The 71,943-nt window shown below is 46.0% G+C and overlaps 4 protein-coding genes and 1 pseudogene across 4 annotated transcripts; 3 read left to right on the forward strand and 2 right to left on the reverse strand.

Moving 5' to 3' along the window:
- Positions 1–2,756: 2,756 nt before the first annotated feature.
- Positions 2,757–3,704, reverse strand: LOC102945833 (olfactory receptor 52M1). Its single transcript, XM_007053091.2, has one exon. The coding sequence runs from the start codon at positions 3,702–3,704 to the stop codon at positions 2,757–2,759; it is 948 nt and encodes a 315-aa protein (XP_007053153.2).
- A 17,482-nt stretch (positions 3,705–21,186) lies between these two features.
- On the forward strand, positions 21,187–22,134 carry LOC102945603 (olfactory receptor 52M1). The gene has a single exon (XM_007053090.2). The coding sequence runs from the start codon at positions 21,187–21,189 to the stop codon at positions 22,132–22,134; it is 948 nt and encodes a 315-aa protein (XP_007053152.2).
- Positions 22,135–30,540: 8,406 nt separating this feature from the next.
- LOC102945374 lies at positions 30,541–31,490 on the forward strand (annotated as a pseudogene).
- An 11,865-nt stretch (positions 31,491–43,355) lies between these two features.
- LOC102945150 (olfactory receptor 52M1) lies at positions 43,356–44,303 on the forward strand. The gene has a single exon (XM_007053089.4). The coding sequence runs from the start codon at positions 43,356–43,358 to the stop codon at positions 44,301–44,303; it is 948 nt and encodes a 315-aa protein (XP_007053151.4).
- A 15,382-nt stretch (positions 44,304–59,685) lies between these two features.
- Positions 59,686–60,630, reverse strand: LOC102944933 (olfactory receptor 52R1). The gene has a single exon (XM_007053088.2). The coding sequence runs from the start codon at positions 60,628–60,630 to the stop codon at positions 59,686–59,688; it is 945 nt and encodes a 314-aa protein (XP_007053150.1).
- Positions 60,631–71,943: the final 11,313 nt, after the last annotated feature.

The following is a 71,943-nucleotide window of genomic DNA, read 5'->3' on the forward strand; positions in this document are numbered from 1 at the left end:
AGGGCAAGTCATGCCTGACCAACCTGATTGCCTCCTGTGGTGAGATAACTGGCTCTGTGGATATGGGGAAAGCAGTGGATGTGATATATCTTGACTTTAGTAAAGCTTTTGGTATGGTCTCTGCAGCAGTGCGAAGACGCACTGCCGCAGTGCCTCCTGCTGGTCGTCTGGGAATTAGCTCTTTTTTAGCCTCCGAGCACCCTCTGCTGGTCGGTGGCTCACCTTCCTCAGGCCCTGTGTCCCTCCCAGACCCCAGAGCCCCTTTCCCTTGGGGTTCTGCCCCAGCAGTACCCCCAAACTCTGGGTCTCCCCTCCCAAGGGAACCCCAACCCTCTGTACCCACCTGGACTCAGTGGCTACTGCGAGTCATCATCCCATCCCCTTTCACTGGGGCAGACTGCGGTCTGTTCTTGCCACTCATGACTGGCAAGGGGGGTTTGGACCAGCTGCCTCTGCCTGTCCCCGGGCTGCACCTCTGTAGCCCTAGTACCTGTTTAGGCCCTAACCAAGGCCTCAGCCTGGAGAGTTGCCAGGCTGGAGCTCCCCAGCTCCTCTTGCCCTTTTCCCCAGCACTGTTCTGCTTTTGGTACCCTGAGCTCCCCAGTAGCTAGGTCCTTCTCCCTCCAAAGCTGGACAGAAAGACACTCTGCCTTCTGGCCCTGCAGCTGTTTTATACTGGCCCAGCCACATCCTGATTGTCTGCCTCCATCCCACTCATGATTGGCTCCCTGGGACAGCACTTTCCCAGGGCTGTTTTTAACCCTGTCCACACCGGAGCGGGGTGACCTCCCCACTACAGTCTTCCACACTTGCCAGCAAGTTAAAGAAGTATGGATTCGATGAACAGACTATAAGGTGGATAGAAAGCGGGTTAGATTCTTGGGCCAAATGGGTAGTGATCAACAGCTTGATGTCTAGTTGGCAGCCGGTATCAAGTGGAGTGCCGCAGGGGTCATTCCTGTAGCCAGTTTTATTGAACATCTTTATTAATTATCTAGATGATGGGATGGATTGCACCCTCAGCAAGTTTGCAGATGACACTAAACTGTGGGGGAGAGGTAGATACGTTGGAGGGTAGGGATAGGGTCCAGAGTGACCTAGACAAATTGGAGGATTGGACCAAAAGAAAGCCGATCAGGTTCAACAAGGACAGGTGCAGAGTCCTATACTTAGGAAGGAAGAATCGCATGGACTGCTACAGGCTGGGGACCGACTGGCTAAGCAGCAGTTCTGCAGAAAAGGACCTGGGGATTACACTGAAAGAGAAGCTGGATATGAGTCAGCAATGTGCCCTTGTTGCCAAGAAAGCTAGAGGCAAATTGGGCTGCATTAGTAGGAGCATTGCCAGCAGATAGAGGGAAGTGATTATTCCCCTCTATTCGACATTGGTGAGTCCACATCGGGAGTATTCTGTCCAATTTTGGACCCCTACTGCAGAAAGGATGGTAAATACTTTACAGGGTAATCCGATTCAAAACATAGAGAATCCCTCTAGGCTAAACCTTCAGTTACAAAAGACACAAAAACAGGAATATACATTCCATCCAGCACAGCTTATTTTACCAGCCATTAAACAAAAGGAAATCTAATGCATTTCTAGCTAGATTACTTACTAACTTTACAGGAGTTGTAAGGCTGCATTCTGATGCTGGCAAAAGCATCACACAGACATAAAAACCCTTTGTTCCCCTCCCTCCAGATTGGAGAGAATCTTGTCCCCTCATTGGCCATTTTGGGTCAGGTGCCAGTGAGGTTACCTGAGCTTCTTAACGCTTTACAGGTGAAAGGGTTTTGCCTCTGGCCAGGAGGGATTTTATAGCACTGTATACAGAAAGGTGGTTACCCTTCCCTTTATATTTATGACAGCTACCAAAGCCTCCCTGGCCTATGACCATCATCCTGCCTTCCCAGCCAAGACGGGGGCTTATGCTGTCACCTCACTCAGCTGTTGTCCTCCTAGCTCCAAAGCTGATCTCTTACCCTGCCCCCAAGACCTGGATTAGGGCAAAGGGGACACTGCAAGCTAAAGGCCCACCAGCCAGGAGGAATGAAGGGGAACTGAAAGATAAGGAAACAAGCCACACAATGGTCTCTTCCTTCAGAACTTTGTAGCTGACCTTTAGGGCCCACAATCTCACCCGCCTGCCTTACAACCGTCAGGTACTCTTATAGGGTTTCCTAGTTTCCCTCTCTGCTCCTCATTGGTCCATCAGCCCCAGCACTGTGTCCTCACTGCAGTCACTACAGGCTCCTTGTCAGGAAGAAGCAGCTCCCGTCCCAGCCCCAGAGCAGAGGAAGCCGAGCTTGGGGAGCGGAGGGAGGTGGAGATAATCCAGAGAGTGCTACAGCTGGGGAGATAAGAGGCAAGCAACAAGGGTGGGGCTTTGGGGGAAGAGGCAGAAGAGAGGCGATGTCTGGAGGAAGAGGTGGATAAGGGTGTGGGCCATAGGAGAAATAGGTGGGAGAGTGGGAGTGGCTTTGTGGAAAGGCGTGGGGCGGGGGCAAGGCCTCACGGAATAGGCAGGGCAGGGGACGGGGCCTCAGGTGTCCAGTTACCAGAAATTAGAAAGGTGGCAACCTTATGAGTTAATGAGATGTACATAGACTGATTCCTCCATTTGTCACGCAGACACAGCAGAGTGAGGTCAGGAAAGGATTTTATGTCCCTTTGACTGTGCAGTAAGTGTTTCAGGGAAGAGGGCACACCACATGTCCCCAGCCAGCTCTGCACAGAGCCAAAAAACCAGGAGAAAACTTTAGGCCCCTTTATGAGTAAAGAGCCGGAGCAGCCTGCCCCAGATCTTTTTGGTTCTCACCCCGTAGATGATGGGGTTTAGCATGGGGGGCATAAAGAGGTACACGTTGGGAATGAGAACTTGGAAATGCAGGGGCACATTCTGCCCAAACCGGTTCATGAGGGAGATGAAGAGACCTGGGATATAAAAGGCTAAGATGGAACAGAAATGGGAGCCACAGGTCCCAAAGGTCTTGAGCCGGGCGTCCTTTGTGGGGAGCCTGAAGATGGCCCTGAGGATCTGGGTGTAGAACATGGCAATAAAAATAGCATCCAGACCAAGCACACAGAAAAACACAAAGAGGCCGTAGTAACTACTGACGCGGGTGTCGCCACAGGCCAGCTTGATCACAGCTATGTGCGTGCAGTACGGCTGGGGGATGATGTTGGTTCTGCAATATGGCCACTGCCTTGCCAGGACGGGATAAGGCAGTACAACCATGCCGCCATGCAGCATCATGGCCAGGCCAATCTTGGCCACCATGGGATTTGTCAGGATAGTGGAAAGACTTAGGGGACTGCATATGGCCACATAGCGATCCACAGCCATGGCCACAAAGATCCCAGGCTCTATCACTAAGGTGCAATAAATAAAGTACATCTGGGTGAGGCAGGCACTGAAATCGATCTCCCTGGAATTAAACCAGAAGACGCTCAGCATTCTGGGCAGGGTGGACGTGCACAGGACGAGGTCGGTGACAGCCAGCATGCAGAGGAAATAGTACATGGGCCCATGGAGGCTTGGCTCCCTCTTCACTATTAACAGGAGGGTGAAGTTCCCCAAGATGGCTATGGCATACATGGCGGAGAAGGGGATGGAGATCCAGACATGGGCCACCTCCAGGCCAGGAATGCCCAGCAGGATGAAGGTGGAGGGGTTGGTGAAGTCGGTTGTGTTGGAATCTGACATGGAGTAGGGAAGAAGGTGTCCAACTCTGAGGCAGAACCATGTCTCCTGCATGTACCATACATTCCCGTGACTTCCTGTATGTGCCCAGGCTGATGGTCACAGTCCAAATGCCTGTATGAAGATACAATATTAATATGAGACACTACATCCACTACTGGAGGCTGTTCTCATGGGTGAAAAGATTGGTCGCTCCTCACACACTGAAAAATGAAATTTTTGTTATTCCAATAAATGAATTATGAACACATAGCCCTACTAATGACAATTCCATATTTTATGGTGTTCCATGTGTCAATAATGTGTCATGGTGTGGGAAACGTTAATAGGCACCAGCAGGAAACACAATGGTGGATACTGGTTATCTATCATTGCTCCTGAGGCCTTGGCTACACTGCCAACTTTTTTCATCAAAAAGCAGCTTTTGGCAAAGGAACAGTGGTGGTGTACACACTGCAAAGCCACTTTCGATGATGGAACTCTTCAGTTTCAGTAACATAATAAAACCACCTTGACAAGAGATGTAAGACTTTTTACACAAAATCTTTGTCACCGACATGCCACTGTAGACACTTGCGCTTGATTTTATTGCTGTAATTGTCCTCCTGAAAGTGTCCCACAATGCCCATCCTGACCGCTGTTGTCAGCAGCTTCAACTCCTTTGCCCTTCATCCAGGTAAACACCTTCCACCCCTCCCCTTTTAAAGGCTCAGGAATTTTGAAATTCCCCTTCCTGCTTGGCGTGGAGAGTCCACACTGTTCACAGGTGACCATTGCGGCTCCACACAGCAAATGCTCTTCCTCTTGGGCCACTGCAGAGCTGCTGGATCTGTTCAGTATATGGGGAGTGGAGGCTGTGCAGTCCCAGCTGTGCTCCAGCTGCAGGAATTTCTATACCTATGAGCAGTAAGAAAAGAGCTATGACCAGGACACACTGCAGTGCACAGCAAAGGTGAACGAGATGAGTGCCATGTGCCAGGAGTGCAACGTACCTGAAGACAACAGAGGCAGAAGGTCAGTCCGGTGCTGCTCCCCAGACCTGCCATTTTTATAAGGATGTGGACGCTATCCTTGTCTGTGACAACACCTCCATGGCCAAGAGCCCCATGGATATTTTTGTGGGTCTGGAGACAATGGAAACTGGATTTAACCCAGAGGAAGAAGTCATCGATAAAGAGGTGGAGGCATTAGAAGATGTGGAGCCTATGCCAGGTTCGCCCAGTGCTTTGTCCTGTCAGGAGTTGTTCTCCACTCCAGAGGTGTGCAGCCAGTCTGGGCAGTCGCAATCAGGTGAGCCATAAGCAACATAATAGATGCCTGGTAAGTGGATATGCTTTGTGAGGTGTGGAGGTGGGTTTTGGGCAGAGAAATGTACAAGGCTGACTGTGTTTCTGTGTGCTGGCCATTTCCTTGTGCAGCTAGGCAGAACGGTGGAACAGGGTGTTGATGCACACTGAGATTTCACAGGATTCCTCCAAAGAGAGTTCTAGGAAACTTTCCTGCAGGTACTCCACAATCCTGTGCCAGAGGTTCCTTGGCAGAGCTGCTTTGTTCCTTCCCCCATTGAGGGACACTTTCCCGCCCCATTCTGCAATTACCTGAGCAACGATGAAAGTGGCACACAGGTGAGCAGCATAGGGATCGGGGTGGAAGCTGCAAGCATCTACTAGATGAACCCTTGCTTCTTTGCTTCCCCTCAGGAGAGAGATATCTGCCACAATGACCCCCTCCTTGGGAATGGCTGGGAAACTTTAGAGTGTTGTCCCCTGAGTAGTGCCTCAGGACCTCTTTCACAGTGCTTTTCTCCCACCCACAATGTCCCCTGGCGCTAGGAACACTCACCATCCTTGCAGTGTTTGCCAGCATGTGTGCTTGCCAAGGGTCAATCAGAAAGTGATTGGTGTGTTACCAGCGGTGTACTTTAATGTAGCGTTTCAATGCGGTACTGTAGCTGGGCAGTTGTACCGCTCCTAAGCAGCAAACTTAGGCTGAGTGGAGAAGCAGCCACAGCTGGGGCCATGCCCCAGTGAGGCCACAGCAGGCCTGATAACAGGGCTGAGAGTCAGGATCTGAGTCTCTCTCTCTCTCTCCAGTCTGGAGGGAGAAGGACCTGGCTGCCTAAGAGACAGGGACCTGAGGCAGAGCAGGGCTGGGGAAAGGGAAAAGGAGCTGGGGAGCTCCAGCCTGGCAACTTCCCAGGCTTCAAACCTTGTGCAGGGCCTAAGATAGGTACTGGGGTTGCAAAGGTGCAGCCCGTGGCTAGGCAGAAGCAGCAGGTCCAAACCCCCCTTGCCAGTGGTGAGTGGTTTATAGACTGCAGTCTGCCCCAGTGAGTGGGGCCTAGATGGTGACTGGCAGTAGCCACTGAGGCAAGGTGGGGATAGCGGGTTGGGGGTTCCTCAGGGAGGGGAGAACCAGATCTGTGGGTTCCTGCAGTGGGCAGAACTCTGAGATAAAGAGTCACCGGGGTCCGGACAGGGACACGGGGGCCAGCGGAGGCCAAGACATCGGCCAGCAGGGGGCTCTCCAAGGCTGGTGCCAAGAGCTAATTCCCGGACTGTCCAACAGGAAGCACCATGCAGGTGAGTCTTGCATCACTACATGTCCATGTCCTTAACAATAATGATTCTGTTTATTGTTACTTGTTCTTCACTAGCTATGTCCTTGAAAGGAGGCAGCCCCTCCCCCCCATCTGAGCGTCTCTGGCAGATAAGAAAGCACCCAAGACGGAGGAAGGAAGATATGTTTTGGGAGGTGCTGCAGTTCTCTGGTACAGACAAGACGGAATGCAGGCTGTGGAGGGAAAGCGACAAGCAGGAAAGAAAAGGAAATGAGGCATGCACTCGGGATGCGATGGAGAGGCTGGTAAAAGTTTTGGAGCAGCAAACCAACATGCTGCAGTCCCTCGTAACCCTCCAGACAGAGAAGATACATGTCTGCCATCCCCTTCAGCACAATCAGAGCTCTTTCCCATGCCCTTCCCAAACTCCACCCACACATCCATTTCTGATTTCTGGGACTTCAAGCTTTTCCCTACACTCCACCCCCACAAACAGCTTTTCGAACGACAGCTGGACTTACTCTTAACTCTAAAATTCACCCCTCCCCCGCAAGAACGTGTGTGTGTCTGTGTGTGAGTGCATGGTGTTGGGGGGGTTGGCTATAACAGCAGTTATTTCAATAATGATCACACTTTATTTGTTTCAATGGAACTTATGAGAGCAGATGTCAATAGCTAATGAACAAGCAGTTTTATCATTTCCTTACATTGCATCCTGGGCCTGAACAATCACAACTGCTTCCACCCTACCAAAACTGGACTTCATTCTGCATTACAATCCCAAGCACAGCACCAAACATTACTGGTTCTCATCTTCAAAGTGTTGCCTAAAAGCCTCCCTGATTCGAATTGCCCCCATTGTGCCATGTAATAACCTTGGTGTCTGGCTGCTCAAAATCGGCAGCCAAGTGTTCTGTCTCAGCAGTCCACCTCTGAGCAAACTTTTTGCCCTTTCCTTCACAAATATTATACAACGTGCAACATGTGGCTACGACCACAGGAATATTATCCTCACCGAAGTCTAACTTGCCATAAAGGCCTCACCAGCGTGCCTTTTATCTGGCAAATGCACATTCCACAGTCATCCTGTCCCTACTCAGCCTCTTGTTGAAATGCCCTTTACTGCTATCCAGGTTTCCCATGTACAGTTTCATGAGCCATGGCATTAAGGGGTACACTGGGTAACCCAGGATCACTCTAGGCATATCAACAACCCCTATGGGGATTTTCTTGTCTGGAAAGAAGGTCCCCGTTGGCAGCTTTCTGTAAACACCGGTGTTCCTAAAGATTCATTTGTCATGCACTTTTCCGGACCACCCTGCATTGAAGTCAGTGAAACACTTGCAGTGATCCATGAGCAGTTGCAACACCATAGAGAAGTACCGCTTCCAATTGATGTACTCCCTCGCAATGTGGTCTGGTACCAAAATTGGAAGGTGCATCCCATCTATCTCCCCACCGAAGTTAGGGAAACCCATATCTGCAAAGCCATCCACAATTTCATGCACATTGCCAAGAGTCACAGTCCTTCATAGCAGGATGTGATTAATAGCCTGGCACACTTTCCTTAACACAGCCCAAATGGTTGATTTCCCAACTCCAAATTGATTTGTGACTGACCGGTAGCAGCCTGGTGTCTCCAGCTTCCACTCTGCAATCACCAAGTGCTTCTCCACCAAGAGGGCAGCTCTCATTTGTGTGTTCTTGCACTGCAGGTATGGGGTGAGGTCAGCACACAGTTCCAGGAAGGTGCCTTTCAGCATCCTAAAGTTCTGAAGCCCCTGCTTCGCATCCTACACCTGTATAATAATGCGATCCCACCACTCAGTGCCAGTTTCCCAACCCCAAAAGTGCCGTTCCACCCTGTTCAGTTCTTCTGTGAATCCCAAAAGCAATCTAATGCTGCTGTTATCCATGTCAGACAGTGTTTCAGGCAACCGTAACTCCTATTGCCTTTGCAACTTCAAGACTGATTCCACTGCAATTCGCGATGTGCTACTAACAGCTGGCAGATCAGTGGGGAGCAGCGCGGGCTCCATGCCTGCAGAGAGGGATGGCAAGTTGAGCAGAAAACTAGGGATGTCAAAAAAGCCATGAACGGGAGATGGAAAAACATGGAGTGCTGGGACAGGAGGCAATGTATCATGGGACATTGAGCTGAGACCCATGATGTGTTGCATTCTGCTCTGCCTTCCCACAACACCTATCAGCACAAGGAGGAGAGGTGAACTGTGGGATAGCTACCCCCAGTGCATTGCTCTCACTGTTGCTGCACACACCCCTCATGTGGACGCACTATGCCGAAAGAAAAAGACAGTGTGCCTGTGCAACAATGATTTTCTTTTAAGGCTTTTTGGTCATTGACCAAACTTTCAGGGGAAAAAAAACCCTGAAAGTGTAAACATAGCCTTAATGCAAGGAAACCCAGGTTAGAGAGTCCATGCTGTAGGGATTTCCCCACTCACCTGCTTGCTCAAAATCTGAGAGTGGAAAAAAAAAAAACCTTTGCCAAGCAGTACCAGGGGAAATGAAAACATCCCAACTAGAACACACCTCAGGGAAAAGACCTGGGCATTTCTGTTCAACAACTTTATTAACGATCTGGATGATGGGATGGATTGCACCCTCAGCAAGTTCGCAGATGACATTAAGCTGGGGGAAGAGGTAGATATGTTGGAGGGTAGGGATAGGGTCCAGAGTGACCTAGACAAATTGGAGGATTGGGCCAAAAGAAATCTGATGAGGTTCAACAAGGACAAGTGCAGAGTCCTGCACTTAGGATGGAAGAATCCCATGCACCGCTACTGGCTGGGGACTAACTGGCTAAGCAGCAGCTCTGCAGAAAAGGGCCTGGGGATTACAGTGGATGAGACACTGGATATGAGTCAGCAGTGTGCCTTCATTGCCAAGAAGGCTAAAGGCATATTGCGCTATATTAGTAGGAGCATTGCCAGCAGATCGAAGGAAGTGATTATTCCCCTCTATTCGGCACTGGTGCAGCCACATCTGGAGTATTGCGTCCAATTTTGGGCCCCCCACTACAGAAAGGATATGGACAAATTGGAGAGAGTCCAGCGAAGGGCAACAAAAATGATCAGGGGGCTGCGACACATGACTTACGAGGAGAGGCGGAGGGAACTGGGCTTGTTTAGTCTGCAGAAGAGAGGAGTGAGGGGGGATTTGATAGCTGCTTTCAACTACCTGAATGGGGGTTCCAAGGAGGATGGAGCTTGGCTGTTCTCGGTGGTGGCAGATGACAGAACAAGGAGCAATGGTCTCAAGTTGCAGTGGGGGAGGTCTAGTTTGGATATTAGGAAACACTATTTCACTAGGAGGGTGGTGAAGCACTGGAATGGGTTCCCGAGGGAGGTGGTGGAATCTCCATCTTTAGAGGTTTTTAAGGCCTGGCTTGACCAAGCCCTGGCTGGGATGATTTAGTTTGTGTTGGTCCTGCTTTGACCAGCAGGTTGGAGTAGACGATCTGCTGAGGTCTCTTCCAAACCTAATCTTCTATGATTCTATGACTAGGGCACTGTATTATGGAATGCAGGGACCCTGAAATGGGTTTATTGGTCACTGTGGAAACCAACTCATAGTGAGCTCCCAGTGTGATGCTGTGGCCAAAAGGACAAATGTGATATTTAGATGCATAAGCAGGGGAGTGGAGCAGGGGAAAGATTTTACCTCTACACACCCTATGAATCTATCGATAAAGAAAGTAGATCAGGCATTTATATTTTTTCTGTCTCATAACACATGAACAAGGGAACATTCAATTACATTAATAGTCTGGACATATAACACTGAAAAAAAAGTGTATATAATCCATATTTGGCCTGTGGAATTCCTTGTCACAGGCATTAGTGGAGCAAAGAGCTTCGCTGAATGTGATTCACAAATGGATTGGCCATTGCAGGTGGTGCTGATGGCACCCAATTAGTTAAGGCTGTCTGACCATTTCAAGAAGGAGACCTCATTTTAAGATGCTTATACACTTGCCAAACATTAACTGTTTGGATTAAAAGTTCCCATTCTGGGTGTCTGCTTCCGGCTGAATTGAATTTTGAAAGTTTTAGACATAACGGTTCAGCCGACTTCTCGAATGCAGCTAGGAGAGGCGACGTCTTGCCCACGTTGAAAAATTGTTATGTTAAAAATTGCTAGCACCTCCATTCCTTTCAGCAGATAAAGTCAGGTAAGGGCCACCCCTCTCACCCGTTAACAGCCAGAGCCCTACATTGCAAGGGGAGGAGGTGACAGTCTCTGTGCATTAACACACAGCTGGCTCCTGAGGTCTTTACTCAGTCATTACGCCAAGTGGAGTTTTGCCTCAGTGGGGCCTGAGCAAATTACGGCCACAGCCTCTGAATTTGGCCTTGTGTTGCACATTTACTAACATCTTTAATCCTGAAGGATCTCCTGTGTCACTGAAATGTAGCCACTCAGGGCTAGAGGCTGTCAGCCGGGGAGGCACAGGAAAGAGGGACATTTTGGCCCATGGTACTAGAGCAAACTCATCCCCTGTGGATAAGGGCCCTGGGATGTTTAATGCCTGTGTGGAGTGGAAATGACCTATTCTCTGTCCCATCGTGCGCACCTTGCACTGTGTTTATCCAACAGAAAGAGATGGTACCTGTCATTTCTGAGATGGAAGCGTCTTCCCTGGGAATCCCCCTCCAGTGGCCGTGTCCCGCACGTCTCTCACCCTGGCATCTGCAGCATCATCCCATTCCAATAGCTGAAACAGGAGTGTGCACTGTTTATAAATCAGCTGTATGCAATCCCAGTGGGGTCTGCTCAGCCTCTAGAGGAGAAGTGGCATCTGGATGTAAACAGGCTGGACACTGGAGCCACTCTAACCAATGTCTCTATTTCCATTTCTGTGCTTCTGTGATGTTTATCCTTTATTAGGAGTAAACACTAATTAATGGACCTTCCCAAAGAGAGATGAGAATGTTCAGGCTCTGTGCCAATGACTCCCTTTCCATGTCCGTGCTTCTGTGTTTGTTATCCACTGTTAGCAGTAAACAATTTTTAAGGGACTTTCCCAGAGGGAGTTGAAACCCCTTGGCTCTGTGTCGAGCCAGAGAGGAAATAGCTGTTCTCTGTGTATATTTAAAAAGTATAGTTGATTACTAAGAAAACTAGAGATAATGCCTAGGTCTCATAGGGTCTGATACTGTGTAAATGCCCAGGATGGATAGGTAAATAGCAGACAGACAGATCTGGAGAAAGATGACTGAGGGGAGACATGAACATTTTCTGCAGGCACATGGAGCTGTCGGTAAGGGATCAGAGATCAGTAATTCTCATCAGTAATTATCATCATACAGTGTATAAACTTTCATTGAAGGATCTTCAAAACACCTAGGAAAAGAAAGTCACTATGAACATATACATATCCGCATTATACCTATAGGTAAACTGAGGTGCAGGGAGCCATGAGTTGGCCAAAGTAACACAGAGAATGACAGACAGAACCCAGGAGTCCTGACTTCCTGGCCATAACAATGGTCTCTCCGTCAGTAACTATGTGCAATACAAGCGGGAAATAAACTCACAATCGTAGAATCATAGAATATCAGGGTTGGAAGGGACCTCAGGAGGTGTCAAGGTTCCTTCCCCACTCTGAACTCTAGGGTACAGATGTAGGGACCTGCATGAAAACCTTCTAAGCTTACTTTTACCAGCTTAGGTTAAACTTCCCCAAGGTACAAACTACTTTACCTTTTGCCCTTGGACTTTTGCTGCCACCACCAAACATCTAACCGGGTTTATTATTGGCAAAAAGTCATTTGGAAACGTCTTTCCCCCCAAAATCCTCACCAAAACCTTGCACCCCCCTTCCTGGGGAAGGTTTGATAAAAATCCTCACCAATTTGCATAGGTGACCACAGACCCAAACCCTTGGATCTTAAGAACAATAAAAAAAGCATTCAGTGTCTTACTAGAAGAATTTTAATAGAAGAAAAAGTAAAAAGAATCACCTCTGTAAAATCAGGATGGTAAATACCTTACAGGGTTATCAGATTCAAAACATAGAGAATCCCTCTAGGCAAAACCTTAAGTTACAAAAAGACACACAGACAGGAATATCCATTCCATTCAGCACAGCTTATTTTCTCAGCCATTTAAAGAAATCAGAATCTAACGCATCTCTAGCTAGATTACTTACTAAAGTTCTAAGACTCCATTCCTGTTCTGCCCCCGGCAAAAGCATCACATAGACAGACCCAGAACCTTTGTTTCTCGCCCTCCAGCTTTGAAAGTATCTTGTCTCCTCATTGGTCATTTTGGTCAGGTGTCAGCGAGGTTATCCTAGCTTCTTAATCTTTTACAGGTGAAAAGGCTTTTCCTCTGGCCAGGAGGGATTTTAAAGGTGTTTACCCTTCCCTTTATATTTATGACAGGAGGTCATCTAGTCCAACCCCCGGCTCAAAGCAGGACCAATCCCCAACTAAATCATCCCAGCCAGGGCTTTGTCAAGCCTGACCTTAAAAACTTCTAAGGAAGGAGATTCCACCACCTCCCTAGGTAACGCATTCCAGTGTTTCACCACCCTCCTAGAGAAAAAGGTTTTCCTAATATCCAACCTAGACCTCCCCCACTGCAACTTGAGACCATTCCTCCTCCTTCTGTCATCTCCTACCACTGAGAACAGTCTAGAGCCATACTCTTTGGAACCCCCTTTCAGGTAGTTAAAAGCAGCTATCAAATCCCCCCTCATTCTTCTCTTCTGTAGACTAAACAATCTCAGTTCCCTCAGCCTCTCCTCATAAGTCATGTGTTCCAGGCCCCTAATCATTTTTGTTGCCCTCCACTGGATGCTTTCCAATTTTTCCACATCCTTCTTGTAGTGTGGGGCCCAAAACTGGACACAGTACTCCAGATGAGGCCTCACCATTGTCGAATAGAGGGGAATGACCACGTCCCTCTATCTGCTGGCAATGCCCCTACTTATACATTCCAAAATGCCATTGGCCTTCTTGGCAACAAGGGCACACTGTTGACTCATATCCAGCTTCTCATCCACTGTAACCCCTAGGTCCTTTTCTGCAGAACTGCTGCCTAGCCATTCGGTCCCTAGTCTGTAGCGGTGTATGGGATTCTTCCATCTTAAGTGCAGGACTCTCCACTTGTCCTTGTTGAATCTCATCAGATTTTTTTTGGCCCAATCCTCTAATTTGTCTAGGTCCCTCTGTATCCTATCCCTACCCTCCAGCGTGTCTACCTCTCCTCCCAGTTTAGTGTCATCTGCAAATCTAGTAGGGCCTGTTCACTGGGTGGGTATGATGGACTTATGCAGGGTGCAACCTGGAACTGGGGTACCACGAAACTCTCTGGCATACCACTATGAGCCCCCTCTGACACTGTGACGCTGTGAGAAGCTGCAATCCACTCCAGATCTTGCACTTACACTGCCATAGTGTAGCGGGGCAGTTACCCCGCTCTGGAGCAAAAAGCCTGGACTGAGTGGGGAAGCAGCCACAGCTAGGGCCACACCCCAATGAAGCCAGAGATGGCCCAATAAAAGGGCTGGGAGGCAGGAGCTGAGTCAATCTCTCTCTAGCTGTTGAGGGAGAAGGACCTGGCTGCCTGGGAGCACAGGGTACCAGGTGCAGAGCAGGGCTGGGGAAAGGCAAAAGCAGCTAGGGAGCTCCAGCCTGGCAACTTTCCAGGCCGCAGGCCTTGTGCAGGGCCTAGAACAGGTACTGGTGTTGCAAAGGTGCAGCCCGGGGTGAGGCAGAGGCGGCTGGTCCAAACCCCCCTTGCCAGTGATGAATGGCCATTACAGACAGCAGTCTGCTCCAGTGAGTGAGGGCTAGGTGCTGCCTGGCAGTAGCTACTGAGGAAAGTTGGGGACAGAGGGAGGGGAGACCCAGATCTGTGGGTTACTGCAGTGGGCAGAACCCTGAGATAAAGGGGCACTGCCAGGGGGCAGCATCCCAAGGTAAAGGGGCTCGGGGTCCGGGAGGGACATGGGTGCCAGCAGCAAGTGAGACATCGGCCAGCGGAGGGCGCTCCAAGGCTGGTGAACAGCTAATTCTCAGACGACCAGCAGGAGGTGCCATGCCGGTGAGTCTTCAACATCGCTACAGAGGGACACACCCAGCTGCCGTTAGATGAACCACCATAGAGAGGCTCCAGCCAGTTCCCCAGCTCCCCAGCCTAGGACCTCAGAGCTGTACCGTCTTGCCCTTGTTTCAAGGTTCCTTCCCCACTCTGAACTGTAGGGTAAACATGTGGGGACCTGCATGAAAGACCCCCAAAGCTTATTCTTACCAGCTTAGGTTAAAAAATTCCCAAAGATACAAACTTTGCCTTTTCCTTGAACAGCATGCTGCCACCACCAAGAGATTTAAACAAAGAACAGGGAAAGAGACCACTTGGAGACGTCTTCCCCCAAAATATCCCCCTAAACCCTGCACCCCCTTTCCTGGGGAAGGCTTGATAAGAATTCTCACCAATTGGTACAGGTGAACACAGACCTAAACCCTTGGATCTTAAGAACAATGACAAAATCAATCAGGTTCTTAAAAGAAGAATTTTATTTAAAGAAAAGGTAAAAGAATCACCTCTGTAAAATCAGGATGGCAAATACCTGACAGGGTAATCAGATTCAAAACATAGAGAATCCCTCTGGGCAAAACATTAAGTTACAAAAAGACACAAAAACAGAATTATACATTCCATTCAGCACAGCGAATTTACACAAGCCCCCCAAAAAAACCCAAAAGAAAATCGAACGCATTTTCTAGCTAGAATACTTACTAACTTAACAGGAGTTGGAAGGCTGCATTCCTGATCTGTTCCCGGCAAAGGTATCACACAGACAGACAAAACCCTTTGTCCCCCCCTCCAGATCTGAAAGTATCTTGTCCCCTCATTGGTCATTTTGGGTCAGGTGCCAGCGAGGTTACCTTAGCTTTTTAACCCTTTAGAGGTGAAAGAATTTTGCCTCTGTCCAGGAGGGATTTTATAGCACTGTATACAGAAAGGTGGTTACCCTTCCCTTTATATTTATGACAATTATGAACTGGAATATAAGCTTTGAAACCAAAATGTGGTCACTGATTGCCTTTCTCGCCTGCCTTTGCCTTCACCAGATGGTCCACCGGAGGATGAGGATGTAGTGGTAGCGCTTATTACAAGCACTCTCACTGCAGTTACAAGAGAACAATTTCAAGCTGCTTGTTCAGCATGTCCAATTCAACAAAAACTGCGGGAATTTCTGACAAAGAGATGGCCCAGTCACCCTAAAAACCTTGACCCAGTCTTGCTGCCTTATTTTAGAGTTCGGGATGAACTTTCTTTGTTTGATGGCTGTGTGCTACGAGGTGCACACCGGCTCCTTGTGCCAGAAGAATTAGTCAAAACTCATACACGTGGCACACGATACTCATCAAGGAATTGTCTGAACCAAACAATGACTATGGGATCTGTGTTGGTGGCCAGGGGTGGACTCTCAAACTGAAGCACTCATAAAATCCTGTGTCACTTGCCAAATGCATGATAAGACAGCAGTGACATGTACCCCTCCATTACAGCCTGAATCTGCATGGGAAAAAGTGGCAATTGACATTGTAGGAACCTTTGATACTCTCGAATTGACTGCCGTTATGCCATCACTTTAATAGACTATTTCAGTAAATGGCCTGAGGTAGCATCTACATTGCAGATCTCTTCTGCTACAGTAATTAAGTTCCTCTCTTCAGTTTTTAGCAGGGAAGGTAACCCCAAAGAACTGGTTTCAGATAATGGTAGTCAATTTACTTCTCTGGAGTTTGAAATTTTTCTAGCACAGAGGGACATTTTCCACAGAAGGTCATCCCTATATTACCCTCAAGCCAATGGGGAAATCGAACAGTTTAACAGAAGTTTGAAAGAGAGTTTGCAAATGGATAAACTGGAAGGGCCATTGTGGATACCCTTCACTACTGATTTCTTGCAAGCATACCGGGCTACACGACATGCCACAACGCAAAGATCACCCGCAAAGTTACTGCATGGGAAACAGATGAATACTAAACTGAACATTGCTGGATTTTAAAGGCAAGACCTGATGCCCCAAACGAGGATGATGTGAGAAAAACAGCTGAACAGAAAAAAGCAAAGTCTAAGGCTTTCACAGACAAGCAGCGGGGTGCTAAGGAACCAAAGTTTGAGTGTGGTTCCTTCATTAGAATACAAAAACCTGGAATTTTACGCAAAGGGGACCATAAATTCATAGCTCCTCTTAAAATCGTAGAGAAGAAGGGACCTTACACCTATCAACTTTCTGATGGGTGGGTATGGAATGCCTCTTATCTTCCACCTGCCTATGCACCAAGAGGAGATTATGCTGACACCCAGTCTGCATTGGATGACTTCGCCATAGTACGAACACAACAAGACATTGCACTGGAACCGGGGCTTGAGAGACGGCCTGTCAGACCCAGACGACCACCTGTCTGGACTAGGGACTATGCTATGTAGTGTCTACAGTGTTTTCAGTGTAATAACTCTGCCAACAGTATAGTGTCTTGTTTCCTATTTGTTCCTGTGGTTAGAACAATAATGTTTATTTTAATTGGGAGGGTTTCTTAAGGAAGGACGAAATGTGGTGTTTAGATGTTGCTTATAATTATTAGAATCGGGAGCACTGGCTGTTGGGAGTCTGAAAGGACAGGAAACAGGAAGGATGGGGGAGGAGTTGAGAGGCTGGGAGAAAGCTACAGATGGAGCAGCAGCTTGGTAAAGAGGTTTCCACTTTGAAGATAAAGTCCTGTTGAAGCTTGTTAGTACCTTGCCTGGTTGATACAACAATATGGAAGACTGATGAACTGTTTGTACCATCATGGTGAGACACGGCGTGATTCAAATCCTGTCCAGTGTATAGAACTTACATCATTTCTTAGGTAACCAACTTTGATCTGTACAATTATTACTTACAATCACTTAAAATCTATGTTCCTGTACTTAATAAATCTGTTCTACCTAAAACAGTCTGTTCTTTGAAATGAAATGGGGAAATCTTCTCAGGAACAGGGGCTGGTGCATTGTCCTCTCCACACTGAGGGAGGGGCAGACTGGGTAATAAACTTACAGTGGTCAGGCTCCTGACCAGGCCAAATGGTGCAGCTGTGGGGTCCGAGGCTGGGGACCTGGGGGAACTATCTGGAGCCTCTCTGTTGTTGGTTCATGAATGGGTAGTGAAAGCATTCATGTAACTGCACCTGGCTATGTCCCTGTCTGTGTATGGCTGTGTCAGTGTAAAACCTGGAAAAGATTGCAGCTTGTCACAGCCTCACAGTGTGAGAGAGGACTGGGACTGGTATGCCAGAGAGCTCAGCGGTATTTCAGTTCCAGGGTGCATCCCTGGGAAGTCTGTCACACCCAGACAACGAAGAGACCCTGTGAGTCCATTTCCCTTTTATTATGAGCTCAGTTACTGAGAGACAGTGGTTACCTTTCTGTATAATGGGGATATGTTGATAGTGACTTTCCTTTGCTAGGTGTTTTGAAGATTGTTCAATGAAAGTTGCTGCACAGTATGATGAGAGTTACTGATCTCTGATCCCTTAGTGACAGCCCGATGTGTTTGCAGAAAGTGTTCGTGTCTCCCCAAAGTCTTCTTTCTCCAGATCCGTCTGTCTTCCATCTACCCAGCCATCCTGGGCATTTACAGGGCCTTAGAACGTATGGAGACCTAATAAACCATAATTTAAAAATATACACAAATACACAGAGCAGCCAATTCCTCTCTGACTCAGCGGAGAGCCCAAGAGTTCTTATCTCCCTTTGGGAACGTCCCTTAATTACTGTTTATTTCTAAAGCTGGACGAATTCCACAGACGCACAGATAGGCTTGTCTCCAGCTTGTTTTTTCTCAGATGCAGCTTCTTCCATAGAGGCTGAGCGAACCCCCCTGGAATTGCACAGAGCTCTATTATAAACGGTGCACACACCTCTGCTGGCTCTCAGCGTGGGATGCTGCTGCAGATGCTGGGGTGAGAGGGGAGTGGGGCACGGCTACCTGAGCAGCATTCCCAGGGAAGACGCTTCCATCTCAGGATTCACAGGTACCATCTCTTGCTGCTCAACAAACTGAGTGTTACGTGCGCCTGATTTGTTTCCAGTTCATTGGTGAAAATATTGAATAACATTGGGCCAAGAACTGATCCCTGCAAAACCCCACTAGAAACAGCCGCATTTGCTGACAACATCCGCTTGGCAGGTGCTTTCTGAGATCTGACAGGTATCCAGATTTTGTTTCATTTAATGTGTGCTCTATTGAAATTGTAGAGTGTTCATTTTTTTATCTGAATGTTTTCCCTTACTTAACTAAATGCTTCAGAGAAATCAAAGTCTATTGAATCTGCCCGGTTCCCTTGATCAACCAAATGTGTATTCTAATTAAAGGAAGGAAAAAAGGTTTATATGACACGACAACTTCTCCATAAACCATGTTGTTGATTAGCATTAATTAAATTCCTAGACTTTTTTTGCAGTAATCCCATACCAGCTTTTCCATTGTTTCATAAAAGTTCAGTTTTTTAAACTTTCCCTTTATCTTTTTAATAGTTAACATTTAACACAGTACTGTTCTGTATTTACCTTTTTTGTTTGTTTGTTTAGGCTCAGCTGCTGCCTGATTGTGTACTTCTGGTTCCGAATGAGATGTGTGATTGATCGGTCAGTTCGTAACTCTGGTGTTTGGACCACAAAGTTCTACTGTAGATGCTCTTTAATGTTGTCAAGGTTCCTCCCCCACTCTGAACTCTAGGGTACAGATGTGGGGACCTGCATGAAAACCTCCTAAGCTTACTTTCACCAGCTTAGGTTAAAACTTCTCCAAGGTACAAATTAATTTTATCCTTTGTCCTTGGAATATCCACTGCCACCACCAAACTCTAACTGGGTTTACTGGGAGACGTAGTTTGGACACATCTTTCCCCCCCAAATCCTCCCAACCCTTGCACCCCACTTCCTGGGAAAGGTTTGGTAAAAATCCTCACCAATTTGCATAGGTGACCACAGACCCAAACCCTTGGATCTGAGAACAATGAAAAAGCATTCAGTTTTCTTACAAGAAGACTTTTAATAGAAATAGAAGTAAATAGAAGTAAAGAAATCACCTCTGTAAGATCAGGATGGTCGATACCTTACAGGGTAATTAGATTCAAAACACAGAGAATCCCTCTAGGCAAAACCTTAAGTTACAAAAAAGACACACAGACAGAAATAGTCATTCTATTCAGCACAATTATTTTCTCAGACATTTAAAGAAATCATAATCTAACACATACCTAGCTAGATTACTTACTAAAAGTTCTAAGACTCCATTCCTGGTCTATCCCCGGCAAAAGCAGCATATAGACAGACGCAGACCCTTTGTTTCTCTCCCTCCTCCCAGCTTTTGAAAGTATCTTCTCTCCTCATTGGTCATTTTGGTCAGGTGCCAGCGAGGTTACCTTTAGCTTCTTAACCCTTTACAGGTGAGAGGATTTTTCCTCTGGCCAGGAGGGATTTTAAAGGGGTTTACCCTTCTCTTTATATTTATGACAAATGTCCTCCTGGATTGCTAATGGACTGAAAAGCGTTTCATCACCTCATGTGATATGAGTACCTCATACTGCTTCTTTCCAAATGCAGAATAAAAATATATATGAAATACATCGACCTTTTCTGCAACTTTAACAAGTTTCCTTTTTCCCTCTAGAATCTTGCCTAAAACTTTTCTAGGATTTCTTTTGTTGTTAAAATGCTTTAGAACCTCCTTTTTGTGATCCTTAGCCCTGCCAAGCATGGATTTTTCCCTGATGTTTTTAACGTCCTTTATCAATTTTCATAACTTCCATTTTGTAGTTCTTGCCATCTATAGTCCCGATTTCCCCCCATTTTTATATATTGCTTTCCCCCCACCCCACGATAGCTGCCTTCACTTTGGCACTGGACTGGATTTTTAGCCGGATTTGTCCATATCCATGATTGTGGTATCGTGGCTTTTTAGCTATTTAATATACTCGTCTTAAAGTACTCCCAAGTGTCGTTCCCATTTTTCTGTCTGAAATTTTCCTCCCCATCAGTTTTTCTCTCTCTAGATATTATTGGTTGGGAACTGTTCTCTGTCTGCCCATTTGAATGTCATCAGTTCCATTGTTTGTTTTCCTCTCATCTATCATATGCCCCATTATTTATCTCTTCTCTAAATGAAACAGTCCCAGCCTTTTCAGTGTTTCTGCACAGGGCAGCCTCCCCCATTCTCACAGAATTTCTTAGAAATCCCCTTTCTATCTACTATATCCTTTATAGAGACTCGGTGACCGTAACTGAGCACATATCCACAGCAGGTTATTCTCCATCCTATTCCTCAGGCATCCAAACATTGTCTTTGTTGTCACCACTGTTGTGAATGAGCAGGTGTTTCCATGGAGCTGCTATCAGTCATGCCCAGGTCTTTTCCCTGAGGTGTGCTCTAGTTGGGTTGTTCCCCCCAGCACATATCTGGGAGAACTCCTGACAGCATGGACTCTAGCTTGGGCTTCATTACATTAAGGAAAAATGAGGAATAAGGAATATCCACCCTAGTGTTTCCTGCTGGTGCCTATTATCATTTCCCACACCATGATGTGTAGGAATTACTGACACATGAACACCATAAAATATGGAATTTGCATAAGTAGGGTCATTTTTTAATAATTATTTTCTCTGAATAACCAAAATGTCATTTTCAGTGTGTGAAGAGTGACCAATCTGCTTCTCCCATGAGAACAGCCTCCAGTAGTGCATGTAGTGTCTCATATTAACATTGTCTCTCCATCCAGGCATTTGTACTGTGACCATCACCCTAGAGCCTGGGTACATACAGGAAGTCAGGGGAACATATGGTACATGAAGGAGACACCGTTCTACCTCAGAGTTGGACACCTTCTCCCCTACTCCATGTCAGATTCCAACACAACTGACTACACCAACCCCTCCACCTTCATCCTGCTGGGAATTCCTGGCCTGGAGATGGCCCATGTCTGGATCTCCATCCCCTTCTGCTCCATGTATGTGATAGCTGTCTTGGGAAACTTTTCCATTCTGTGCATTGTGAAGATGACGCCGATCCTCCATGGGCCCATGTACTATTTCCTCTGCATGCTGGCTGTCACCGACCTGGCCCTGTCCACGTCCATCCTGCCCAAAATGCTGAGCATCTTCTGGTTCAATTCCAGGGAGATCGATTTCAGTGCCTGCCTCACCCAGATGTACTTCATTCACTGCTTCTCAGCAGTGGAATCTGGGATCTTGGCAGCCATGGCTTTGGATCGCTACGTGGCCATCTGCCATCCCCTGAGACATTCCACCATCCTGACAAACCCCGTGGTGGCCAAGATTGGTCTTGCCGTGCTCCTGCGCAGCAGCATACTCGTACTGCCCAATCCCTTCCTGGTGCGTCGGTGCCCCTATTACAGAACCAGCATCATTCCCCACACGTACTGCGAGCACATAGCTGTGGTAAAGTTGGCCTGTACTGACATCAGTGCCAATAATTACTTTGGCCTCTCTTTGGCATTCTTCATCACTGGTCTGGATGTGGCTTTTATCACCGTGTCCTATATTCAGATCCTCAGGGCTGTCTTAGGCCTCCCCACAAAGGATGCCCAGCTCAAAACTTTTGGGACCTGCAGCTCCCACCTCTGTGTCATCTTAACCTTTTACATCCCAGCTCTCTTCTCCATCCTCACGCACCGGTTTGGCCACAATGTGGCCCTGCATTTCCATGTTCTCAGTGCCAACGTGTACCTCCTAGTGCCCCCCATGCTAAACCCCATCATCTATGGTATGAGGACCAAACAGATCCGGGACAGTCTGCTCCGGCTCTTTACTCATATAGGGACCTAAAGTTTTCTCCTGGTGTTCTGGCTCTCAGACCGAGCTCCGTGCAGAGCCCTCTTTTTGAATCACTTACTGAACAGAATTTACATAATTATAATGAATTTATATAGCTCTTCTTTCAACCCTGTTATAATCTTGGCCTTAACAACATCCTGTGATAAAGAGTTCCAGAGGTTGACTGTACAATTTGTGAACAAATACCTCCTTTTGTTTGTTTTAAACCAGCTGCCTATTAATTGCATTTGGTGACCCCTAGTTCTTGTGTTATCAGAAGGAGTAAATAAGACTTCCATATTTACTTTCTCCACACCAGTCATGATTTTATAGACCTCTATCATTTCCCACCTTAGTCGTTGTTAGAGAGCTTATTCCTTCACTCTCCCACTTCCCTGGTCCTTCTCGCATGAACAGAGAGCAACAATACCCAAAGTCCGAAGGTGCAAACAATTCGATGTTTATTGGGGTGAACTTCCAGCAAGCTTAAATCCAAGTTCCTTTTTCCTTATTTTTGAATCCCAACTTACTTCCTGTTTGCCCCTAATTTATATAGTAATATTCTTAGCTATACCTTCACCAATCATTCTATTGAAATTTAAGTAACGAATCCTAACTTATTGTAACATAATTAGCTAACCAATTATATCCCACCACCTTAATTAGTTTACACCCAGCAAAATTAATTATACAGCAGACAGAAAAAATCACAGAACGAGACAGAGACCATGCAAATAAAGTATAGCAAAGTGGGAACTCTAATGACAAAACAATTAATAAGTGAGGATTTCACAACTATATCTATGAAGACATAAGCGTTTCCCTGCTGTGTTTATTGATAAGTGAGTTCTTACCAGACGGAAATCTATCAACCTAAATTTTCTTTTACATCTTCTAGGCTCTTCCCTTTCTCTGGAGGTGATAGATCGGATCCCCTTCCTGACAGCCCCATATTGACTAGTTTGGAATGAGAGGAGGTGACCGGTCTCCTCCCAGCTTATGGCTGCCTCTGCTGCTTAGCCAAAGGCATTGGCCTAAGAACAGGGCCTCAGACTGTCACAGAGAGAGAAGGCCCTTACACAGATTCTTTCTTGTATACCTCTATTACTAGCTAAATGATAAACATATACCTACATTCTTAGAGTCTAGGCCTTTACAGGCAGGCCTGAATATCTATATCCTAACAGTCGTCTCTTTTCCAAGCTGAAATGTCCCAGGCTTATTCATTCCTCCTCATAGAGAAGCCATTCAATACCACTAATCATTTTTTTCACTTTTCTGAACCTTTTCCAATTCCAATATATCTTTTTCATTGTGGGGCAGCCACACCTTCATGCAGTATTCAAGATATGGACTATCATGGATTTATATAGAGGCAATATGATATTTTCCGTCTTATTATCTATCCCTTTCTTAATGATTCGCAACATTCTGTTTGCTTTTTTGACTGCCGCTGCACATTGAGTGAATGTTTTCAGAGAACTATCCACAATGACTCCAAGATCTCTTTCTCGAGTGCTAACAACTAATTTAGACCCCATCCTTTTATATGTATAGTTGGGATTTGCCATTTTGTTGACCAGTCACCCAGTTTTGTGAGATTCCTTTGTAGCTCTTCGCAGTCTGCCTGAGACATAACTATCTTCGGTACTTTTGTATCATCTGCAAATTTTGCCACCTCACTGTTTACCCCTTTTCCAGGTCATTTATGAATGTGTTTAATAGGACAGGTCCAAGGACAGACCCATGGGGGACACTGCTGTTTACCTGTCTCCATTTTCACTATTTAGCCCTACCCTTTGTTTCCTATCTTTTAACCGAAGTGCCTAGCAATGCTTTCAATCTCATCTAATGATCCCTAATTTCATTTAGTGACAAGCCTTTTGTTATTTAATCACCCTGCCTCTGTTTCTGGACAAATTCCCTGCCCCACAGATGAAAGCTGGGAGAAGCATTGCACTCATCACATATCACTCTCAAGCTGAGTTGCATTTAAGAGCTCCATTTGGCTCTAGGGCGTGCGCTGTGAGGAGACCTCAGGTGCAAAACTCAGGTTGGGCTGGAGCCCCCCCATGTCCCCTAAATGGTGCCCTTGATCAGCTGAGCTCCCTCTGCTCTGGGGTGGGAGCTGCTGCAGCGTCAGAAGGAGCCTGCCTGCAGATAGGAGGGGCCTCAGCTGAGCAGAGTCTGATGGGGTGAATGACCTGGTGCCTCTCCCAGCCCTGCTGTAATGCCAGATCCCCTTTTCCACTGTACTTTCCCATTGAAAACCTGGTACTTGGCAACCCTAAATGGCACCTGGACACAGAATCCAAAAACCAGACTGTCCACGTAAAATCCAGATGGGAGGAAACTCTGTTAACAGCACAAGGGTGGGAGAGGGGACTTTTTGTCTGCAGGGTCTATGGCTGCAGCAGAGAGCCAGACTCCAGCAGGAGGAGAAACCAGGAGTTGCATGACACGCTAGAGAGCTCTGACCAAATCCCAAAGAATGCTCCACTGTGGTGAGGTCACAGGCAAGGAATGGTGTGCAGGTGTCATATTGTTTTTACCTAGACCTGTGTGTGACACTCTGCATGCCCTATTCATCTTAGTGGTATGATTATGATATAATTTTGGATGAATCTTTTACAAAATGTTCTGATTTGATGAATATGAATATATATACATGTATCATTTTTGTATTTGGAGTTATTAATATTGACTATGTATCTGTATTCCAAATGTGGTTGCACCTGGGTGACACCTGCAAGGCAAGAGGCTTCCAGTCTAGACAGCCAATTGTGAAGGGTCTATTCAAGGTAATGGGCTATTAAGGGAAAAATAGGCCATAGGAGAAGTTTATCCTCCACCTGGTGAGTCTTCCTGGGAATGCTTGAGTCAGCTAATGGATAATGGCTGCTATAACTCAGCGAAGGATGCAAATGCATGTGACTAAACCACGTGAGACTGAACACCATTTTGGTACCTGTGTTATTCCAAAAACTGTGCTGGGAAGTTGGCTTGGAACAAAGGGATTCCTACCATATGGAAGAAACTAGAAAAGGGGGCAGTGACATCAACAAGTGACCTTACTCCCCACACATGAACACCTGGAAACACCTGAGGAACAAAGACTGAACCGTGAGAAGTGCTGGTGTCAGGTTGAAGGTGTTTCTAGCCTGTGTATGGAAGCTTGATGAACTGTTTGTACTATCTAACATGGTGAGACATTGCTTGATTCAAATCCTATTTAGTGTATGAGACTTAGACTGTGATTTTCTTTATTTCTTAGGTAACCATCTTTGATCTGATTGCTATTACTTATAGTCATTTAAAATCTATCTTTCTCTGTCAATACACCTGTTTTCTATTTTTTAACTAAAACAATGTGGTTTGCTGCAAGTTTGGGAAAACCTCAGCTCATTTAACAAACAATTGTACATGGTCCTCTTCACATCGAGGGGGGGTGAAATGAGTAATAAATGAATACTGGTCAGGCTTTTGACTAGGAATGGGTGTAACAGCTCTAGCATCCTAGGCTGGGAAGCTGGGGGTATTTTGGCTGGAATTTCCCTACGTTGGGTTCATGAGTGGTTGGTCAAAGCATTCACAAACAAAGCTAGATGTGGACCCTGACTGTGAATGTTGGTGTGAGTGAAAGCTTGGAGGGTTGGGACCCTTGGGGCTGTTACCGGATGTGCTGAAATTACCTCTGAGCCTGTTTTCCCTGCCAGCTTGGGATTTCCAGAACCCCGACTTGTTGAGCGAGACACGCTAGCCTGCTGCAAACACAGACCCAGGGTCTAGTCCATGCCCCCAAAGCTGCAGACTTAACTGAAAACAGCTGAGCAGGTCACCTATCTCCGACGCCCAGTTCCCAATGGGATCCAAACCCCAAATAAATCCTTTTTACTCTGTATCATGCTTATACAGGGTAAATTTGTAAATTGTCCATCCTCTATATCACTGATAGAGAAATATGCACAGCTGTTTGCTCCCCCAGGTATTAATCGCTTACTCTGGGTTTATTAATAAACAAAAGTGATTTTATTAAGTATAAAAATGGGATTTCAGTGGTTTCAAGTAATAACGGACAGAACAAAGTAAGTCACCAAGCAAAATAAAGGAGAAACACACAAGTCTAAGCCTAATACATTAAGAAACTGATTACAGGTAATAGCTCACTCTCAGAGATGTTACAATAAGCTTCTTTCACAGACTAGACTCCTTCCTAGTCTGGGCCCAATCCTTTCCCTGGTACAGTCCTTGTTAGTTTCAGCAGACATCTCAGGTGGTAAGCAGGGGTCTTCTCATGACTGACAGACTCCTTTGTCCTGCTCCACCTGCTTTTAAAGCTTTGGCATAAGGCAGGAATCTTTTATCTCTCTGGGTCCCCACCCCCTCCTTCCAAATGGAAAAGTACCAGATTTAAGAAGGATTTCATTATCAGGTGACATGGTCACATGTCACTGTAAGACCCCTAGTCTCAATTCACCATGGGCTGGCCCACACGTACACAGGAAGGTTTGCAGGTGAATAAACCATTTACAATCAATTGTCCTAGTCAATGGGAGCCATCAAGATTCTAAACTGCCATTAATGGCCCACACTTTGCATAATTACAATAGGACCTCAGAGTTATAATTCATATTTTTAGCCTCAGACACAAGAGTGATACATGCATACAAATAGGAGGAATATATTCAGCAGGTGATAAGCTTTTTTATGATACCTTACAAGAGATCTTTTGCATAAAGCATATTCCAGTTACATCATAGTCACACTCATAAGCATATTTCCATAAAATATATGGAGTGCAATGTCACAAGGGTTTTCCAGGTTGTCACAACATCACAATTGAAGAGGGACCCATATTGGTGAGACAGAGGTCTGAACTGTACCCCAGTTCCAGGTAGCACCAAGGGAGGGACCCACAACACTTAATATCACTTGCGCTGTCTAAAGTAGAGGAATTGTTTTAGCAACCCCTTTTGCGAAGCCTGGGTTTGATTACTTTAATGATCATGTGCCCTGAAAGAGGGAAACTGGAAAAAGAGTGTGCCCAAGGGGACCTCTGAGAAGAGTGTGCTGAAGCAATTGGAGAGTCTGCAGAAGATGGTCCAAAACTAGTCTCAGGACCTTGCGCTTCGTTTGCAGGTCTCCTCTCCTAGAGGGAGGTGCTAGTATGGAAGCTTCACCCCAAGAGTGGGCCTAGAAACCCAGAGCCAGAGTAGTGCCTGAACGCTGCTCCGACTCAACAGCACATGGGGACAGTGTGTGGGAACCAAACACAGCTTCCTGGTGGGTGTCCAGTCATGGGAGCTTGAAAAGGACTGTAACAGCAAACCTGGAGCTGCTACACAGATGATAGGAGACTGTGACTGGAACGGGAGCGGCGCTGGCCCATCCCAAACTTTCTGGGTGGTGTCCACAAGAGGTTCTCTTCAGCCAAATGTGGCCAACTTGCCTCTGTCCTTGGTGTTTCCCAGAGTGCTCTGGTTTCTGGACTGATACAGCAGAGATGCCCTGAGCCAGTCAGTCCCGGTTTGGCATCAGGGAGGGGATTTGTCTCTCCCTTGGAAAGTGCACCCCAGAATGGAAGAGACAAGGAGTCCCTTTTCTAGTAGATTTCATCCCATCTCTCTCTCTCCCACTCCTTCTCCATGCATTTTGTGCCATCTCGCCCTTTCCTTTGTAACTCACTCCCCCCCTCCCCACGCCTCTGGTATTATCTGGACCTGTGATCTGCCGGTATTAATTTTTAGAATCCTTGTGGGTCCCCACCTTCTGTAATCGAAGTGCCAGACTGGGGAATTAGCCTTAGAATCATAGAAGATTGGGATTGGAAGAGACCTCAGGAGGTCATCTAGTCCAATCCACTGCTCAAAGCAGGACCAACCCCCAATTAAATCATCCCAGCCAGGGTTTGGTCAAGCTGGGCCTTAAAAACCTCTAAGGATGGAGATTCCACCACTTCCCTAGGTAACCCATTACAGTGCTTCACCACCCTCCTAGTGAAATAGCTGTTGGGATATGTTAGGGTTAAGTAAAGACCTGGGAAGCCACTGTTGTGCTGAGATGGCATTTGGGGATAAGACATAGGCAAGCAGCGTTTCTTTGTTTGATAAATAAGTTGTCATCTTTTTCCCTTCCCTGTTGCTTGCTGAGAATTGATAAGCATTGCAGCTGCATAAGAAATGTAGCTGTCTAATGAACACCCTTTGTGTAAAAGAAGTGTTCTTTCCCCCTCCCTTCCTTTCTCAGCTACATAAGTGAGCCCTGGGTCATGCCCCTTCCTCCCTCCCCTGAGAACTTCTGATTAAGGGAATGTGTGGCAACAAATTACTGCAAATAAATTTATTTTCAAGGTAAAAATGCCCGTATAACATTCATAATGCTGTGAACAATAGATGGGGTGGGTATACGAATAATATGGATGTTTTTGTAACTTAAAAATGTTTTTTGGGATGTTGTAACAGATATAGGTATTTACATACTAACTCAGATAAAAAGACAGTGCTGTAGCTAAGCCAGTGCTTACTCGACAATTGGGTTGAGGGAAACAAGTATCGCAATAAAGAAGCCCGTACTCACATCCGCCTCTGGGTCAACCTGCTCCTTCTTCCTAATATCCAATCTAGACCTCCCCACTGCAACTTGAGACCATTGCTCCTTGTTCTGTCATCTGCTACCACTGAGCACAGCCAAGATCCATCTTCTTTGGAACCCTGCTTCAGGTAGTTGAAGGCTGCTGTCAAATCCCCCCTCACTCTTCTCTTCTGTAGACTAAACAAGCCCAGTTCCCTCAGCATCTCCTTGTAAATCATGTGTCCCAACCCCCTGACCATTGTTGTTGCCCTCTGCTGGACTCTCTCCAATTTGTCCACATCCTTACTGTAGTGGGGAGCCCAACACTGGACACAGTACTCCAGATGTGGCCTCACCAGTGCTGAAGAGAGAGGAATACTCACTCTCTGGATCTGCTGGCAACGCTCCTACTAATACAGCCCAATATGCTGTTAACCTTCTTGGCAACAAGGGCACACTGTTGACTCATATCCAGCTTCTCATCCACTGTAATCCCCAGGTCCTTTTCTGCAGAACTGCTGCTCAGCCAGTCGGTTCCCAGCCTGTAGCGGTGCATGGGATTCTTCCGTCCTAAGTGCAGGACTCTGCACCTGTCCTTGTTGAACCTGATCAGATTTATGTTGGCCCAGTCCTCCAATTTGTCTAGGTCACTCTGGAACCTACCTCTGCCATCCGGAGAAGAGACGGGGTGGGGAATAAGAGTATTGCCCACCCCTACCACTTTTGGATCATTATTGCTTTATATCCCTCCTAATTGTTCCATTCACTTTGCCACTGAACTCAGTTTTTCACCAGAGGTGTCCACTTTCTTGATGGTGGAATCGTGACCTTTTTGCTATCTGATAACCTCTTTTTCAAGAACTCCCAATCTTCATTCCCATTTTTCTATCTAAATTTTTCCTCCCCATCAGTTTTGCTGATAATTTGCCTCAGCTTTGGGGAATTAGCATTTTTGAAGCACTAAGTGTCTATTACTGGTTGGGAAATGTTCTCTCTTTGTCCATTTGAATGCAATCCGTTCCATTCTTTATTTTGTTTTCCTCTATCATATGCCTTCTTTGTCTCTTCTCTAAATTCAACAGTCCCAGACTTTTCAGTCTGTATGCATATTGCAATCTCCCCCATTCTCATAGCCTGTCTCAGAAATCCCCTTTCTATCTGCTCCTTCCTTCATAGAGACTGAGTGACCAAAACTGAGCACATGTCCAGAGCAGGATATTCTCCACCGATTCATTAGCCATCCAAAAATTGCCTTTTGTTTTGCCACTGCTGCAAATGAGCCGGTATTTCTGTTAAGCTGCTATCAATAACTCTTAGGTCTTTTCCCTGAGATGTTTTCTAGTTGGGATGTTTCCTCCAGCACATGTCTTGGCAAAGCTTTGGGGGTTTTTTCCACTCTCAGATTTTGAAGAACCAGGTGAATGGGGAACTCCCTACAGCATGGACTCTGTAGCCTTGGTAACAATGATGGATAACGAGTATCCACACTTGTGTTTCTGGCTGGTGCCTATTAAGGTTCCAACGCCCTCATGACATGTGGGAATTATTGACATGTGGAGCACCATAAAATATGGAATTTGCATTAATAGGGTCAGTTGTTAATAATTCATTTCTCTGAATAATGAAAATGTCATTTTTCAGTGTGTGAAGAATGACTAATCTGCTTTAACCATGAGAACAGCCTCCAGTAGTGCATGTTGTGTCTCAAGTTAACACTGTCTCTCCATCCAGGCATTCGTACTGCAACCATCACCCTAGACTCTGGGCACATACAGGACATCAGGGGAACGTACGGTACATGCAGGGGACAGCATTCTTCCTCAGAGTTGGACACCTTCTCGTGTACTCATGTTAGATTCCAAAACAACCGACTTCACCAACCCCTCCACCTTCATCCTGCTGGGCATTCCTGGCCTGGAGACGGCCCATGTCTGGATCTCCATCCCCTTCTGCACCATATATACCATAGCTGTCTTTGGAAACTTCACCATCTTGTTCATCGTGAAGAGGGAGCCGAACCTCCTTAGTCCCATGTACTATTTCCTCTGCATGCTGGCCATCAGTGACCTGGTCCTGTCCACATCCATCCTGCCCAAAATGCTGAGCATCTTCTGGTTCAATTCCAGGGAGATTGATTTCAGTGCCTGCCTCACCCAGATGTACTTCATTGGCAGCTTCTCATTGATGGAGTCTGGGATCTTTGTGGCTATGGTTTTTGATCGCTACATGGCCATCTGTGATCCCCTGAGACATTCCACCATCCTGACAAACACCATGGTGGCCAAGATCTGCCTGGCCATGGTGTTGCATGGTGGCACACTTGTACTGCCTTATCTCTTCCTGGCCAGGCATTGGCCATATTGCAAAACCAACATCATCCCCCCCCACCTTACTGTGAGCACATTGCCGTGGTGAAGCTGGCCTGTGCCGACATCCAAGTCAGTAGTTACTATGGACTCTCTTTTGCATTCTTTGTGATTGGTCTAGATGTGTTTTTTATCACCATGTCCTATACCCATATCCTCAGGGCCATCTTCAGCCTCCCTACAAAGGACGCCCGGGTCAAGACTTTTGTGACCTGCGGCTCCCACCTCTGTGTCATTTTAGCTTGTTACATCCCAGCTCTCTTCTCCTTTCTTATGCACCGATTTGGCCACAATGTGGCCCTGCATTACCACATTCTCATTGCCAACATGTACATTGTGGTGCCCCCCATGCTACACCCCATCATCTACGGTGTGAGGACCAAACAAATCTGGGAGAGGCTTCTACTGCTATTTACTCACAAAAGGAACTAAAATTTCCTCCTGGTGCTCTGGCTTTCAGAGTGAGCTCCGTCAGGGCCAGCTGGTGACATAGTTCTGGGCCCTCTTCTGTGAATCACTTACTCGACAGTCAAAGACACATTAAATCCTTTCCTGACCTCATTGTGCTGTGTCAGCATTACAAACTGGGGAGTCAGTCAATGTATCATTTGCTGGGTTGCCACCTTTCTAACTTCTGGTAACTGGGCCCCCCAAACCCCACTTTGCCCCACCTCTTCTGCCCCTGCTTTGCCTCTTCCCCCAAGGACTCGCCCCTTTCTCAAGCTCCTCTCCTTCCCTCCCCCTGTCACTAATTCGATTATTTCCACCTACGTAGCCCCATCCCCAGTTCCAAGGGGACCATTTCAGATTTTGGTAGGAGTGGCAACTTTTACCGTGATTCCAGGGGTACTTAGGCTCTTGAAAACTCTCATTTTTTGGCAGATAATTTAGTAATTTGCAGACAGGAGTGCTGTATCTAATTCCTATATAAAAGAAAGAAAATTAAATAAATATTAGACCCACTCAGCTCTAATACTAACATGTTCTGACATCTTGTTGCAAGTTCTTTAAGGAACATTGGTCGGGTCGTAATTGTTAATGTATATTCTAATTTTTGTTACTAACTCTGCAGAGAGAGAGACTCCATCAGGTTCTGTCTCAGCTCCAGGAGGGGAGTGGGGTGGAGTGGATTTAAAGAAAAAAATGAACAAGTCTCTTAAAATTGAATTATCCAAAGTCTGCAATGAGCTGGGAACAAATTGGGACATGGTGCTCCCATGGGTCCTGATGAGAATCTGGAGCCACACAAATCGCTCGACAGGAATTAGTCTTTGGAAAGCCCATGCTTGGCTGGTAAAATCTACTGTACTCCCCAGATTGGGACACTATGGGAACATTGGCAACAACAACCCAAATAAACAACCTCAAATACTGGATGGGAGCAGCTGCAGCACACCAAGCTGTAGAATAGTGAAAGATGCATTTGATGAGATGCTATTAGGCAATGGCAAGCCGGGAACCCAGTAATGGTTAAAAATGGACCAGCACGTAAGAATAAATTTCCAAAAGGGGGATGGCATGGACCATGGACAATCATGGACAAATTGGGTCACTCGTTATATCTTATAGACATAGAGGTTCAGCCTCGGTGGAAACGTACCATGCAATTAAAAGAAAACACTGTTTAAGCTGTATATTACATGTTCTGTGCTTTTTTTTTTTCACAAATTAAGCAATATACGCTGCTTTACAAAAACAATAAGCGATTGTTGATTTATATTTTCCCTGGTTATAATGCCAACCTAGGTATGGGGACTGTTAGGTACAGTGATGATAATCTAAGAAGAAAAATGATAATTGGATACCCAGAAGATAAGTCAGACACATTTCGTGACCAGAAACCTGTGGAGGGAAACTTCAAGCAACTCTGCCAAACCCATCCTGCTGCAACAGTTTTAAAATTGGTGTATACAGCAAAAGGAAACCAACAAGAGGAATATATCTTTAAAAAAAATCAGCTGTGGCTACAGTAATGGCCTGGGCATGAAGTATCAGAGACATTAGTAAAATTAAATAAAGAATTGAAAAGGAACTGACTTTAACCAAACAGACACAGGAACTGTGTGCTTGTTGTTGGAAGGTGGATGAGAAGGTTAAATGTGAACAATCCATTACCCTAGCGGTGTCTCCTAACACCGGTTCTAGTAATACAGTTGAGACCACAACACAAACACATTGATCATGTACAGGTATGTGAAGAAGCCAGTCCAATACAAATACAACACATTGACCACAAAGCCACACAAACTAAGAAATGAAGAACAGGAACACCAAAAAACACACATTTTATTAACCACACAACAAATAATAAAACATCATTTAGTGGCCTTGGTAGGAAATAACCTGGCTCTACCGTGTAATATTCAATCATACCCAAAGAAAGAGTGAGGGTATGAATTGATTGGTTTAGACCAGGTGAACCTGTAATTAATTACATCAAAGGAATTGTTCAAATATATGCGGTATGGTCAGATCGAGCCACCTTTGTTAATTTAGAGATTAGGTGGAGTGCCTCCATTTATATAAAAAACATTCATCTAGAAACAAAGGTACGTACACAGGAACGTGCCTCCTTACACACTGAGTGGATGTTTTCAGGGAACTATCCACAGCACCAAGATCTCTTTCTTGAGTGGTAACAGCTAATTTGGGCCCCACCATTGTATATGTATAGTGGGGATTATGTTTTCCAATGTGCATTAATTTGCATTTATTTACAACCTACGGGTCCCGTCCTGCGAACGCTTATATATGTGATTAACTTCACACACAAAGGGGCGGGGGGGCGAGGGGGCTCCTGGAAACTGATGGAAGCTACTCCCGGGCATCAAGTTACTCATACGCATAACAGTGGCAGGATCAGGCCCCAGGAGGCCACGCAATGGCCAAAGGGTGTTGGCAAGGGATGTACTGAACCAAGTCTGGCCAGGTCTTGATAGCTCCCTTTAAACCATTTATCTAAAAACTGCCCCCACCCATGCCTGGACTGAGCGGGTGTGAGTCAGCAAACTGCTCAGAAGCAGCATGCCAGCAGAGGGCATGGGCTGATAAAAACCTTCCCTTTGGGGACGGGGCGGGGGGGTGTAGTTCTTATTTGTTCCTGCTGCTAGAAAGGCAATAAATAAATAGTGCACATCACCCTGAAGAGCTGTGGTTGCTGTAGCAAATGCTGGCGACACAATGATTTCATCAGCGTACAAGGGAGAAGTTATTAGCACTTCACCTTGTCCTTTTCTCCTGCCATTCAGGAGGAGGAACAGAAGTACCCGAAGTAGAAACAGGCTGATCAGCAATTGGTGTAGAATCATCTCGAGGTGGAGGGGTCTTTTTGCAGTGAGAAGCATGGGTCCAGGCAGTCAGTCCTTGGCACTTCACAGCGTGTTGGTAGTCAGCAGGACTTGGTAAGGGCCTTTCCAGCGTGGAGCCAGAGCATTCTTTCACTGGTGGACCTTTACGTAGACCCAATCTCCTGATTCCAAGGAGTGGCAAGGCTGTTCAGGGTCCTTGGGTAATGCTGCTTTCACCTGTGAGTAAAAAGACTGAACACATTTCATTAATGCCTGGCAGTAATTAAGCATCATATCATCCATCAAATGAATGTCCATCTGAGCAAGGGCCAGTGGGGGCGCTACTAGAAGTCGCATCGGGCACCCTGTCGAAATCTCATGTGGGCTAAGTCCAGTCTTTCGGTTGGGAGTGGCCCTCATGCTCATCAATGCTAACGGCAAGGCATCTGGCCATTTGAGGTTTGTCTCTGCACAAATCTTAGCCAGTTTGTTTTTCAGAATCCCACTGTGATGTTCTACTGTCCCAGCAGACTGTGGATGCTGAGGGCAGTGGAGGTTGTGTTGAATACACACAGGTATACCAAACCTTGGTACAAAGTCTTTGAGCAAAATTTTCACAACAGACTTGGCATCTGCCCTCCTGCAGGGGAAGGCCTCAACCCAGCTTGAAAAAAACATCAACTAATCATACATATTCATAATTACAAAATTTAGACATTTGAATAAAATCAATCTGAATATTTACAAACAGTCCCCACGGAGGGGGATGGGCTACTTGTCTGGTTTTAACAGCTTTACCGAGATTGTGTGGCCGGCAGATTGAACATTGGTGGCAGTAGTCCTGGGCGACAGAAGGAAAACCTGGGGCATACCAATCGTGTCCCACTACAGCAAGCACCCCCCTTTGCTCACATGCACCACCCCGTGGTGCACGCAAGCAAGACAGGGCAGAAGCACTTTCGGCTCAACCACCCAGCCGTCCTGGAAGGGCCAAAAATGGTCAGGGTGTAAAGTGCACCCAGCAACACTCCAAGAACGTTTTTCGGTCCCTGGCCCCATCTCCTGGATCCTAGCAAGGTCGTCGAGGGAAGCCAGTAGAGGTTGCTCAACTAAGGCAAAAATAGAAGCAGCCTAAAACAATAGATTCAGAAAATTGCAGAGCCAGGGCAGCTGCAGCAACAACCCTAAGGCATGGTGGAAAGCCAGTTGCTACTGGATCCAACGCAGTGCTGTAATAAGCCAGTGGGCGGTATTTATTTCCACGTTTCTGTGTTAGCACAGCCAAAGCAAATCCATTCCACTCATGACAGAAAAGAATAAATGGTTGAGCATAATCAGGGAGTCCTATGGCAGATGCACTAGAAAGAGCTTGTTTAGTAGTTACAAAGGCTCGTTCCGCCTCCTGAGACCACAAGAGTGGCTCGGGGGTATCTGTTTTAGTTAAATCCTGAAGTGGTTTGATTATTGTAGCATAACCCAGAACCCACTGTCTGCAGTATCCAGTCATGCCAAGAAAGGTTCGCATGTGAGAGATAGTAACAGGCCTAGGTATTTTTAGAATGGCTGTAATACGACAGTCTGACAAATGACAAGAGCCAGATGAAATCTCATGACCTAGATAGGGCGCTCTAGACTGGCACAGCTGAAGCTTTTCCCAGGAGGCCTTGTGACCTTTTGAAGCAAGAGCAGCTAAGAGAACCATAGTATCAGTTTTACACGAATCAAAGGAAGGCGACGCAAGCAAAAGATCATCCACATACTGTATAAGTACAGATTTTCCTGGACAGACCACATCATTCAGATCCTTTTTCAGGATCTGAGCAAACAGGGAGGGTGATTCTGTAAACCCTTGGGGTAAGCGGGTCCAGGTATACTGGCGTCCCTTATAGGTAAAGGCAAGCAAATACTGGCTATCAGGGTGAATAGCAATAGAAAAGAAAGCTGAACAAAGATCCACAACAGTAAAATAAGTGGGTATAGAGGGAATACAGGACAAAATGGTTGTCAGGCTTGGAACCACAGGGAAAGATGGCAACACAAAGCACAGAGATCCTGAACAAAGCAATATGTATTTTTCCCCGGTTTCTTTACCGGGAAAATAGGAGTATTACAAGAACTAATAACAGGAACAACAATACCTTGCCGTAACAAAGACTCTCTTACTGGGGCTATACCTTTCTCTGCATCAGGGCACAGTGGGTACTGTGGTACCCTCGGAAGAGGCTTAGAAGGGTTAACCAGGATTTTAACTGGTTCCGCAGTTTGAATCTGCCCCACTTCATTTGCATGCTGAGACCAAAGGCAAGCAGGCACTTGCAATAACAACTTGCGATAACTTTTCTCCTTTATTTCTTTTTTTTTTTTAACCTGAGGGCATCATCACAACCCCTCTGTCCGGACTGAACACACCTGTGGTCTTCTCTGAGGGTGTTACCACAACCCCTCAACTCAATAGGTCTGACCTAAGCCACACAGTGGCTTACCCTGGGGCAACAACACATTTCCCAGCCCCGCGTACGCATACAACTAACCTTACATGGGGCAACCAATTCCCCAACACCGTTCTGCGTCTGATCTTGTTGCATAAGCAAAAGTTTGCATGGCGTGAGCCCAAAGGGACAGACGACCCCACGGTCAGTCCTCCTCTGATACCCAACAGAGATTTCAAAAGGTCTCTTACCTCTGAGTTGGCGCCTGGAGTTCGAAGGGGGACGGTCCGTAGTAGCGGTCACTGCCTCAGCCAGCCGTAGCCATCTGAGTCATGGCACCAAATCTTGTGGAAGAAACCGAACTCCACTCTCAGGTTGGAAGCAACAAAATCAGAGACAGCTTTATTCGAGCAATTGCAAGGGAAGAATACAGCTGGCAGAGAGCATCTCTGTCTCAGTTTCTCCAAAGTACAAGCAAAATCACACAAGCATTTATACCTCTTTGTGATGTGTATTAATTAAAAACATCTGCATTTTATTTAGGCTATTTATTATCTAATGCAGTATTTTCTCACTTTCTCTTCTCAAAACACCGTCATCTCAAGGCTAGGTCACGCTGACTATTCTGCTGTTTCCCACTCGCTTCTGACGTGAGCCCGGCTTCTACAGGTCTCACGATATTAGGCTAAGACTTAGCTCAACAGTTGCTCTGTCTCTGACACTTAAATGGCTGCACTTAGCCCCTCTCTTTCTTTCCCTGCTTCCACAGCAGGCAGCGAGTTCAATAGGGAACCCAAGCGCACTCCGGCTGGGGCAGTCCTGGACAGTCTGCCTCAGCCTGGAACGTTAGATTTCAATTCCACCTGGGAGAGATGGAAGGAAATGAACCAAGAGGGAGAGAACAAATCCAGTGCAAACACTAATCCAGTCTCTAGCCTGCCTATCCCCCGCCCTTGTTCCAGGGCAGCTTTGTGGGGAGGGTGAGGCCTCTGTCCCCAAGACAGGCCCCTGGCTGTACTCCACCCACAGGAACATTATTTTAGTGGAAGTGAGTGGGAGCAGAAGTGAAGTCCCAGAGTTGACAATTTCCAGGAGCAGGGAGCTCACAAATTCCAGGTATTTCTGAAAACCTCAGATTCACCTTGAGAGGATAGAGAACGCTCAGGCTCCCTCTTCCAGCCTTTCCTCTGCATCCCACCCAATGAACCATCCCTGCCAGAGCGGGAGTCCATTTCCCTCTTGGCATGACGGAGAGACCATGGTTACAGCAGGGAAATCAGGACTCCTGGGTTTTGTCTGTCATCCTGCCACTCATTCCCTCAGTTTACCTACCTGTATAATGGGGATATGTCCATAATGACGTTCCTTTGCTTGGTGTTTTCAAGATCCTACCATGAAATATGCTGCACAGTCTGATGATAGTTACTGATGAGAATTACTGATCTCTGATCCCTTAGCAACTGCCCCATGTGCCTCCTGAAAGTGTTCATGTCTCTCTTCAGTCATCTGTCTCCAGATATGTCTGTCTACTATCTACCCATCCATCCTGGGCATTTACAGGGTATCAGACCCTACTTTTCTTCCTAATCAAGTATAATTTTAAAATATACAAAAATACACAGAGCAGCCAATTCCTCTCTGACACAGTGGAGAGCCCCAGAGTTCTCATCTCGGTTTGGGGAGGTCCCTTAATTACTGTTACTCCTAAAGCTGGAAGAATAGCACAAATGCGCAGACAGGTTTGTCGCCAGCCTGTTTACATACTGCTGCTACTAATCCCCTAGAGGCTGAGCGAACCCCACTGGGATTGCACAGAGCCGTATTACAAATGATGACATCCCTGTGTCGGATCTTGGTGTGGGATGCTCCTGAAGAAGCTGGGGTGAGAGCGGTGTGGGACACGGCTACCGGAGGGGGATTCCCAACAAGGACACTTCCATCTCAGAATTCACAGGTACCGTCTCTTGCTGAGGAGCTCACCTGCTTGACAAACCCAGTGTAACATGGACGTGATGGGATAGAGAGTAAGTCTGTGGTCCTTTCCGCTCTTTGTATCCATTAAACTTCCCATGGCCCCTGCCACAGGGAATGAGTTTTCTCTAGTGTCACAGGGCAAAATGTCGCCCCTTGCTGGGCCCTCAGGCTGGCTGGTGGCTGCCAGACCTGATGTGGCTGCATTTCAGAGGCACACTAGATCCTTCAGGATGAAAGTTGTTACTAGAAGTACAAGACAAGGCCAAATTCTGAGGCCGTGGCCCATACTTTCCTTAGTCTCCAATGAGGAAATCTCCCCTGGGAGTCAGAACTGAGTAAAGATCTCAGGAGCCAGCTGTGTGTTAATGCAGAGATTGTCTCCTCCTCCTCTTGCATTTGAGGATTCTGGCTGTTAGTGGGGACACTGTTATTTTTTATGTGCTGTAAAAAAGGTGACCAGATGTCTTGTTTTTTGGGGGCAGTCTCTATATTCAGGGACTTTTTCCTAATATAGGCACCGATTGTCCCCCCACATCTGTCCTGATTTTCAACACTTTCTATCTTGGAGGTGCTAAGGATCCTCAATGGAACAATTGTAAGAATTTTCCAACATGGGCATGACATCTTGTCTCCTAGCTGAATTCAACAATTTGGCTGAACTGTTACACCTGAAACTTTCAAAAAACAATTCAGCTGGAAACAGACACCAGACATGGAAAATTAGAGTCCAAACGCTTAAAGTTTGGCAACCCTATAAGCAACTGAAAAAGAGTTGTCCTTATAGAACATGTCAGACGGCCTTAACTAAAGTTGGTGACACGAACACCACCTACAATGACCACTCCATTTGTGAATGCCATTCACCTAAGCGCTTTGCTCCTATCATGCCTGTGGCAAGCAGTTCCGCACGCCAATTATGGATTATGTAAACAATTTTATTTTATGAGTGTTATATGTTCAGACTTTCAATGTAATTGAATGTTCCCTTGTTTGTGTGTTACGCAGTAAATATAAATGTCTGATCTACTTTCTTTATTGATAGATTCATAGTTAGAAGACACCATTAGATCATCCAGTCTGACCTCCTGTATAAAACAGGCCATTTAACTTCACCGAGTTATCCTGTATTGAGCTCAGAGTTGTGTGTGATTAAGACGTGGTCTACACTAGGATTTTATATCATGGAATAATAGAGCCACAGGATGAGAAGGGACCACTAGGGTCATCTAGCCTAACCCCCTGCCAAGTTACAGGATTTGTTGTGTCTAAACCATCCAGGAGAGATGGCTATCCAGCCTCCTTTGGAAAACCTCCAGCAAAGGAACTTCAACAGCCTCCCGAGACATCTGTTCCATTGTCCTACTCTTCTTACAGTTAGGAACTTTTAACTGAGATCTCATCTAAATCTGCAATACTGTAGTTTGAAGCCAATTCACTGTTGTCCCGCCTGCTGTCATAAGAAAGAACAACTTTTCTCCACCTTTTCTATGGCACCTTTTCAAGTATCTGAAGACTGCTGTCATGACCCCCCTCCATCTCCTCTTTCCCAAATTAAATATACCCAGTTCCTTTGACCTTTGCTCATATGATTTTTATTCCATCCTTTGGGTTAACTTTGTCTCTCTCTCCCCTCTAGATCCTACAGCGGTGCCACTGTAGCCCATTAGGTCTAGTCAAGCCTCAAGCAGACCTTGCACAGCAGCATCCAGTCTGGATCTGCAGATATGGGGGGTGGGGGAATCTACCACTTTTCTGTGTGATGTGTCCAAACGATTAATCACCTTCAGCGCTAAAGATTTGGCCCTTATTTCCAAAAAGAATTTCTCTGGCTTCAGCCTCCAGTCATTGGATCTCGCTCTGCCTTTCTTTGCTAGATTACAGAGACCAATATTACCCATTGTTTTCTCCCCATGAAATTTTCCGCTTGATTGTCTTTTTCATAAGTTAAGTCTCTCACTGTCCAGCATTTTCCCCAGCATCTGATCATTTCTGTAGCTCTTTTCTGCAGCCTCCCCAATTTTTCATCATCCTTCTTGAAATGTGGACTCTAGGAAGGGATGCAGTCAGTTTCACCACTGCCATGTGCAGAGGTAAAAACATTTAGTGAGCTGGACCCATGCAAACAAAATGTTTTAATACAGTCAAATCCAAAGTTAATCTCTGAACCAGGAATGCAGGCCCGACCCACAGACAAAGGCATTTTATTATGGAGTGCAGGGACCCTGCCAATATTTAGGGCATCCACAGATTTTTTCTGCAATGATTTTCTATTTCCATCCAGATCATTGATGAAAATATTGAATAGTATTGGGCCAAGAACTGATTCCTGTAGATCCCCACTCACCCCATTCACTCCCAATGGCCCATTGACAAGTGCTTTCTGAGATCTGTTAGTTAGCCAGTTTATATCCATTTTACATATGCTCTACTGATATTGCACTGTGTTCATTTTAATCAGGATATTTTCCAATATGAAATTAAATTCCTCAGAGAAATCAAAGTTTATTGCATCTGAACAGTTTCCTTGATTAACCAAATGTGTACCCTCATTAAAGGATAAAATCAGATTTATTTGACAAGACTGATTTTCTATAAACCCTACTGTTGACTGGCATTAATTATAATCCTAGACTTGCATTTTAAACTAACTCCATACCATCCTTTCCATTGTTTCCTAACCTTCTGAAATCTTTTTTTACTTCCCTTTTTAAAACACTTTATATTTAACACAGAATTGTACTGAATTTGCTTTTTTTTAAGACTTTGCCTGATTGCATACGTCTGGTTCCAGATGAGGTGTGTGGTGGATCGGTCAGTTCGTAACTCTGGTGTTCGTAACTCTAAGGTTCTACTATGGACTCTGTTTAACATCCTCCTTGACTTCTAATAGAGCGGAAAGTGTTTCATCACCTCATGTGATGTGAATACCTCCTACTGCTTCTTTCTGAATGAAGAACAAAATTATCTTTTAACACATCTACATTTTCTGCATCATTAACAAGTTTACTTTCTCCCTCTCATAATTGGCGTAAAACTTTTCTAGGATTTCTTTTTTTCTTAATATACTTAATAACCTCCTTTATGTGACATGTAGCTCTGTCAAGCATTGATTTTCCCGGATCTCCTTAACAACCCTTACCAAGTGTCATAACATCCAATTTGTCTTGCTTGCCATATACATTTCCTCTTTCCCATTCCCCCCCCACCCCCCCAGTTACTGCCTCCTCTTTCTCACTGAACTGGGTTTTTAGCCAAAGTTATCCACTTTTTTCACTGTGAAATTGTGGCTTTTTAGCTGACTAATGAACTCCTCCGAAGAACTCCCAATTTTCATTCCAATTTTTCTGTCTCCATTCCCCCCCCCCATCCGTTTGGCTCATAATTTGCTTCGTCTCTGGGGAATTAGCACTTTTAAAACATTAAGAGTCTATAGATATTATTGCTTGGGAACTGTTCTCTCTTTCTCCATTTGAATGCAATAAGTCCCATTCTTCATTCTCCTCTCCTCTATCATATGTTCCCTTCCTTGCCTCTTCTCTAAAATAAACAGTCCCAGATTTTCAGTATGTTGGATTAGGGTAGTCTCCCCCATTCTCATAGCCTGTATCAGAACCCCACCTTTTTGCTGCTATATTCTTTAGAGAGATTGGGTGACCAAAACTGAGTGCATGTCCAGAGCAGGTTATTGTCTGTCCCATTCCTCAGGCATCTGGACATTGTCTTTGTTTTGGTCACTGCTGGGAATGAGCCGGTGCTTCCGTGAAGCCCAGGTCTTTCCCTGAGGTATTTTCTAACTGGGCTGTTTCCCCCTGCCACATGACTTGACAAAGGTTTGGTTATTTTCCACTCTCAGATTTTGAGCAACCATGTTAATGGGAGGTTTCAGAGTAGCAGCCGTGTTAGTCTGTATTCGCAAAAAGAAAAGGAGGACTTGTGGCACCTTAGAGACTAACCAATTTATTTGAGCATAAGCTTTCATGAGCTACAGCTCACTTCATCGGATGCATACTGTGGAAAATATAGAAGATGTTTGTTTTTATACACACAAATCATGAAAAAAAATGGGTGTTTATCACTACAAAAGGTTTTCTCTCCCCCCACCCCACTCTCCTGCTGGTAATAGCTTATGTAAAGTGATCACTCTCCTTACAATGTGTATGATAATAATAGGGAAATCCCTACAGCATGGATTCTCTAGCCTGGATTTCATTGCATTAAGAAATGATGAGGGATAACCAGTATCCACAATCCTGTTTCCTGTTGGTGCCTATTGACGTTTCCCACACGACAATGTATTAGAATTGTTGATGCATGGAGCACCATCATGTATGGAATTGGCATTAGTAGGGTCAGTTCTTCATAATTCATTTCTCTGAATAATGAAAATGTCATTTTTCAGTGTGTGAAGAGTGACAAATCTGCTTCACCCATGAGAACAGCCTCCAGTAGTGCATGTAATGTCTTATATTAACATTGTCTCTCCATCCAGGCATTTGTACTGTGACCATTAACCTAGAGCCTGGGCACACACAGGAAGACAAGGGAACATACGGTACATGCAGGAGGCACCGTTTTGCCTCAGAGTTGGACACCTTCTCGACTACTCCATGTCAGATTCCAACACAACCGACTTCACCAACTCCTCCCCCTTCATCCTGCTGGGCATTCCTGGCCTGGAGGCAGCCCATGTCTGGATCTCCATCCCCTTCTGTGCCATGTATGTTATAGCCGTCTTGGGGAACTTCACCATCCTGTTCATCGTCAAGAGGGAGCCATCCCTCCATGAGCCCATGTGCTATTTCCTCTGCATGCTGGCTGTCACCGACCTGGTCCTGTGCATGTCCATCCTGCCCAAAATGCTGAGCATCTTCTGGTTCAATTCCAAGGAGATCGATTTCAGCGCCTGCCTCACTCAACTGTACTTCATTAACTGCTTTGCAGCAATGGAATCTGGGATTTTTATGGCCATGGCTTTTGATGGCTACGTGGCCATCTGCCATCCCCTGAGACATTCCACCATCCTGACAAACCACGTGGTGGCCAAGATTGGCCTGGCCGCGGTGCTGAGTGGCTGCTTACTCGTACTGCCATATCCCTTGCTGGCAAGTCAGTGGCCATATTGCAAGACCAACATCATCCCCCACACGTACTGCAAACACATATCTGTGGTGAATCTGGCCTGTGCTGACTTCCGTGCCAGTAGTCACTACAGCCTCTCTGTGACATTCTTTGTTCCCAGTATGGATGTGGTTTTTATTGCTGTGTCCTATGTCCAGATCCTCAGGGCCATCTTCAGCCTGTCCACAAAGGAAGCCCGGCTGAAGTCATTTGGGACCTGTGGCTCCCACCTCTGTGCCATTTTAGTCTTTTACATACCAGATCTCTTCTCCTCCGTCATGCACCGGATTGGTAACACTATGCCCCTGTATTTCCTCATCCTCATTGACAATGTGTACCTTCTGGTGCCCCCCATGCTACACCCCATCATCTATGGGGTGAGGACCAAACAGATCTGGGACAGATTGCTCTCTCTATTTAGTCATAAAAGGACCTAAAGTTTCCTCCTGGTGCTCAGATTTTCAGACCATGCTCCATGCAGAGCTGGTTGGTGACATAGTGCTGGGCCCTCATCCCTGATTCACTGACTGGGCTGTCAAAGAGACATTAAACACTTTACTGCCCTTATTGTGCTGTGTCAGCATGACAGACTGCAGGAATTGGTCTGTGTACAACCCATTGAGTTGTCACCATTCTTATTGCTTGTAACTGGACCCCCAAGGCCCTGACCTTTGCCACTCCTTCCAAGAAGGCCCCATCCCTGCTCTGCCTCTTCCCCACAGGACCTCCCTGTCGCTCGCTCCTCTCCTATCTTCCCCTCCCCTTGTCACTTGCTAGATCATCTCCATGTCCCTCCCCGCTTCCCTCCACAGCTGCAAGGGAGCCATTTCAGTGGGGGGGGGGTTGCGGTGGAGCGGAGTTTAACCGTGATTCCAGGGACTACTTAGGCTCTTAAAAACTCTAATATTTTGGCAGATAACTTAACAATTAGCTGAAAGGAGCACTGTATGAAAGAAAGGAAATTACTTAAACATTAGACCCACTCAGTTCTAATACATTTTCTGCAGTCTTGTGGCAAATCACTTAAGGGACAACTTTAAGTTTTAAAATTTTAATGTATGTTCTTACTTTGTTAATTTTGTGGAGAAAGAGACCCCATCAGGACTCCTGGGTTCTATCTCAGCTCTGGGAGGGGAGTGAGGTGTAGTGGGTTATAGCAGGGGGCAGATACATCTGGGGTCTATATAAGAACATCAGAATAGCTATATTGGGTAACACCAATGGTCCATCTAGCCCAGTATCCCGTCTTCTGACAGTCACCAATGCCAGGAGCCCCACAGGGAATGAACAGAACAGGTAATCATTAAGTGATCCATTCCCTGTCGCTCATTCCCAGCTTCTGGTTAACAGAGGCTAAGGACACCATCCCAGTCCATCCTGTCAAATAGCCACTTATTGTCCCAAACTGCATGAACTTATCTCGTTCTTTTTAGGACCTATTTGAGGCCTGTTCAACACTGGGGCATGGAGGGAGGCAGCTAAGTTGGCGTAAGTTAGTCTTCAAAGAGACATATAGACAATGGTATTATTACACCCAAGATTCATCTAATAATATTTCCTTTTGATCTCTGAATTACTTGAATACAGCCCTAGTAGAAATTGTTTGCTTGCATGTGAGTGCTCATTCAACAGCAACTGCTGCCCTGTTTCCTTCTGCAGCCTTTGTGGAGTTGTTGTGTCAGCAGGTTTACTACAAAGCTGCAAACCAATAGAACAATGGGTACCCCAGCTCCCGTGGATGGGAGTGATATGAGGGGGCTGAGGACGGCTGAGAAACTCAGGGCTGACATTTTCAATGCTCCTGGTTTCCAGCAGCTGCTCAGTATCAAGGTGTAAGAGTGGATTGGGAGTGATGGCATATTGAATATACAACCAGAATCTCTCAACCAGAGACCAATTCGGGCAGCGCTTGGGTTGCAAGGAGGCTATGTTCCATTGGGATTTACCATGAAGATGTTGATGATGACTGATGGGATGAATGGCTCCCCAGATACTGTGACAAAAGCTCTGTCGTTATGTGCAATGACCAGTGGGTCAGAGAAGCCTCCAGAGCAGAGAGAGCACCCCAGAGCACCCTAGCCCTTGTCCTAATTGACCATGACAAGGTTAGTGGTTGAGCCCCCTAGGAATCCTGGGCCCAGCCTTGATGGGGTTACAAGGACTCTGCCACATAAGAGAGTGGAAGGGGAGACCTCAAGGTCATCCAGGACTGTAGGTAAAGGGGTTAGGAGCGAGGTCTCAGATCCTTTTGAGAGCCAATTCCATGGGGGTAGCATATAAACCTGGAAAGTCACCCACAAGAGGGAGATCATTCCCCTGCTTCCATTTGTTAGGAATTCTTCAAAGGTCTCACCTTACTTTTTTCTTTTAAGGTGAAATCTTTACCCTTGGAACGTTTTGCACTTTTGCAGTACTCAAGGCTCTTCACATTTCTGTCAAGTGTGTAATAACCTGCTCCCTCGACCTGACTGAGGCCGTGTCTACACCAGAGACCTTACACCAGCACAGCAGTACCGCTGCAGGCACACGGCTGTAAGGTCTGCCGCGTAGCCGCTTGGTGCCAATGGGAGACAGCTCTCCTGCTGGCATAATTAAACCACCCCCAACAAGCATGTCCCGCTGATAAAATGCTGTCCACAATGGCCCTTTTATTGGTCACGGGGATGTTTTTTCCACACCCCATTCACCAAATTTTTAGTTACAAAAGTGCTAGTGTAGACAAAGCCTGAGTTGCACGCCAGAAAAGACGTCTACAGCCTCAAGCACTGCAATGTTTAAGAAGACTGCAATTTTCTGCGGCTTTCTCACCAAACGCAGCTGCTTGCATAGCTATATTTGAAAACTCTGTCAGAATCTCTTGCAAGAGCCTGCTGCATTACCCAAGAGTTTCAGCTCCCTGGAGGTTTTCAGTTGTTCCACCTCCAGGATGGCTCCTTCATTTCTTCACCACAGCCCTGTTACCTCTGCCCTCTCCTCTGGTCTCCCCTCCCATACCGAGGTTGCCTTAGGAATTCATAGGAAGGAGGCTCAGTCTGCACTAGAAGAAGGGAGGCGTGATTAGAACTAAAGCAGAGTTACAAAAGCGAATGGAGAGCCATGTGCTCCCAGCTGTGTGTCTGGTGATGCCACCACTTGATGCCCTGTTCTTGCTAACCCGAATCTAGTTCCCCCTGAACATGTGTTCTGCTCCTAACGGCCAAGGACTGGTGCCCCTGGAAGCTTCCACCATACAAATAATGACCTTAAATTATAAACACAATAATTCAGTCAAATCAGGGCCTAGCCCTACCCCACCTTTGCCTTTAGCTACAGAGGAAGGTCAAATTGTGGCTATAGAGTCTTAGTAACTTGAACAGGTGGACATGGCGCCCCATTGGGATCAGACAGGAGAATTTGTTCAGTCTCATTCCAGTGCTTAAAAGCCCAGATGCTCCACATCGGATAAATGCCCCCAATTAGCCAGATGAGCAGGCAGAGAGTTCAACTATGCAAATCCAAGCACCCTCCAGCTGGGGCAGTCATGGAACATAATATTTCAATTCCACTTGGGAGAGATGGGAGGAAATGAACTGAGAGGAAGAGAACAAATCCAATGCAAACACTAATCCAGTCTCTAGCCTGCCTATAGGACCTGCATTGTTCCAGGGAAGCTTTGTGGGGAGGGTGAGGCCTCTGTCCCCAAGACAGGCCCCTGGCTGTACTCTACCCACAGGAACATTATTTTAGTGGAAGTGAGTGGGAGCAGAAGTGAAGTCCCAGAGTTGACAATTTCCAGGAGCAGGGAGCTCACAAATTCCAGGTATTTCTGAAAAACTCAGATTCATCTTGAGAGGATGGAGAAGGCTCAGGCTCCCTCTTCCAGCCTTTCCTCAGCATCCCACCCAACAAACAAGCCATGCCAGAGCGGGAGTCCATTTCCTTCATGGTGTGAGGGAGAGACCGTGGTTATGGCAGGGAAATCAGGACTCCTGGGTTCTGTCTATCATCCTGCCACTCATTCCCTCAGTTTACCTAGCTGTATAATGGGGATATGTTTATAGTGACTTTTCTTTGCTTGGTGTTTTCAAGATCCTTCAAAGAAATATGCTGCACAGTCTGATGAGAGGTTTCAGAGTAACAGCCATGTTAGTCTGTATTCGCAAAAAGAGAAGGAGGACTTGTGGCACCTTAGAGACTAACCAATTTATTTGAGCATGAGCTTTTGTGAGCTACAGCTCACTTCATCGGGTGCATACTGATGAGAATTACTGATCTCTGATCATAGAATCATAGAATCATAGAATATCAGGGTTGGAAGGGACCCCAGAAGGTCATCTAGTCCAACCCCCTGCTCAAAGCAGGACCAAGTCCCAGTTAAATCATCCCAGCCAGGGCTTTGTCAAGCCTGACCTTAAAAACCTGTAAGGAAGGAGATTCTACCACCTCCCTAGGTAACGCATTCCAGTGTTTCACCACCCTCTTAGTGAAAAAGTTTTTCCTAATATCCAATCTAAACCTCCCCCATTGCAACTTGAGACCATTACTCCTCGTTCTGTCATCTGCTACCATTGAGAACAGTCTAGAGCCATCCTCTTTGGAACCCCCTTTCAGGTAGTTGAAAGCAGCTATCAAATCCCCCCTCATTCTTCTCTTCTGCAGACTAAACAATCCCAGCTCCCTCAGCCTCTCCTCATAAGTCATGTGCTCTAGACCCCTAATCATTTTTGTTGCCCTTCGCTGGACTGTTTCCAATTTATCCACATCCTTCTTGTAGTGTGGGGCCCAAAACTGGACACAGTACTCCAGATGAGGCCTCACCAGTGTCGAATAGAGGGGAACGATCACGTCCCTCGATCTGCTCGCTATGCCCCTACTTATACATCCCAAAATGCCATTGGCCTTCTTGGCAACAAGGGCACACTGCTGACTCATATCCAGCTTCTCGTCCACTGTAACCCCTAGGTCCTTTTCTACAGAACTGCTGCCTAGCCATTCGGTCCCTAGTCTGTAGCAGTGCATTGGATTCTTCCATCCTAAGTGCAGGACCCTTAGCAAAAGCCCCATTTACAGGGTATCAGACCCTGTCAAGGTTCCTCCCCCACTCTGAATGCTAGGGTACAGATGTGGGGACCTGCATGAAAACCTCCTAAGCTTATCTTTACCAGCTTAGGTCAAAACTTCCCCAAGGTACAAAATATTCCACCCTTTGTCCTTGGATTGGCTGCTACCACCACCAAACAAATACTGGTTACTGGGGAAGAGCTGTTTGGAAACGTCTTTCCCCCCAAATACTTCCCAAAACCTTGCACCCCACTTCCTGGACAAGGTTTGGTAAAAAGCCTCACCAATTTGCCTAGGTGACCACAGACCCAAACCCTTGGATCTGAGAACAATGAAAAAGCATTCAGTTTTCTTACAAGAAGACTTTTAATAGAAATAGGAGTAAATAGAAGTAAAGAAATCCCCTCTGTAAAAATCAGGATGGTAGATACCTTACAGGGTAATTAGATTCAAAACATAGAGAATCCCTCTAGGCAAAACCTTAAGTTACAAAAAAGATACACAGACGGAAATAGTTATTCTATTCAGCACAATTCTTTTCTCAGCCATTTAAAGAAATCATAATCTAACACATACCTAGCTAGATTACTTATTAAAAGTTCTAAGACTCCATTCCTGGTCTATCCCCGACAAAAGCAGCATATAGACAGACACAGACCCTTTGTTTCTCTCCCTCCTGCCAGCTTTTGAAAGTATCTTGTCTCCTCATTGGTCATTTTGGTCAGGTGCCAGCGAGGTTACCTTTAGCTTCTTAACCGTTTACAGGTGAGAGGAGTTTTCCTCTGTCCAGGAGGGATTTTAAAGGGGTTTACCCTTCCCTTTATATTTATGACAGACGTTATGGAGTTCTCAGCAGTATCCCTAGTTTTCTTCCTAAACAAGTACAATTTTAAAATATACAGAAATACACCGAGCAGCCAATTCCTCTCTGACACAATGGAGAGCCCCAGAGTTCTCATCTCCATTTGGGTTAAGTCTGGGAGCTACTGGAACCGTTCCCCCCCCCCAACACTCCAGCTGGGTTGGCCTTTCTCATGCTGCTCTGCTGATGATGCACAGCCAGCCTCTCCAAGGCCTGTTAACACCCAACATAACAGCAGGTGGCACCACGCACCCAAGCGAGTTACCGGAATGCTTTACCTAAGCCACTCCTCGATTTACAGTGGAGCACCAGCCAATTTCCCAGCTCCCCAGCCTTGCACCCCTGCTGCAGTAGAACCCCAGAATCTTGTACTGCACAGAGATCGGTACTGGGCAAGTTCATTAATGTAGTTTGCTTTCTGCCCTCGATGTAGGGAAGACATGCAACAGCCTTTGTTTACCAAGCTGAGATTTTCCCAGACACTTCACTCAAAAGTCAGGTTAGGATAAAACATAAAACATGTTTATTAATGACAGAAAGATTGATTTTAAGTGATTATAAGTGATAGCAAACAGAACAAAGCATATTACTTAGCAAATAACTAAAGATAACTAAGCCTCATTTACTAGATAGATGGGATTTGAATTAACAATATCTCACCCTGACTGATGATACAAGCTGTCATAACCATAAGGGTAGCCTAAAATTCCTCCTTACCTGTAAGAGGTTAAGAAGCTCAAATAACCTGGTTGGCACTGACCAAAGGAACCAATGGGGACAAAAGATACTTTCAAATCTTGTGGGGTGGGGGAAAGGGTTTTGTTTGTGCTCTTTGTTTATGGGTTGTTCTCTCTTGGGACTGAGAGAGGCCAGACAGAAATCCAGCTTCTCCAACCCACCCTAATCCAAGTCTCCAATATTGCAACCAGTGTAGGTAAGCCAGGCAAGGCAGATTAGTTCATCTTTTGTTTTATGTGAATTTTCCTTGTGTTAAAAGGGAGGTTTATTCCCATTTTCTGTAACTTTAAGGTTTTTCCCAGAGGGGGATCCTCTGTGTTTTGAATCTGAATACCCTGTAAAGTATTTTCCATCCTGATTTTACAGAGATGATTTTTACCTTCCTTTTTTTTTTTTAAATAAAATCCTTCTTTTAAGAATCTGACTGATTTTTCCATTGTTCCAAGATCCAGGGGTTTGGGTCTTTGATCATTTTGTAACCAATTGGTGAGGATATTATTCTCATATCTCCCCAGGAAAGGGTGTGTGTAGGGCTTGGGAGGATATTTGAGGGGAAGACGTCTCCAAGTGGGCTCTTCCCTGATTCTTTGTTAAATCGCTTGGTGGGTGGCAGCATACCAGATTTTAACCTAAGCTGGTAGAAATAAGCTTAGGGTTCTTTCACGTGGGTCCCCGCATCTGTACCCTAGAGTTCAGAGTGGGGAAGGAACCTTGGCACAAGCAGTTCACCAAACTTCCATAAACAGCCTAGAAATCCCTTTAGCCTAGGACCAGCACTTCCCCTAGTTTCATAGAATCATAGAATATCAGGGTTGGAAGGGACCTCAGGAGGTCATCTAGTCCAAGCCCCTGCTCAAAGCAGGACCAATCCCCAATCAAATCATCCCAGCCAGGGCTTTGTCAAGCCTGACCTTAAAAACCTCTAAGGAAGGAGATTCTACCACCTCCCTAGGTAACGCATTCCAGTGTTTCACCACCCTCTTAGTGAAAAAGTTTTTCCTAATATCCAACCTAAACCTCCCCCACTGCAACTTGAGACCATTACTCCTTGTCCTGTCCTCTTCTACCACTGAGAATAGTCTAGAACCATCCTCTTTGGAACCACCTCTCAGGTAGTTGAAAGCAGCTATCAAATCCCCCCTCATTCTTCTCTTCCGCAGACTAAACAATCCCAGTTCCCTCAGCCTCTCCTCATAAGTCATGTGTTCCAGACCCCTAATCATTTTTGTTGCCCTTCCCTGGACTCTCTCCAATTTATCCACATCCTTCTTGTAGTGTGGGGCCCAAAACTGGACACAGTACTCCAGATGAGGCCTCACCAATGTCGAATAGAGGGGAACGATCACGTCCCTCGATCTGCTCGCTATGCCCCTACTTATACATCCCAAAATGCCATTGGCCTTCTTGGCAACAAGGGCACACTGCTGACTCATATCCAGCTTCTCGTCCACTGTAACCCCTGTGTCCTTTTCCGCAGAACTGCTGCCTAGCCATTCGGTCCCTAGTCTGTAGCGGTGCATTGGGTTCTTCCGTCCTAAGTGCAGGACCCTGCACTTATCCTTGTTGAACCGCATCAGGTTTCTTTTGGCCCAATCCTCCAATTTGTCTAGGTCCCTCTGTATCCTATCCCTGCCCTCCAGCGTATCTACCACTCCTCCCAGTTTAGTATCATCTGCAAATTTGCTGAGAGTGCAATCCACACCATCCTCCAGATCATTTATGAAGATATTGAACAAAACCGGCCCCAGGACCGACCCCTGGGGCACTCCACTTGACACCGGCTGCCAACTAGACATGGAGCCATTGATCACGACCCATTGAGCCCGACAATCTAGCCAACTTTCTACCCACCTTATAGTCCATTCATCCAGCCCATACTTCTTTAACTTGCTGACAAGAATACTGTGGGAGACCGTGTCAAAAGCTTTGCTAAAGTCAAGAAACAATACATCCACTGCTTTCCCGGATGACTGGAAAAAGGCTAATGTAGTGCCAATCTTTAAAAAAGGGAAGAAGGAGGATCCTGGGAACTACAGGCCAGTCAGCCTCACCTCAGTCCCTGGAAAAATCATGGAGCAGGTCCTCAAAGAATCAATCCTGAAGCACTTACATGAGAGGAAAGTGATCAGGAACAGTCAGCATGGATTCACCAAGGGAAAGTCATGCCTGACTAATCTAATCGCCTTTTATGATGAGATTACTGGTTCTGTGGATGAAGGGAAAGCAGTGGATGTATTGTTTCTTGACTTTAGCAAAGCTTTTGACACGGTCTCCCACAGTATTCTTGTCAGCAAGTTAAGGAAGTATGGGCTGGATGAATGCACTATAAGGTGGATAGAAAGCTGGCTAGATTGTCGGGCTCAACGGGTAGTGATCAACGGCTCCATGTCTAGTTGGCAGCCGGTGTCAAGTGGAGTGCCCCAGGGGTGGGTCGTGGGGCCGGTTTTGTTCAATATCTTCGTAAATGATCTGGAGGATGGTGTGGATTGCACTCTCAGCAAATTTGCGGATGATACTAAACTGGGAGGAGTGGTAGATACGCTGGAGGGGAGGGATAGGATACAGAAGGACCTAGACAAATTGGAGGATTGGGCCAAAAGAAATCTGATGAGGTTCAATAAGGATAAGTGCAGGGTCCTGCACTTAGGACGGAAGAATCCAATGCACAGCTACAGACTAGGGACAGAATGGCTAGGCAGCAGTTCTGCGGAAAAGGACCTAGGGGTGACAGTGGACGAGAAGCTGGATATGAGTCAGCAGTGTGTCCTTGTTGCCAAGAAGGCCAATGGCATTTTGGGATGTATAAGTAGGGGCATAGCGAGCAGATCGAGGGACGTAATCGTTCCCCTCTATTCGACACTGGTGAGGCCTCATCTGGAGTACTGTGTCCAGTTTTGGGCCCCACACTACAAGAAGGATGTGGATAAATTGGAGAGAGTCCAGCGAAGGGCAACAAAAATGATTAGGGGTCTAGAGCACATGACTTATGAGGAGAGGCTAAGGGAGCTGGGATTGTTTAGTCTGCGGAAGAGAAGAATGAGGGGGGATTTGATAGCTGCTTTCAACTACCTGAAAGGGGGTTCCAAAGAGGATGGCTCTAGACTGTTCTCAATGGTAGCAGATGACAGAACGAGGAGTAATGGTCTCAAGTTGCAATGGGGGAGGTTTAGATTGGATATTAGGAAAAAACTTTTTCACTAAGAGGGTGGTGAAACACTGGAATGCGTTACCTAGGGAGGTGGTAGAATCTCCTTCCTTAGAGGTTTTTAAGGTCAGGCTTGACAAAGCCCTGGCTGGGATGATTTAACTGGGACTTGGTCCTGCTTCGAGCAGGGGGTTGGACTAGATGACCTTCTGGGGTCCCTTCCAACCCTGATATTCTATGATTCTATGATTCCCTTCATCCACAGAATCAGTAATCTCATCATAAAAGGCTATTAGATTAGTCAGGCATGACCTACCCTTGGTGAATCCATGCTGACTTTTCCTGATCACTTTCCTCTCGTGTAAGTGCTTCAGGATTGATTCCTTGAGGACCTGCTCCATGATTTTTCCGGGGACTGAGGTGAGGCTGACTGGTTTAAAGTTTAATCTTTGTTCTTCCTGTATTCCCAGGTGTTCTCTTGTGTAGGGAGTGAAGAGAAGTGATGATGGCACTCCCCGTCATTTATAGTCTTTCATATGGTGGGAACCCCTTTGTTCCAAGCTAAGTTTCTAACCCAGTTTGTGGAAAAATACAGATACCAAAATGGAGTTCATGTCATGTGGTCTCGTCACATGACCTTGCGTGCCATACTGAGTCATAGCAGCTGTAGCTTATATTCTGGCTGAAACACTGAGTCCACTTCTCTTTGCTGGTGGGCCACTAGCACTCTGTAGCCTCTTCATTGTTGTGCCCAAAAGGCTAGCAGTGGGTGTTTTCAACTTCACATCTTTCAGTAACACATACATAGCAAAACTTTATAACTTCACATACAATGATAATGTTAGAGATGGAAAGAAGGAACAGCAGGACCCAGAGGAGGATTGAGAAAATGCACCCCTTTATTGCAGAACTTGTTCCCCTCGACCCAATTGTTGAGCAAGTACCAGGCTAATCACATTACACTCTTTTATCTAAGTTAATATGTAAATACACACATTTGTCACAACACCCCCAAAACTGTTATTTAGTAATATGAACGCCCATATAATGAATAGTAATAGCCATATAATGAATATAATTATACCCGCCCCTGTTTACAGCATTAAACACATGTTTCTTTACAACAGTTGTAACCACAACTTTCCTTAATCAGCAATTTACTGGGTGGGAAGGAGCCTTGACACTGAACACATTTATGTAGCTGGGAAAAAGAAGGGAGAGGAGAGCTAACACAATTTCACACAAAAGATATTCTTTAGACAACTACATTTCTTATGCAGCTACAACACTTATCTATCCTTAACAAGCAAAAAAGGTGGGGATGAGTAGCAACCTTTATTTATCACTTGGTATGGAATAGTTTTAAAGATGCATTTGTGCACCAAAGTTTGGATAACAAATAGCTCCCAGCCCACACCCATTGTAGACACCCTGCCTGATACAGGCCCCCAGAAGGGAGGAACAAAAGGGAGCTGAAAGCTAAAGAAATAAACCAGACAAAGATCTCTGCCCTCAGGAATTTGTAGTTGAGCTTTAGGGCCCACAAGCTGTGTGATGCACAGCCTTACCTGCCTGCTGCACAACTCTGCTCCCAAGCCTCAGCTATTTCTGTGTGGCTTCCTGGCTGGCCTCTCTGCTCCTGAGTGGCCTGTGGGCCCCAGAGCTGGGTCTTCACTGCATTCACTGTAAGCTCCTTCTCAGGCTGGAGCATATTCCACCCCAGCCCCAGAACAGAGGGAGCCCAGTTTGCGGGGAGCGGGGAACGGAGGCAGAGATGATCCAGCAACTGATGGAGGAAGGAAAACAGAGACGTTTTTCCATTGTGTAAAGTAATGTATGTTAGGGGGCTTATTCCTTCACCCACTTACTTCTCTGGTCCTTCTTGCATGAACAGAGAGCAACAATACCCGAAGTCCAAAGGTGCAAACAATTTGATGTTTATTGGGGTGAACTTCCAGCAAGCATGACTCCAGTTTCCTTCCTTAGTGTCCCCCTTCCCAGCTCTGACACCGCAGAGCCTTACCTGTGGCGCTGTTCCCATCTCCCCCCTTAGCAAAACATGATTCCAATTTCTCCAACCCCATTCCTTGTTCCCATTTCCTCCCCTTACTTCCTGATTGACTGCAGACTATATAGTAAAACCTGAGTTCTGCTTAGTTATACTTTAACCAATCATTTTACTGAAATTTAACTAACCAATCCTAACATATTGTAACATGATTATTTAACCAATTATATCCCACCACCTTAATTAGTTTGCACCCAGCAAAATTAATTATACAGCAGACAGAAACAATCCCAGAACCAGACAGAGATTATACAGACAAACGATAGGGAAATGGGGACTACAGTGATAGAACAACACAGAAATGAGGTTTCAGAGTAGCAGCCGTGTTAGTCTGTATTCGCAAAAAGAAAAGGAGTACTTGTGGCACCTTAGAGACTAACCAATTTATTTGAGCATAAGCTTTCGTGAGCTACAGCTCACTTCATCATCCCAGCTATTGATAAGTGAGTTCTTGCCAGACAGGATGCTATCAAACTAAGTTTCCGTTTACAGCCTCTAGGCTCTTCCCTTTCTCTGGAGGTGATAGATCAGATCCCCTTTCTAACAGCCCCATAGCACCTTATTTCAATGTGACTAGGTTGGAATGTGAGGATGCGACCAGTCGCTTCCCAGCTTATGGCTGCCCCTGCTGCTTAGCCAAAGGCCTTAGCCTAAGCACAGGGCCTCAGACTGTCACAGTGAGAGAAGGCCCTTACACCGGCAGAGAGTGATTTTGATTCTTTCTTTTATACCTCTATGACTAGCTAAGTGATAAGAATACACCTAAATTCTTGGAGTATAGGCCTTTACAGACAGGCCTGAATATCTATATCCTAACAATGCACATTGGAAAAAAATAACCCCAACTATAGATACAAAATGATGGGGGCTAATTTAGCTACAACTACTCAGGAAAGAGATCTTGGAGTCATCGTGGATAGTTCTCTGAAGACGTCCACCCAGTGTGCAGTGGCAGTAAAAAAAGCAAACAGGACGTTAAGAATCATTTAAAAAGGGATAGAGAATAAGACGGAGAATATCTTTGTAACCCTTCTGCCCGTCAGAGTTGGCAGCAACAAGGGCCAGGTTCAATATCTAGGGGATCCATTCCAATAACACAATGCAAACCGGCTTGAGCCCCCACCCAGTGACCTGGGACAAATATATACCACCCCCGCTGGGCGCCTCCAAGAGGCGATACTTCCCCTCTCGCAAGCACATAGTTTGAGTGTAGCAAAAAGCCTTTTAATAACAGAGAGAAACAATGTGGCATTATGTTGGGGAGACACCACCAACAGGATTCCTAACACAACCCATGAGCAAAAAAAACCCACCCCAAGCAAATTGGGGCATGTCCTTTCCCTTTGGTTCTTGAGTCCAGCAACCCCAAATCACCCAAAGTCCCAAAAGTCCAATGACCCAAAAGTCTCTGTCACTGGTCAGAGCAGCCCCAGAGTTCGAAAGTTTATCTGCGGAGCTTTACCTCCCAACCTGGGTGGAGATGGGACGGGTGTAAGAGGCACCTTACATGATCTGAAGCTGACCGCCCCACAGCTCCATAGGCCTTTGCTCCGCTCCGCCAGCCGCCCCACAAACTGCTTTGCTCAGCTCCGCTCCGCGGCCCGCCAGCAGCTCCCGCCGTCCTACAAACTGCTCCACCAGCCTGTCCACAAGGCACTCCAGCCATCCCGCAAACTGCTCCACAATATAGCGTCAGGCTCCCTCACTACTTAACACAACGCTCAGTGATTTCAGCTCTTAGTCCGTTCAGCTCTTTGATGACTTCAGCTTGTAGTAGGGGAGCCTCAGTGCTGGTTCACTGTTAGCCCAAAGTGAGCTCAGCAGCCTGTAACTAGACTTCTAATGAAATCAAAATTAGCTCTGATATTCCACAGTGGAGAGAGGAGGAAGTGCAATTAGCATGTAAGGCCCTCACCAAAGGGCCCATGCCACCAAGTATTAATACCTGTCCCAAGCCTCTCTCCATTCACAGAGTTTTGGAACCCATGTCCCTTGCCTAGCGAGTGCTAGTTAGTTGATGGCGAGTCCCTCCATCATAACAAAAGGCCAAGTACAGTTCCACTGTCCTTGATTCCCATAATCAGGGTAATAACAATTTATTCTTCCTGCCCCAAAAACAGAGACACTGGGGATCCCACAGCAGCCAAAGTGACCATTTGGGCAGCTATGGCCTCATTCTAGACGGGGTGGGTGTGCCTATGCAAATGAGATCGGCCCCTGAAGTTCTTTTCCACAACTTGCCACACCTCACCACCAGATGTCAGGGTGGAGCTCATCCTGACACTGCTTACATCTTATTGCTCTTTTTGACAAAGTTCCTCCTCTATCTTGGTGGGTCTTGTGCTTATTGGTGGATTTGCTCTCCTTGGAGCTTCACGGCAGCCCTCAGTTTGGCCATTTTTGTGAACCCACAGTCCAGGTCAACTCCTCCTGTGTCTGACCAGGAGTTGGGAGGTTTGGGGGGGACCCGGGCCCGCCCTCTACTCCGGGTTCCAGCCCAGGGCCCTGTGGAATGCAGCTGTCTAGAGTGCCTCCTGGAACAGCTGTGCGACAGCTACAACTCCCTGGGCTACTTCCCCATGGCCTCCTCCCAACACCTTCTTTATCCTCACCATAGGACCTTCCTCCTGGTGTCTGATAATGCTTGTACTCCTCAGTCCTCCAACAGTGCGCGTTCTCACTCTCAGCTCCTAGCGCCTCTTGCTCCCCGCTCCTTACACGCACACCACAAACTGAAGTGAGCTCCTTTTTAAAACCCCGGTGCCCTGATTAGCCCGCCTTAATTGATTCTAGCAGCTTCTTGATTGGCTGCAGGTGTTCTAATCAGCCTGTCTGTCTTAATTGTCTCCAGATTGTTCTGGAACCTTCCCTGTTACCTTACACGGGGAAAAGGGACCTACTTAACCTGTGGCTAATATATCTGCCTTCTATTACTCTCCTGTAGCCATCCAGCCCGACCCTGTCACACCTTATATAAATCCATGGTACCGCCCACATCTTGAATACTGTGTACAGATGTGGTGTCCTCATCTCAGAAAAGATATACTGGCATTATAAAAGGTTCAGAGAAGGGCAACTAAAATGATTAGGGGGTTGGAACGAGTCCCACATGAGGAGAGATTAAAGAGGCTAGGACTTTTCAGCTTGGAAAAGAGGGGGGATATGATAGAGGTATATGAAATCATGAGTGGTGTCGAGAAAGTGAATAAGGAAAAATTATTTACTTGTCCTCATAATATAAGAACTAGGGGCCACCAAATGAAATTAATGGGCAGCAGGTTTAAAAGAAATAAAAGAAAGTTCTTCTTCACACAATGCACAGTCAACCTGTGGAACTCCTTGCCTGTGGAGGTTGTGAAGGCTAGGACTATAACAGGGTTTAAAAGAGAACTGGATAAATTAATAGAGATTATGTCCATTAATGGCTATTAGCCAGGTTGGGTAAGGAATGGTGTCCCTAGCCTGTGTTTGTCCCTAGGGTGGAGATGGATGTCAGGAGAGAGATCACTTGATCCTTACCTGTTAGGTTCACTCCCTCTGGGGCACCTGGCATTGGCCACTGTCAGCAGACAGGATACTGGGCTGGATGGACCTTTGGTCAGACCCAGTATGGTCATTCTTATGTTATTATGTTGCTAAGTGAGCAGGACCTTGGGGGAATGGGTGGGGCAGGGTAGGGGACTTGGGGGAAAAAGTGGAGCAGGGGGAAGAGTCTTGAGGGAATAGTAAGAGAGGGTGCAAGAGCCTCAGGGGTCCAGTTACCAGTAACTAGAAAGGTGGAAACCGTATGAGTTAATGAATTGTACCCAGGCTGATTCCAAAGCTGACATTGCATAGTAAGAACAGGAAAGGGTTTAATGGCTCTCTGACTGCCCAGTAAGTGATTCAGGGAAGAGGGCAAAGAACCATGTCACCAGATAGCTCTTCACAGACTCGCTCAGAGAGCCAGAGGATCAGGAGAAAACTTTAGGTACCTTTATGAGTAAAAAGCCAGAGCAGCCTGACCCGGATCTGTTTGGTCCTCACCCCATAGATAAGGGGGTTTAGCATGGAGGGCATCAAGTAGTACACGTTAGCAATGAGAACATGGAAATGCAAGGGCACATGGTGAAACCGGTAAGTGAGAGAGAAGAAGAGACCTGGCATGTAAAAGATTAAGGTGGCACAGAGATGGGAGATGCAGGTCCCAAAAGTCTTGAGACGAGCATCCTTTGTGGGGAGGCAGAAGATGGCCCTGAGGATCTGGATATAGGACATGACAATAAAAATCACATCTAGACCCATCACACAGAATAGCACAAAGAGTCCATAGTAACTACTGACACGGATGTCTCCGCAGGCCAGCTTCACCACAGCCATGTGGGCGCAGTATGGCTGGGGGATGATGTTGGTCTTGCAATATGGCCACTGCCTCAACAGGAAGGGATAGGGCAATACGACTATGCTGCCACGCAGCACTATGGCAAGGCCAATCTTAGCCACCACGGGGTTTGTCAGTGTGCTTGCATGTCTCAGGGGATCACAGATAGCCACATAGCGATCCAAAGCCATGGCCACAAAGATCCCTGACTCCATCACTGAGAAGCAGTGAAAGACATACAGCTGGATGAGGCAGGCACTAAAGTTGATCTCCCTAGAACTGAACCAGAAGATTGCCAGCATTTTGGGCAGGATGGACGTAGACACGACCAGGTCACTGATGGCCAGCATGCAGAGGAAATTATACATGGGCCCATGGAGGCTTGGCTCCATCTTCATGATGAACAGGATGGTGAAGTTACCCAGGATGGCTATTGCATACATGCAGCAGAAGGGGATGGAGATCCAGACATGGGCTGCCTCTAGGCCAGGAATGCCCAGCAGGATGAAGGTGGAGGGGTTGGTGAAGTCAGTTGTGTTGGAATCTGACATGGAGTAGGGGAGAAGGTGTCCAACTCTGAGGCAGAACGGTGTCTTCTGCGTGTACCGTATGTTTCACTGAATTCCTGTATGTGCCCACAGTCAAGGGTGATGGTCACAGTACAGACGGCTGGATGGAGAGACAATGTTAAAATGAGACGCTACATGCACTACTGGAAGCTATTCTCATAGAATCACAGACTATCAGGGTTGGAAGGGACCTCAGGAGGTCATCTAGTCCAACCCCCTGCTCAAAGCAGGACCAACCCCCAATTAAATCATCCCAGCCAGGGCTTTGTCATGGGTGAAGCAGAGCGGTTGCTTTGCCCATGCAAACAAAATGTTCTAATACAGTCATATGCAAAGTTAGCTTCTCGGGACAGGGAATGCGGGCCCAACCCTCAGACTAGGGCACTGTATTATGGAACACAGTGACCCAGAAAAGGATTTAAGAGTCATTGTGGAGCTCCCAGGGTGAGACTGTGGCCAAAAGGGCTGATGCGATCCTTGGATGCATAAAGAGCGGGCTGGTGAGTTGGAACAGTGGAAGGATTTTACCTCTGCATATGGCATTAGTGAAAACTGATTCTGTCCAGACCTGGGAATTCACATTTATAAAAGGATGTTGAAAAATTGGAGAAGGTGCAGGAAAGAGCCACATAAATGATTGGAAGCTGCAGAAAATGCTGGAGAGTGAGATACTTAAGAAGCTTCATCTATTTATCTTAAATAGTAATAACCGGTTCTGTAATCTAGCTGAGAAAGGCAGAACAAGGCCCAATAGCTAAAAGCTGAAGCCAGACAAATTCCAGTTGGAAATAAGGGCCAAATGTTTAGCACTGAGGATGATTAACCACTGCTACAAAATGCAAAGGGAAGTGGTGGATTCTCCAACTCCCTATGTCTACAGATCCAGACTTGATGGTTTTCTTGGAGATCGGCTTGAGGGCTTGTCTACACTTGAATTGCTACAGTGGCGCTGCCATAACACTTCAGTTGTAGACACTACTTACACTGTCCACCTCCCTGAGATGTGATAACAAGGTTAATGGAAGAATTTGTCCATCAACTTCATGCTGTCCACACGGGGGTTAGGTTGATATAGATACATCTCTCAGGGGGTTGGATTTTTCTTGCTGTTTCAGAAAAGGCAAATGCAATGTTAGGTTGTATTATCAGAGGCATAGCATGCAAGTCTCAGTAAGTGATCGTACCACTCTATTCAGCTCTGCTTAGGCCTCAGCTGGAGACCTGTATCCACTTTTGGACACTGCTGTATAGAAAGAATGTAGAGAATCTGTAAATGGTCCATAGGCTAGTGAGAAAGATGTTCCAAGGGATGGAATACAAGCATATGAGGAAGCTGAAGTAACCGGGTGTATTTAATTTGGAAAAGAGGAGACTGAGGGGGGTATGACAGTGGTCTTTAAATACTTCAAAAGCTGCCATAAGAAAGATCAAGGAAAGCTGTTGTCTCTTGCTGCAGAGTGCGGGAGAAGAGGCAATGGTTTCAAATCTCAGGAAAATCTTCCTAACTGTAAGAACAGGAGGACAATGAAACAGACGACTCTGGAGGGTGTGGAATCTCCTTCACTAGAAATTTTGCAGAGGAGGGTGGATAGCCATCTGTCTGGGATTGTTTAGACTCAATACATCCTTCATCTTAGCACGGGGTCGGACTTGCTAACCATTGCATTCCCTTCTCACCCTGTGACTCTATGTTTATACAATGTAAAAACTTACTGTGGACCAGGTCTTAGTCAAACACAAATTATGGAGCTCAATACAGGGGGACCTGGGTGAAATGTAATGGCCTGTATTATATAGGAGGATGATCTAATAAACAAAATAGATCAGACATATATATTTACTGTGTCTCACAACACACGGACAAGGGAAAATCCAATTACATTGAATGTATAACACTGATAAAATATATTTTTTACATTATACATATTTGGATTGTGGAACTCCTTGCCATAGACAAAATTGGAGCCAAGAGCTGAATGGGATTCAAGAATGGATTGGCCAGCGTAGGTTCTGCTGGTGGCATCACCTTCAGTAGAGGCTGTCTGACACCTTCAATTAGAAGACCTCATTGTCAGTTGCTTATACGTTTGACAAACTTTAAGAGTTTGGACTGAAATGTCCCACACTGGGTGTCTGTTATGGCTGAATTGTTTCTTGAAAGATTGAGGCTGAACATTTCAGCTGACTACCTGAATGAAGCTAGGAGAGAAGACGTGTTGCCCGTGTTGAAAAATTCTTATAACTGTTACAGTAAGGAGCCCTAACACCTCCATGCTTTCCAGGAGATTAAAGTCAGGTAGCAGCCTCCCCTCCTCCCATCAGAGCATGCCAGTATGCCTGGGTTCTGTTGGGAGGGGAGTAGGGTCCGGGGGCTTGGAGCAGGCAGGGGCTGGGAGCTAGGATGCCTGGGTTCTGCTGGGAGGGGAGTGGGGTCTGTGGAAGGGGCTGGGAGCCAGTCTCTCAAAACTGGGTGACTGGGTAACCAAATGGCAGATGAAATTTAATCTTGATAAATGCAACATAATGCACATTGGAAAACAGAATCCCAACTATACATATAAAATGCTGGGGTCTAAATTAGCTGTTACCACTCAGGAAAGAGATACTGAAGTCATTGTGGATAGTTCTCTGAAATGATCCACTCAATGTGCAGCAGCAGACAAAAAAGTGAACAGAATGCTGGGAATAATTACGAAAGGGATCATAGGATAGATAATAGGACAGAAAATATCATATTGCCCCCATTTAAATCCATGGTAAGCCCACATCTTGAATAGTATGTGCAGATGTGGTCTCCCCATCTCAAGATATATTGGAATTGGAAAGGTTCAAAAAGGGCAACACAAATGATTTGGGGTATGGAACGGCTTTTGTACTAGGGGAGATTAATAAGACTGGGACTTTTCAGATTGGAAAAGAGACGACTAAGGAGAGATATGATTGAGGTCTATAAAATCATGTAGAGAAAGTAGATAAGGAAATGTTGTTTACTACATCTCATAACACAAGAACTAGGGGTCACCCAATGAAATTAATAGGCAGCAGATTTAAAACAAGTAAAAAGAAGTATTTCTTCAAACAGTGCACAGTCAACCTGTGGAACTCCTTGCCAGAGGATGTTGTGAAGGCCAAGACTATAACAGGGTTCAAAAAAAAACTAGATAAATTCATGGAGGATAAGTTCACCAATGGCTATGAGCCAGGATGGCAGGGATGGTGTCCCTAATCTCTATTTGCCAGAAGCTGGAAACGGGTGATGGGGAATGGATCACTTTTCTGTTCATTCCCTCTAGGGCTCCTGGCACTGGCCACTGTCGGAAGACAGGATACTGGACTAGATGGACCTGTGGTCTGACCCAGTCTGGCCATTCTTATGTTCTGATGTATGTTCTTATGTTAACAGCCAGAATCCTAAAATCCCAGAGGAGTAAGTGACAGTCTCTGGGCATTCACACACACCTGGCTCCTGAGGTCTTTACTTAGCACTTACTCCAAGAGGAGTTTTGCCTTAGGAGGGCCTGAGCAAAGTATGGGTCACAGCCTAAGAATTAGGCCTTGTGTTGTACATCTTCTAACACCTTTCATCCTGAAAGATCCCCTGTGCCACTGAAATTCAGCTACCTCAGAGCTGGGGGCAATCAGCTGGGGCAAGTAGGGGTGCACAAAAAAGAATGACATTTTGACCCATCATACTGGATGAAACACATCACTGTGGCAAGGGACTGGGATATTTAATGGCTGTGCAGTGCGAAAAGGACAATAGACTTACTCTCTATCCCATCACACCCATGTTGCACCAGGTTTGTTTAGTTGGTGAGCTCCTCAGCAAGGGATGGGTACCTGTGAATCCTGAGACGGAAGTGTCTTCCCTGGGAATCCCCCTCAGGTAGCCGTGTCCCACACCTCTCTCTCGCCAGCATCTGCAGCATCATCCCACGCCAAGAGCCAACACTGTGGTTTATAATATAGCTCTTTGCAATCCCTGTGGACTTCAGTCAGCCTCTAGGGGAGAAGTGGCATCTGGATGTAAACAGGCTGGAGACTGGAGACACTCTAGCCAATGTCTTTGTTTCCATTTCTGTGCTACTGTGCTCTTTATCCAGGTTTAGGAGTAAACAGTAATTAATGGAGCTTCCCAAAGAGAGATGAGAACTCTTGGGCTCTGTGCAGAGTCAGAGAGTAATTGGCTACTCTGTGTATTTGTTTATATTTTAAAGTTATAGTTGATTAGGAAGAAAACTCGAGATAATATGTAGATCTCTATACACTGTAAATGGCCAGGACGGCTGGTTGGATAATACCTAGACAGATCTGGAGAAAGATGACTGAAGGGAGACATGAGCATTTTCTGCAGGCACACAGGGCTGTCACTAAGGAACCAGAAATCAATAATTCTCATCAGTAACTATCATCATACTGTGCAGAACCTTTCATAGAAGGGTCTTCAAAACACCTAGCAAAGGAAAGTGACTCTGATCATATCTTCATTATACAGGTAGGTAAACTGAGGCAAGGGGTGACGGGACTTGGTGAAGGTCAGACAGAGAGTGACAAACTGACCCCATGAGTCCTGATTTTCCTGCCTTAACCACAGACTCTCTGTCAGTAACTGAAGGCGTGAGAAGAGGGAAATGGATTCACAGTCTATCAGGGCCTGGTCATTAGGAGTGTGTGACTGACTTCCCTGTGGTGCAAACTGGAGTATGGTTACTGCTGAGCCCTCTGGAATATTCTGCCTACCATCCCAGGGAATGACCTCCTCCTGTCTGCCAGATGGGTCATTTGCATTTTCAAAGACAAATGTTTCTTCAGTAGGATCCAAATTCTGTCTCAAAGAGACAGAGTTCGTTTTCAAAAACTCATCAGGAACAAATTCCTGAAATATCAGGATTAGGGTACGCTCCGTCACCCCACCACCATCCCTGAGAGGTCAGTTGTGTGACTGTTTCCCTCCGGAAGGTCCATTACACAGTTTCCTCTCGAAGTATGAGCCACAGGTTGAGTACCTGGGTGCACAGATGCTGAGCCACCCATTCTGTCCTGAGTATCGTCTCTCAAGTGACCAGTGAGAGACATTCCTCTTCTCCCACTATTCCTTTCCCCCAGTTTCGTTATCTGCCCCCAGCAGGACACAAACCCCTGTGCTCTCTAGGGTGGGATCTATCCCCTGTTCGGCTGTGAAGGGCTCACAGCTAACAGCCTGGACAGTTGTGTCACTGGCAGGCACTACACCCCTCTCCCTTCCTGCGGTGGTGTTGCCTTCTGCTGCAGTGTCAAAGTAACCCTCCTCCACCTCCTCAGTGGTTTCTACCATTCCATCACCCTTCTCTGGGCTACCCTCTGGGACACATCTTCCTGTGCGCCCTAACACTGTGTTTGTCCCTGGCTTAGCTGCAACATGGAGATTTTTCTCCCAGACAGGCAATAGACACTCCTCCCCTTGCTGAGGAGCCACTGCCTTCAGGTCCGGAGCAGAACCTTGTCTCAACCACCCCCACTCCTAGAAGCATGCAGCTTCTCCCTGCTGCAGAGGAATCAAGGAGACTTTCTCAGCAGTTCCTGGGACTTTCCTCTTTCCCTCTCAACTTCCAGCAGAGCACTCCTTCTTGCTGCAGGTGGACACTTTAATAGCCTGAGCTTCATGGGAGAATTCATTGCTAATTATCATACCAATAAGGTTATCATCTGCTACCTTCACTGACAATACAGCTTCCAAACACTCAGTTTCTGTGTGCACTTTAGCCAAAGGCACAAGGCTTTTGTAAACTGCTACTACTAAAAGCTCTGCCATCTGTCCTGGCAGCATGTCACATTCTTGCACTATGCTCCTCTTAGGGAAAAGCAGGAGCACCTGTCCCTGGGCTCAAATTGGGGGCCCAGGCCCCCTGATTGTAGTTTCTTTCCTGGGATCTTGGGCCACCTGCAGATTTACTTTCATAAGAACACCTGAAAATGCAGAATATACTGCAAGAGTCCCTGGGTGGTCGATGGGGTATGTTACCAGGCCTCTCTCATTCGATCCAGCAGGCCATGGGGCTGTCCGTTATACAGGAGCTCAAAGGGGGAGACTGGGGCACTTCCGTATTAGCGAGCAATACTGATGGGATCAATTGGTCCCACTGGTGTGATTCTTGTGAGGGAAACTTTTCAGGTCCTGTTAAGACACTCAAGAAGGCCATCTGTCTGGGGCGTGGTACACTGAGGTCCATAGTTTCTTAATGCCCAGGACTGTGCATTCCTGGGAGAGCAACCAGGAAGTAAAGTTCATTCTCTGATCAGAGTGAATCTTCTGGGGCAGTCCAACTCAGATATATATCTCTGCCAGCTCCTCTGCATAGTGGGTCAGCCTTGGGTAAGCGGGTAGCATAGTCCATCAGGACAAGGCTATAACAAAACCCAGCATTACTCTTCAAGAGGGGTCCTGCCAGGTCCAGTATGACCCTCTCAAAGGGGACCCACACGACAGACAAGGGGACCATGGGAGCTTTTGACACCCCCTGCAATCTGGCACTTGGGGCAGGAACTACAATAATCTCTCACCTCATGATGGACCCCCGACCAGAAGAAGGGATATAAGAGTCGGGCCAGTGTCTTATTGCCCCAAATGGCCAGCTATGGAATTATCATGGGCAAACCTCACAACAGCCTTTCTATGACAGAGGGAGGTGACGAACTGGGTTCTGACTTCCTGAGTTTGGGGGTCCCGATCAATATGGTAGAGATCATTCATGGCTCCATGAACCCAGGCTACCTGTTCGTAAGCCCAGCTGAAGGTGGGGTCATCCTTGTGGTTCCAGCAAAAATCTGTGAGGGCGGTCATTGCTGGACACTCCTACAGGAGCTCTGGAGGTGCTGCTTGGAAAGTTGTTTCACCAGGGGACCCCCTGGGGGTTCCTCTGTCTCCTTCCACACTGAGGTCTCCCTCCTTGGCTACCTGGGTACCTGTAATAGGAAGAGAGCCTGAGACATAAGACCTTGTATCAGAGGCCTGGTATGAGGCAGGAGCTGCTCAAGGAATCTGGCAAGAACAGGGCGGATATTGCAAGAACACCCATTCACAAGAATTTCTAGTCACAGCGTGCTCATGCAGACACATGCCAGTCAATATCAAGTGATATCAGAACATCCTGATATCAAGGATTGTATAAAAACATTCCCAAAGGATAACAGGAACACACTGAGCCCTCCTAAAAGATAAGGTCAGGATGACCGTTCATAATTTATTTGTATCAGGATATAAAGAAGCATCTCACAGGGAGTATCTTTGTCTGGATTTAGGGAGGACTGGAGCTGGTCCATTGTTAGGAACATGCATGTATTAATGGTCCGGTAGAGTCTGCGGGATATTAGTACCGTGCTTCATCAACAATAAACCTGGCTGGGTGTCCTCATCTCTTAATGGATCTTGTGGACATTGGGTGGTTTGCTCGAGGTCTGCCTAAGCACACTGGTGACCCTGACAGGATTTGGTAAGTAAGCAAGCTGTCCTCTGTAGGAATCTCAACTGAACATGACAGAAAATGAAAAGCAAAGGAACTCTCTCATCCCCTCCCTGAAAATCTCCACAAAGCTTAATGAAGTAAGGACCTGCTGGGTTGCTAGCAAAAGCGATTGATATGAATTAAAAAAAATATAGTAGGGAAAGAACGTGTAATGAAATGTGTAAGACTAGGGCAAAGAGTGTTGTCTTGAAATGTGGAATACTGCAAACTATAACCAGGGCTGTTAAATGGTTAAAACAACACACCACAAAATTGGAGGGAGAAGTAACAAAAACAAAGAAAGAGTAAAAAGAAGAAGGAGAAGCCACAGAGCTCTGAAATGCTCCCACTCCTCTTGCAGGGTGGCAAGCAGTCCAGAGACACTAATCACAGGAACAGAATAAAATATTAGAAACACTTTTTAAAAGCCTACCATAAAGATATTTGTCATCCCCGGTTATAAATATGTGTAGTCAACAGCAGGGTTCAGGTAGCTACCCCGTGTCTGAAGAATGGGGAGAGAAATGAAAAAAGGTGGCCCTAGCAAAATTAAAAAGATGAAACAGGGTTCACTGCAGTGCAACCACCACCTTATGAAAAAACACAGGTTCTGGTAAAACTTGAACCCAAACCTAGACTTGTGCCTGTCAGAAGTAAGTGCACAGAAGGAAAAAGTAGCAAACAATACTGTCACTGAATTAATAAATCAGATGAAGAAAAAATGCAATAGTCCACAAAGCACATTAGAACACAGGAGCTGAGATTCCACTGCAGGGCAGTAAATAAAAAAGAATTTCAAAGAAAAAAAAGTAAGCAGATTAACACCTAGAATTAATACATTAACACATGGAGTTGTCCCAAAACAAACTGCAGCAAAAAAGGGCACTTCTGCAATGCATTTGGCATGCACACAAAAGCAACCTACCCTGGGAAGCTGTCAAGGTTCCTTCCCACTCTGAACTCTAGGGTACAGATGTGGAGACCTGCATGAAAAACCCCCTAAGCTGATTTTTACCAGCTTAGGTTAAAAACTTCCCCAAGGTACAAACTATTTTACCTTTTGTCCCTGGACTTTATTGCTGCCACCACCAAGCATCTAACAAATATATAACAGGGAAAGAGTCCTCTTGGAAACATCTTTCCCCCCAAAATCCCCCCAAACCGTACACCCCCTTTCCTGGGGAAAGGCTTGATAAAAATCCTCACCAATTTGCACAGGTGAACAAAGACCCAAACCCTTGGATCTTAAGAACAATGAAAAAGCAATCAGGTTCTTAAAAGAAGAATTTTAATGAAAGAAAAAGTAAAAGAATCACCTCTGTAAAATCAGGATGGTAAATACCTTACAGGGTAATTAGATTCAAAACACAGAGAATCCCTCTAGGCAAAACCTTAAGTTACAAAAAGACACAAAAACAGGAATATACATTGCATTCAGCACAACTTATTTTATCAGCCATTTAAACAAAACAGAATCTAACGCATATCTGACTAGATTGCTTACTAACTCTTTACAGGAGTTCTGACCTGTATTCCTGCTCTGGTCCCGGAAAAAACAACACAGAGACAGAGAGAACCCTTTGTCCCCCCCCCCATCCAGCTTTGAAAGTATCTTGTCTCCTCATTGGTCATTTTGGTCAGGTGCCAGCGAGGTTATCTTAGCTTCTTAACCCTTTACAGGTGAAAGGGTTTTTCCTCTGGCCAGGAGGGATTTAAAGATGTTTACCCTTCCCTTTGTATTTATGACAGAAACAGATTCAGGTTTTACAAGAGCAGGGAAGTATAACTACCCCCACTCCCCTCTCAGACCCAGGATAAAAACCCGGAGTGTGGGTTCCCAACGTCTTTGACCCATGGAATCACACTCTGCGCTCAGAGCTAGAAATATTACCTTCTGTCTCAATTGTCTCTACATCTCTGCAGACCATGTCTACACTTGCGTTTTACAGCTCTCTAACTCGCCGGCTCACGGCTTTCCGCTTTGTAGCATAGACTTAGCCTTCGTTTGCTCAACTTGCGGCTGCTGCTACTGCCTGTACCTTAAAATAGCTTTATAGAGTTCATTTCTCTTGGCTCAGCTCTTGGTACCTTCCTCGGTTGCTCTTCACCCAGTCAAAGTGTCTTATGTAGGGTGACCAGATAGCAAGGGTGAAAAATCAGGACATGGGTGGGGGGTAATTGGCACCTATATAAGACAAAGCCTCAAATATCGGGAGTGTCCCTATAAAATCGGGACATCTGGGCACCCTAGTATTATGCCAACCGTGTGGGAACTTTGATAAATTATACTTATGTACAGCACTATCCCACTGTGTGCCGAGTAACTGAAACTGGCTTAGAATCTAATCAGGCTTGTTGTGGATGTTGACTGGGTAAATGCTATGCTACAATTCATACCAACATCACAGACAGAAGCTGGGCCCGATTGGTACAAAAAGAACTAGTCAATGAGGTAGTATAAATACAAGATGTGGTATGTGCTCTGGGATATTCCAATTTTTCTATATATGGAAACATTTGTCCTGAAATTTGTGTGTGTGTGTGCAAGTCACTAGCACAGCCCAAATTGGGAGCCATGCCTTTTGGCCACCAAGTAGTGTCAGCATTGCCATTAAAATTATTACTTCTCCAGGAAACCTATAAGATTTATTGATTGAATTGAAAACAATGAGGAGTCTGGTGGCACCTTAAAGACTAACAGATTGATTTGGGCATAAGCTTTTGTGGGTAAAAAATGCACTTCTTCAGATGCATGGAGTGGACCCACGGGAAGGACGCCCTTAAAAAATTGCACCTGGATTTCAACAATCTCCACCCCACCGTCAACCTCAGCCTGGACCAGTCCACACAAGAGATCCACTTCCTGGACACTACAATGCAAATAAGTGGTGGTCACATAAACAGAACCCTATACCCAAAAGCTACTGACTGCTATTCCTACCTACATGCCTCCCGCTTCCTTCCAGGACACATCACACAATTCATTGTCTATAGCCAAGCCCTAAGATACAGCCACATTTGCTCTAATCCCTCAGACAAAGACAAGCACCTACAAAATCTCTATCAAGCATTCTTAAAACTATAATACTCACCTGGGGAAGTGAGGAAACAGATTGACAGAGCAAGACGGGTACCCAGAATACACCTACTACAGGACAGGCCCAACAAGGAAAATAACAGAACATCACTGGCCATCACATACAGCCCCAACTAAAACCTCTCTAAAGCATCATATCTACTCTAGTGACGCCATCATAGGACCCAGCCACACCATCAGAGCCTCATTCACCTCCACCTCTACTAATGTGATATGTGCCAGCAATGCCCCTCTGCCATGTATATTGGCCAAACCGGACAGTCTCTACGTAAAAGGATAAATGGACACAAATCAGACATCAGGAATGGTAACATACAGAAGCCAGTAGGAGAACACTTCAATCTCCCTGGACATTCAATAACAGATTTAAAAGTGGCCGTTCTTCAACAAAAAAACTTCAAAAACAGACTTCAAAGAGAAACTGCAGAGCTACAATTCATTTGCAAACTTAACACCACCAATTTTGGAGTGGCTGAGTCACTACAAAAGCAATGTTCCCTCTCTTGGTATTGACACCTCCTCATCAACCTCATCCACCCTGACTAAATTGGCCTTCAGCATTGGTTCTCCACTTTTATGGTAACCCCCTTTTCTTTATGGCCAATATATATTTAAGCCTGTATCTGTAATTTTCACTCCATGAATCTGAAGAAGTGGGTTTTTTACCCACGAAAGCTTATGCCCAAATCAATCTGTTAATCTTTAAGGTGCCCCTGG

This window comes from Chelonia mydas, chromosome 1, assembly GCF_015237465.2.
Source record: "Chelonia mydas isolate rCheMyd1 chromosome 1, rCheMyd1.pri.v2, whole genome shotgun sequence".
Lineage (NCBI taxonomy): Eukaryota > Metazoa > Chordata > Testudines > Cheloniidae > Chelonia > Chelonia mydas.

What these genes read in the sequence shown, in the direction of transcription:
- LOC102945833 (XM_007053091.2), bottom strand. Translation starts at nt 3,704, where the DNA reads ATGTCAGATTCCAACACAACCGACTTCACCAACCCCTCCACCTTCATC.
- LOC102945603 (XM_007053090.2), top strand. Translation starts at nt 21,187, where the DNA reads ATGTCAGATTCCAACACAACTGACTACACCAACCCCTCCACCTTCATC.
- LOC102945150 (XM_007053089.4), top strand. Translation starts at nt 43,356, where the DNA reads ATGTCAGATTCCAACACAACCGACTTCACCAACTCCTCCCCCTTCATC.
- LOC102944933 (XM_007053088.2), bottom strand. Translation starts at nt 60,630, where the DNA reads ATGTCAGATTCCAACACAACTGACTTCACCAACCCCTCCACCTTCATC.